At 42.9% G+C, this 69,249-nt stretch overlaps 12 protein-coding genes across 12 annotated transcripts; 10 read left to right on the plus strand and 2 right to left on the minus strand.

Annotated features, from left to right (window-relative positions):
- Positions 1-4,105: 4,105 nt before the first annotated feature.
- K441DRAFT_614088 (uncharacterized protein) lies at positions 4,106-5,082 on the plus strand. Its single transcript, XM_067645665.1, has 4 exons — positions 4,106-4,182; positions 4,260-4,289; positions 4,435-4,485; positions 4,607-5,082. The coding sequence occupies exons 1-4, from the start codon at positions 4,146-4,148 to the stop codon at positions 4,672-4,674; spliced, it is 186 nt and encodes a 61-aa protein (XP_067502408.1). The 5' UTR covers positions 4,106-4,145; the 3' UTR covers positions 4,675-5,082.
- A 2,153-nt stretch (positions 5,083-7,235) lies between these two features.
- On the plus strand, positions 7,236-8,870 carry K441DRAFT_173694 (kinase-like protein). Its single transcript, XM_067640332.1, has 5 exons — positions 7,236-7,278; positions 7,415-7,563; positions 7,624-7,696; positions 7,753-8,241; positions 8,295-8,870. The coding sequence occupies exons 2-5, from the start codon at positions 7,522-7,524 to the stop codon at positions 8,810-8,812; spliced, it is 1,122 nt and encodes a 373-aa protein (XP_067502409.1). The 5' UTR covers positions 7,236-7,278; positions 7,415-7,521; the 3' UTR covers positions 8,813-8,870.
- A 1,179-nt stretch (positions 8,871-10,049) lies between these two features.
- K441DRAFT_662588 (uncharacterized protein) lies at positions 10,050-12,709 on the plus strand. Its single transcript, XM_067649066.1, has one exon. It carries the CDS (start codon positions 10,115-10,117, stop codon positions 12,563-12,565), a length of 2,451 nt encoding a protein of 816 aa, XP_067502410.1. The 5' UTR covers positions 10,050-10,114; the 3' UTR covers positions 12,566-12,709.
- Positions 12,710-12,922: 213 nt separating this feature from the next.
- K441DRAFT_697616 (uncharacterized protein) lies at positions 12,923-15,243 on the plus strand (the record flags this gene model as incomplete). The annotated part of the gene is made up of 2 exons (XM_067652996.1): positions 12,923-13,341; positions 13,487-15,243. 2 exons carry the CDS (start codon positions 12,923-12,925, stop codon positions 15,012-15,014), a joined length of 1,947 nt encoding a protein of 648 aa, XP_067502411.1. The 3' UTR covers positions 15,015-15,243.
- A 649-nt stretch (positions 15,244-15,892) lies between these two features.
- On the minus strand, positions 15,893-20,663 carry K441DRAFT_568863 (uncharacterized protein; the record flags this gene model as incomplete). Its single annotated transcript, XM_067643843.1, has 4 exons — positions 15,893-19,508; positions 19,562-19,847; positions 19,899-20,280; positions 20,388-20,663. The coding sequence occupies 4 exons, from the start codon at positions 20,661-20,663 to the stop codon at positions 15,893-15,895; spliced, it is 4,560 nt and encodes a 1,519-aa protein (XP_067502412.1).
- A 1,439-nt stretch (positions 20,664-22,102) lies between these two features.
- K441DRAFT_662591 (uncharacterized protein) lies at positions 22,103-27,054 on the plus strand. The gene is made up of 6 exons (XM_067649067.1): positions 22,103-22,639; positions 22,703-23,733; positions 23,845-23,907; positions 24,103-25,975; positions 26,033-26,370; positions 26,426-27,054. The coding sequence occupies exons 1-6, from the start codon at positions 22,232-22,234 to the stop codon at positions 26,658-26,660; spliced, it is 3,948 nt and encodes a 1,315-aa protein (XP_067502413.1). The 5' UTR covers positions 22,103-22,231; the 3' UTR covers positions 26,661-27,054.
- K441DRAFT_662594 (uncharacterized protein) lies at positions 26,711-27,237 on the plus strand. Its single transcript, XM_067649068.1, has one exon. It carries the CDS (start codon positions 26,844-26,846, stop codon positions 27,081-27,083), a length of 240 nt encoding a protein of 79 aa, XP_067502414.1. The 5' UTR covers positions 26,711-26,843; the 3' UTR covers positions 27,084-27,237.
- A 443-nt stretch (positions 27,238-27,680) lies between these two features.
- Positions 27,681-29,478, plus strand: K441DRAFT_569154 (aspartyl-tRNA synthetase; the record flags this gene model as incomplete). Its single annotated transcript, XM_067643850.1, has 3 exons — positions 27,681-27,761; positions 27,824-28,977; positions 29,067-29,478. 3 exons carry the CDS (start codon positions 27,681-27,683, stop codon positions 29,476-29,478), a joined length of 1,647 nt encoding a protein of 548 aa, XP_067502415.1.
- A 487-nt stretch (positions 29,479-29,965) lies between these two features.
- On the minus strand, positions 29,966-32,081 carry K441DRAFT_614105 (chaperone protein dnaK; the record flags this gene model as incomplete). The annotated part of the gene is made up of 4 exons (XM_067645666.1): positions 31,882-32,081; positions 31,788-31,824; positions 31,495-31,621; positions 29,966-31,436 (listed from the first exon to the last, which is right to left on the minus strand). The coding sequence occupies exons 1-4, from the start codon at positions 31,966-31,968 to the stop codon at positions 29,966-29,968; spliced, it is 1,722 nt and encodes a 573-aa protein (XP_067502416.1). The 5' UTR covers positions 31,969-32,081.
- Positions 32,082-32,206: 125 nt separating this feature from the next.
- K441DRAFT_639434 (exosome complex exonuclease-like protein Rrp40) lies at positions 32,207-33,358 on the plus strand. The gene is made up of 2 exons (XM_067646579.1): positions 32,207-32,436; positions 32,543-33,358. Exons 1-2 carry the CDS (start codon positions 32,233-32,235, stop codon positions 33,080-33,082), a joined length of 744 nt encoding a protein of 247 aa, XP_067502417.1. The 5' UTR covers positions 32,207-32,232; the 3' UTR covers positions 33,083-33,358.
- A 241-nt stretch (positions 33,359-33,599) lies between these two features.
- On the plus strand, positions 33,600-35,072 carry K441DRAFT_662598 (uncharacterized protein). Its single transcript, XM_067649069.1, has 2 exons — positions 33,600-34,939; positions 35,000-35,072. The coding sequence occupies exons 1-2, from the start codon at positions 33,633-33,635 to the stop codon at positions 35,025-35,027; spliced, it is 1,335 nt and encodes a 444-aa protein (XP_067502418.1). The 5' UTR covers positions 33,600-33,632; the 3' UTR covers positions 35,028-35,072.
- Positions 35,073-37,512: 2,440 nt separating this feature from the next.
- K441DRAFT_614109 (HET-domain-containing protein) lies at positions 37,513-39,659 on the plus strand. Its single transcript, XM_067645667.1, has 2 exons — positions 37,513-37,830; positions 37,892-39,659. The coding sequence occupies exon 2, from the start codon at positions 37,978-37,980 to the stop codon at positions 39,556-39,558; it is 1,581 nt and encodes a 526-aa protein (XP_067502419.1). The 5' UTR covers positions 37,513-37,830; positions 37,892-37,977; the 3' UTR covers positions 39,559-39,659.
- Positions 39,660-69,249: the final 29,590 nt, after the last annotated feature.

Raw genomic sequence — 69,249 nt, forward strand, 5'->3', positions numbered from 1 at the left:
GTCGTCTCCCCCTTCGCTCCTCCGTCGTCGTCTCCCCCTTCGCTCCTCCGTCGTCGTCTCCCCCTTCGCTCCTCCGTCGTCGTCTCCCCCTTCGCTCCTCCGTCGTCGTCGCTATGGCGCCGCTGGCTATATAGCCCTAAGGACACGTCACCGGACGTCAAATACCAGACACATCACAACCTCCGCAACCTGTCTACAGCCATCACGCTGCAGGACGACCTCTGCCATCTGTCTACAGCCATCACGCTGCAGACGACCTCTGCCATCTGTCTACAGCCATCACGCTGCGGACGACCTCCACAACCTTTCTACAGCCATCACGCTGCGGAACACGACCTCCACACACCTGTCTACAGCCATTGCAGACTGCGGAACGACCTCCACAACCTGTCTACCAGCTATCAGCGCTGCGGACGACCTCCACAACACTGTCTATAGCACATCGCGCTGCGGACGACCTTCCATAAACCTGTCTACAGCCATCACGCTGCGGACGACCTCCACCATGCACCTGTCTACAGCCATGCCGCTGCAGACGACCTCCACTATCACCTGTCTACAGCCATCACGCTGCGGACGACCTCCACCATCACCTGTCTACAGCCATCACGCGCAGACGACCTCCCACATCACCTGTCTACAGCCATCACGCTGCGGATGGACCTCCAGTATACTAAACCATGTCTACTGCGCATCACCGCCTGCAGACGACGCTCGCACCCATCCACCTGTCTACAGCTATCGCACTGCAGAACGACCTCCACAACCTGTCTACAGCCACCGTGCTGCAGACGACCTCTACCACAACCGCCACCACTACCACCACTACTACCGCCACAACATACCACAACACACACCGCACTATAGGCGTACCGCAGATGCGCAGATAGGGTAGCTACAGTAGGGGGGGAGGGGGGCCGGCCCGTGTTTACTTTAGCACGTTAAAATATAAGGTGTATGGGCGAATTGGTATTTATACCCTATACAGACAACCTCGTGAAAATTTTCCTATAGGAGTGGGTTTATGTAACGAGGTTCGCCCTTATAAAATACCATTAGTAGGTTACTTTTGGGGAAAGTACCTACTAATTACTAATTCCCTACCCTTTTCTTAAGCAAGGAGAAGAAATAGGGTACAGAATTCCAAAAAAAGTCGTATAGGGGGTAATTGGCTGTAAGCCTGCTTCCAAGCTAGCAAGCTAATAGGTTTCTCTTATTCTTATATGCAAAACTATTTTATTAAAATTAAAATCTATCTTTTAGAGCGCTTTTCTACTCTAGGAACGGCAGAATACGGCAAGAAATATAATATAAGAAGCCCAGGATTCCCTTTTCTTGGTGTATACTGGACCATAGTAAGCAAATACCAGAACGAAAAAACACCAGTCGCTAGAGCTCCCCTAGCATTTTAAAACGGGCCAGAGTGTCCACTTTAGCTACTAGTATATGTTAAGCTGCCTAGGAAGGATTCATGTATATAGAACTATAGCGCCATAGCCTAGTGGCTGCATGCGCAGTATTGTACGTAGTATAATACAATCGGATAATAAAAAAAAAAAAAATAAAAATAATATTAATATCTTAAGCTTATATTGCACTCCTTTATAATTATTATAGGCTTATTCTTCTTGCCTATGCTTATGCTTTTACCCTATAAGCGCTAGAACTGATAGTAATAGAGGTTATCGCGTTATCCTTTATTAATCTTTTCTATCTTTATACGTAACCAAAAGTTATTTATATACGGCTAGAGAGTTTAGAAGCGGTCCCAATTAAACTCTATATCCTAGATAAGAAGGAAGAAGGCCGATTGCCATTATTCAATAAAGGGGGGGTTATTTAGGAGTAGGTAGGTGACGGTAGTAGTGTTGGTAGGAAGGTCGGCAGGAGGGTCAGTAGGAAGGCTTTGTTTGGGTAATAAGGACGACATAGTAGTAGAAGATAAACTATACTAAGATTTCGATTAATATAGACATTTGGGTGAGGACTTTGGCTTTAAAAATAACCGGCGACGATGGTGTATGGTGGTGGCAGAGGGTAATGTTTTGATAGACGCGTTCCCCGTTGTTGACTAACGTCTTAGCCACCCAGACGAGACAGCCACCCACCCGAGACAGTGCACGGGCCTCCTACGAAAATCAAAATCAAATTGACATCAAAATCAACCCCAAAATCAACCTATATCAACCCTATTATATAAATACACTATAATCCATTGGTAGTTCCTTCCAAACCTTCTTTGTAAAGGTAATAACCCCCCATAATGCAGCCTTTCTTTCCTTTACCCTCTTCTCTTCCTGCTCCTTTTAAAGCTTTTTATCGTTCTTCTTTTATGCCTCTACTACTAATAAAACTTATGCCTTTCTATAGGCGGCTTTTGTCTTACTATAACGCTCCTTCTTCTATCTTTTAAGAAGCTCCTAATTTATTCGCTTAAGGATTGTATTATTAGCTACCGTACTTAATATAAACTGCTGAATATTATATACAGCTTAAGAACGTAGGGGTGATGCACCTTATAAGAGCTGCCTAAATATCTTAGTAAGTCTTTCCTCTACGGAAGGAGACACGGGTATATTAAATTTGTGGCTATTCTTGTCTGTAAAACTTATATAGGAAGGAGTTGTTAGCCGAATCTTTTCTAAAACAATTGAAGGATTAAACGGTAGAAGGCTAGTTGCCCGCCATGCACTTGCTATATTAGTTGGTAATATAGCTTTGTCTTATATAGCTTGGTAATACTTAAGGAACTTAGGCTTAGTAATATTAATAGCTCTATAAAAGGTAAAGTTGTAGAGATGCTTTTAATAGGCTTTTAATAAGGGGCTAAATATACCAATATTAAGGGTTTAAAGTAGGTGTGTTAAATAAGGTAGTAGATAAAGAGGGATAATCTTATAAGCCTCGCAATATTTAATATACTGCATTAATACGTGGCTCTTGTGTCCATTAAGAATTAATAAGTAATAGATTCCTTAAAGGCGTGGCTCTGTATATTAGTTAAAGTGTTTTAACTAATTAACTATAATATCTGAATTTGTCCAGCCCAAATCGCTTACTTAAATTACTGTCTCGCGATCAAGTCTAGGTAATATCCAAGATCGTTACATTTGCTTCCCCTAAAAGATAAGATAGGGAGGTAATTGATATTAACCTTCTGGTTAACCTCCTAATTAACCTCCTAATTAACTTCTTAATATGCACTTAATAATAGATACCTAATTGCAATTGCCTGGCTCTATAATAAAGGCTTAAGCCTCTAATTAAGGAATAAGCACCTTAACCTTATTATCTAACCCTATTGCAATTCCTTTCTTATCTATATTATATTAATCGCCTAGGGGAATTATATACTTAGTAATAGTAGCTTTATAGAGATTAAACCACTCTTTAATAATCTCTAGATCCTTAGTATTTTTTCGCTTTTAATTAAGGCCTTAGGCAAATTAAGCTTTAAGCTCTAGGTGTTGGGTAAGGAAGTTTTTATACTAATATTGGCCAAGCTCTAGAGGACGCTTCTTTATAGTAAGGATACTTTTAGCCATAGATTTAAGGTATTAAATTTAAGGTGGCTAACCCTAGGCTCCCATTATATTAATTTATTTAACTAGGGAGTCCTCCTTAATAACTAAGAGCTTTTAAAGCTTTTGGTGATACTCCTTGCTTAACTGGCGGCCGTTATAATAATAGTAAACAGAAGAAGGCGACAGACCGTATATTTGGGCAAGCAAACGGCCAGATTGATTAGGATTGGCTTCTAATAATTGAAGAACAATTTACATTCGATCTTCTTGGTCAAGCGATAGCAATTAGGGGGTAGTAGAGGACATAGTGGTGGTGTAGTCAAGGAGTATTTTGATGTTTTGATTTTGATTTTCGTAGGAGGCCCGTGCACTGTCTCGGGTGGGTGGCTGTCTCGTCTGGGTGGCTAAGACGTTATAGCGCGCTCATAGTAAACATCGGGGAACGGTTTCTTGTGGGCACCGACGTTGGCCTGCGCGCGCATTAGCGTGGTCGTCAGTTTACAAACTCCCCTTTGCCCGAGCCTCAATCGCCGAAACCTTCACAAAGCTCGAAAGGAACCTTATCCAACGACTTCGCGGAACCAACCCAAACACCTCCACCTCCTCTCAATCGCTACCGAAATGTCTCTTCTTGGCAAAAAGTTCCCGGCGCCTATCGGTATGACGCTCTACATCCCCAATTGAGATTACGATGGGTGAAGAGATGTCAAAGTGCTGACGAATTTGTAACCGCAGCTAAGCCTATGGCTCCATTTTACGTTGCCGGTACGTTCCCTCGCTATTTACGGCGCCTTTAAGACTTCAAGAAGGCCAGAAGCTGGCTAGAAGCTGGTTTCGGGGATAAAAATTAGTCTATATAGAAAACACGTATCTGGATGATAATCGGACAATGCTGATAAAAGTGTCTTAGGCGTCGTGATCCTGTACGGCATCAACTCGTTCGCAAATGTGTTGGCAAGCTGTCAGTTCCCCCTCAGATACCACTCTTCCCTCGGTCCCGGTGCCCATGCCATACTGAGGAAGGGACAATAATTCCGGATACCCGGTTATCAGGTTCAAAAAGTTAATGCATGTAACTACAGCCGACGAATACAAGAATGACCCGCGAAACCCAAATGCAAAGTCGACTTCGTCAAGTGATAAGCACTAGATGTGGTAATGAAGTGGACGAGACGGGGTTGGGCCGGGATGGTGTACAATAGCCGTGCGCGTTTGAGCATAGTAGCCTGTCAGATTCATCATGAGCATGCTGTATAGAGTTATTACAATCGGATCATAACTGCTCTTTCGAGTAATTGCGACGGTTGCTACGTGTGAGTCTGTCCAGGCCTTAGGGAACTTTGGGTCATAGAGGAGCTTTTGGCCTACAGTCTATATGAATGACTGCAGTCGAATAATGTAGGTATCTATCAAGTGTTCTAAATACGGGTTGAAACATGGTTCATCTTGAGTAATTCTGGCTACTTTTGCTTCATGCTCTTCAAATATATTTCTATTCTAGTCCGCCGATGCGCATAGTTGATCTATTTTGCGACATTCACATGTCCATTGTCGAGCCCAGCGGCGTATTCTTAGTTACCAGTGAGGTGACTCATAGCTGGACTCTCCGTGGTTGGTTATCTGTGCTGGCCACGCCATATCTGCTTCTTAGGAAAGTTGGATAATTCGTCACGATAGACGATAACTTACCAAAGGCAAGAGCTTTGACTGGGCTGGATTGATTTATGCTGAAGCACGTCAATGCCAAGAAGCGGTGAAGGCCGCCGCCGGGTCGTGGATCTGTACGTGGATCTGCGTGGATCTGCATGGTGGTGTTGACTTTACCTTGTTTATGTTTCAACTAATTGGTACAATGTTTTGTGGGTTAGACGGGGAAGGCATATACGGGGTAAGGTGGCTGGAAAATTCTCTCACAAACCTTGCATGGGTTTTGGGCAGGAAGCACTCAGAATAACCAGCAAAGTTGAAATATCACGGACAAGCCGGCCAATGGCTGAGTCTTGCTCAAAAGGTGGTTTGATACCATAGGTCCCAGAACATTGGGCCACGTCACGGATGACGGTTCGGTCCGAAGTGTGAGCGGAAGGTCTGTAGGCGAATGCGGAAAGAGTTCCAGGTGGTGAAGTACTTTCGTACTTTTGGGATAGACGTGCGTGGTGCTCGTGGCTTTGAGTGAGTGGCTCACAACCTATCCTCCGACTGGGAATCCATTGTGGGGCCTAATTAATTGAGACGCCAAATATTGACAGCCGCGATATCGAATATTTAGCAGCAGGTAAGATAGCATCGCATGAACGTTTCTTGGCGTTGAGATGTTGATTAGATCGACACGTGTTGAGTCGTGTGTCGACCGGTATCCCTGGCAGAGGCACATCAAAATCTCGATTGTGAAGGCGCTTCGAAAATATATGGCTGCCTGGCTTTGAAAAAGGCAGATGAAAAAGAAGGCGGACAAAGCGGAGTAAACATGACAATATTTCACTATTCTGCTCCCAATTTCTTGTCTAGAGCTGTGGATGCGCAGCTTCAAGATCAGGGTTATGTGGTTGATAGGCCATCACTTTGCTGATTTCCTCGGACGGGTGATCAAAGAAAGCGGATATTCCTGTGTCAAGTGACTTCGAATGATAGTGGAGCGCGGACTATGGAGTAATTGGGCCGAAAAGGCGACAGGAGGCGTGCGGGGTATGGATAATTGACAACAAGAGTGCAAATGATAGGAGGCCTCCTAGAAGCTAGAAGCTCAATTCAGACCTTGCTGCAACTTTTGGTTTAAGTAGTGATCTCGAATTCTCTAGCAGCGTGATGAGCTTATCTCGACGTTCTGCCGGCCCTTCCGCTGTTTCGCCACAACAATTCAGTGGGTGACGGGCGTTGAACAAAGGGTGGCATCCATTACCAGATTTTGCAAAAACACGAATAGGGCGTGCCACCTGAGGCCTGCATGCTGGACTCTGCTGATATAGGTACGACAGTCGTTAGTCCTTGGGCAGATTCATGCCTGAGACCTAGGCCCCTTCTGCATGGGGCCTGTTGACGATCCCGGGCGAGTAGGAAACGTATTCCGTAGCTGCGACGAGGGCCTCCGGTGCTGGCAGGATTGGAAGTTCCCGAGTTATTAAATAGTCATGCTGGGGAGATTGATAAATAAAATGAGCGAAAGACGCGTCTATGTGTGCATAAAGGGGAAAGGCGTAGGGTGAGGGGCGTCAGCTGGACGAAGCGTGACCGTGTATTTGATTGAGCGTCTGAAACGCCTTGAGGCATTTTTGAGGATATTTGTAAATCCGAATGGCAATCCGACTGGGACTTGGGCGTGCCAACACGGCACTGGTCACCATTTGCGGTCGACAGAGAGAATTATTCAAAAGAAAAGGCGGCGATCTGCTTTTTGCGCACCTTTTTTTGGCATCCGGCCCCTCGTCGCTGCCAAGAACGCTAAGCGGTGTCGCGGCAAGTCCAAGGTTCTGAGGGCGGAGCCAGCAACTCACTCCAACTTCCTTTCACCTACCGACTCCATCCCAACTTCACCTTCACTCAGTACAGAGTGATTCTTGTTGAAGCAACGTGCTTATAAAAGGGCAGCTTCCATCTTCCTCTTCTTACGACCGCTGTCGTCCGCCTCCAGCCCGTGCACTGCCACAAGTGCAACCGTCCGTCGGGCCTCAATCTACTTCCACGCCCTGTACAGCGGACTGTCCGTGAAAGGTGTGTGATCACTGGCATTCACCCTCACGCCCTTCCTTTTTCACGAGTAGTTCCCAACCTCCCAACTTCGTCTTCCTGCACCTTCCGGGTGAACCATTCGATTTCAATCGTGTTGTTGTCACTTGCTCGCAGCTGACACACCGCCTTGTGGCAAAGCCTTACTGACCGGACACTCTAATCAGGCTGAACCTTTCTCACGACCCAAACCTTCCCCTTCCCACCCCTTGAACAAGAACTACAAATACCTCTACGCCACAAGGACAACCTTCAGGTTGACCTCCCTCTCAGCATGACGACAATGGTACGCCCTCGCCCCGCTACTGAACCCCAAGTACGAGGCATAGCCTTACAGTCCACATCCTATCATTACGTACACTAACGTGCACAAAAGGATCTCCGCGTCGGCAACAAGTACCGCATCGGCCGAAAGATTGGCAGTGGCAGCTTTGGTGACATCTATCTGGGTGCGTCTTTCAACCAACGTGTCTTGCCCCCAATCCCTTACTAATTGTCTACGTAGGCACCAACATCATCTCCGGTGAAGAAATTGCTATCAAGCTCGAGAGCGTCAAAGCTAAGCACCCCCAACTCGAATACGAAGCTAGAGTATACAAGTCCCTTGCTGGTGGAGTTGGCATCCCCTTTGTCCGTTGGTTCGGCACAGAATGTGACTATAATGCTATGGTTTTGGACCTTCTTGGACCCAGCTTGGAGGACTTGTTCAACTTCTGCAACCGGAAGTTCTCCCTAAAGACCGTCCTTTTGCTCGCCGACCAGCTCATTTCTCGCATTGAGTACATCCACGCTAAATCTTTCATTCATCGTGATATTAAGCCGGATAACTTCCTCATGGGCATTGGCAAACGTGGCAACCAGGTCAACGTGATCGATTTTGGTCTAGCCAAGAAGTACCGTGACCCGAAGACTCACTTCCACATCCCGTACCGTGAGAACAAGAACTTGACTGGCACTGCCCGTTATGCCAGCATCAACACTCATTTGGGAGTTGGTATGATATATTTTGCCCTGTTATTCTACTATTTTCACGCTGACGATCAATAGAACAATCTCGCCGTGATGACATGGAGTCTCTCGGATATGTGATGCTCTACTTCTGCCGCGGCTCCCTTCCCTGGCAAGGACTTAAGGCTGCTACCAAGAAGCAGAAGTACGATCGTATCATGGAGAAGAAGATGACCACCCCCACCGAAGTTCTGTGCCGTGGCTTCCCTAATGAGTTTGCCATTTACCTTAACTATACTCGCTCCCTTAGGTTCGACGACAAGCCCGACTATTCATACCTCCGCAAGATCTTCCGTGACCTCTTTGTTCGCGAGGGATTTCAGTACGACTATGTCTTCGACTGGACTGTCTACAAATACCAGAAGAATGCCCAAGCAATTGCCCAGGCTGCTGGCAACCAAGGCCAAGCCGACGAGGCTGAGGACAAGGCCGGTCGCGGTCGTCATGTCACCACAGCTACCAATGCTGCTACTGGTGGGCAGACTGCTGCGGCCGGCACTGTCAACGACAAGCGTCGAGGTCCCATCAATCCGCGTCAAGAGGGCACTGGAATGTGAGTTTCGATATATCTGATCCTTGTAAGGGACTCTTCTCCTCTGCGTTTAGTGTTCGATGATGACGCTTGGCGCGGGGGATATTATCGTCAGAGTTACTAATCCTTGTCCAACAACTTTAGGCAGCTTCGTTCTTCAAAGCGTGGCGGTGGGGATCAGTACCCATCCGGTGGCTACTGATTCTTGATGCAGCGTATGATCTGACATCTCTCAAACCTTTCTTAGTGGACTTTTGCTGTAGGGCTACAGTCCATCTCCTCATGTCAACCTGTGGGAAACGCGGCATTGCCGTCCTATGACCGCATCTGGATGGCAGTCCACTTTCCTCTCGATCAGCACACAGGTTTCTGTTCGTCGATTTGCTTTCATAGGACCAGGCTTACGACTTCTTATTCTCAACTCGCGCTGACCATGGTTACTGGATCTCTAGTAGCCTTGCAAACTCATTATTTTCTGCAATGAGCTACTCTAGGAATCATCCAACCTGGTATATGAACTCTGGACTGTTTGAATGGCCGTTTCAGAATCTTCATTCTGCTTTTAAGTGAGATAACATTCAATACGAAAACGGAAATAGGCGAACTTCACAATTCGAATATGGCAGGTTGTCTCCGACAGTTCAACTGGACAGAGTTATAAGAGGATCGACGGTCTTTGATTGTTTTGCGGCACTCCACTCATACACTTAATCCCCTAAACACTTGTTTTTGTTTGCTTTTGATTTCACATAGCATCCTTCTGCGTTCAATCACGGCATGGTCTGCCAGCGACTGGGGAGGTTTTCAGACTTTAAGGGGACGATAACACTAAATTGCAAATAGCGGAATCGAGAGTTGGTATCTGTTGCGGAAGTTCAGCCGGGGGTAAGGTAAGGTGGGAGATAGGGCTGGCGGCGGATCACAATGGCTGGAAATAATACGTTGTGGATATCTGGTACTGGAGGCTTGTGGAACGGCATGTTATGTTTAGGGTCGCTTCCGGGGAGGTTGACGAACTACGCTGCTGTTGTGGTCCGGTGGGACCGTTGCTTGAGTTAGAATAGTTGTTTGCTTTCAATTTACGACTTCTCTCCTTTCACTCGTGATATTTTCTATAATTTAACGGGATTTGTGACTAGAAACTGTCGATGGCCTTCCAAGGCTGAGATTGCTAACTGACATGTATGCCAAGCGTTATTGGTTCATAATTTACCAATCTAAAATGGCTTAGTGCGCCTTCTCTCTTTCAACATCGACAACTTTTCAAGTCCAACGCGTAGCGAAGTAATTTGCCTCAACACACCGGAGAGGGGTTATACTCACTGTCATGCTTGCAGCGCGGAGATTCCCCTTGGTTTGTTTGTCATGCAGACTGAAAATTCTTACTTCAACACGTCGCAGCGGCGGCAAATTCGCTGAAGAAGTGCTGCATGCTCAAAGAATTGGACAGTCCCAATACTTCCAATTATTCCCAGCTAGCCATAATAACCCTTCTCTGAGAAAATTCTCATCTATCACGATCGATTTCGTTGGAACCACCGAAAGCCAAATCAATGGCGCCGAAACATCTAGCGATGCAGATTCGTTTTCTTCACAACCACCGCCAACAGAGATTGAAGAATCAGTTCGGAGTGCGAGACGAATTTTTGGCGACACGCTTCCGAGAGGATACTTAAGTGAAGAGGAATATGCGGTTTACGAAAGATTGTATGGAACGCCACTCATGACCGCAAAAGTTGTTGGTGTAGAGGGAGAGGACAATGTTGAGGCAGGCCTGAGAGAAATAGAGGAAGTGGAAAAGAGTGGCATGCCTATCTTGCTTAGGCAGGTTGAGGATGGAGGATTGGAAGAAGTGCAGGTATTTGAGGGCCATAGTCACCAGATCGATAATGAGGGAGTGGAGGAGGTTTTGGGGAGCCAGCAAATACTATCAGAAGAAAGGACGGAGGGAGAGGCCGAATATCAGATACAAGATTATTACCAGGCTATCTACGAAAAATCACGGCCTTCAGAATACGAAGAAGTCGAAGATATTGAGGATTCTGAGGAAGCAGAAGATTTTATGCGCGCGCACTCTTTGACAGTTGCAGGTCGATTCCGACCTTCGCCATCCACCGTCTATCTTCCCAGAGAGGCCTTCGTTGATCCTATTTCGGCCCTCCTATCGCGTGCCTCTAACAAACATCTCTCTGAAACTGCGTTTCGTATCTTCGGTGGCCCTGGTCTACCTCATTCCGCTACTACTGCTCGCGCCAGTGAAGGCAAGGAGCAGAAGGCTATCCCTCTGGACCCTTCACAGAATGAGATGGGGAATATTGAAGGAGATGTTTATATGGCAGCTGTAATGCCAGGAACATATGCCACTGTTATGAGCACGATTGTGGAAGTGCGTCGAAGGCTTGGCGCTGCTTGGATTGAGGGCCTTATGCGCAAGGCAGGTGGTCCGCTCATCCTTGACGCTGGTGCAGGCGGTGCGGCTATCGTCGCATGGCGTGAAGTACTACAAGCGGAATGGCAGCGCATGCAAGAAGTGTCAGGCGGCGATATAACTGAACCTGTTCCGCTAGGCAAAGCTGCAGTATTGACAGGCTCTGATGCTTTACGGCATCGCGCGAGCAGGCTGCTGGAGAATACGTCATTCCTTCCGCGCCTCCCTGACACAATTCCTTCTGCTGAACAAACGAACGGGCAGCAACCTAGAAAATTCTATGATATTATCATTGCCCCCCATGCTTTATGGCCCTTGCGCCAGGAATACATGCGCAAAGAACATGTTGAAAAACTCTGGTCATTGCTCAACCCGTCTGGCGGTGTTCTCATTCTTCTAGAGAAAGGGCTACCGCGTGGTTTCGAGATCATAGCAGCGGCCCGATCTCATCTTCTGGAAAAGCATATATCCTCCCCAGGGTCTAGCGAATTCGAAACACCACTCGAATCCCAATCTCCTGACTCTGCTGAAGATACTAGATTTACCAGAAAGGAAACTGGAATGATTGTTGCACCATGCACCAACCATTCTGCCTGTCCTATGTACCAGACTCCCGGTGTAAGCAAGGGACGGAAGGATTTCTGCTACTTTAGTCAGAGGTACATACGTCCTCCATATCTGCAAAGGATCTTGCAGGCGAAAGATTGCAATCACGAGGATGTGCAGTTTAGCTACCTCGCCGTTCAACGTGGACGGGACCAGCGGAAACCGGAGCACGATATCCTTGGTAACGGTATTATACAAGGTGACGAAGCAACCGATGCAGCCTTCGAAGGGCATGAGTTCGTTGATGAAGCTGTCAGAACTGGAGGGGACAAAACGGAGGTCGAGACTGGCCAGGCCGAATCACCGCAGATAAAGACGGAAGTTAACACTCTGACACTGCCCCGAATCATTCTGCCGGCGCTCAAACGCCGTGGTCATATCATCTTGGATGTTTGTACGCCTGCGGGGAAACTCGAGCGTTGGACCGTTCCCCGCAGCTTTAGCAAGCAAGCATTCCGCGATGCACGCAAAGCGCGGTGGGGTGACCTTTGGGCGTTGGGCGCGAAGACACGTATCCCGCGGAGCGTAAGGCTGGGTAGGCCGCGGGACGAAGAGGGTAAAAAGGCAGACAAAGGGAAGAAGAAGCGGAAACAGTTGATAGAAATCGGCGTGGACTCTGAAGGCAATGCTATGGAAGATGATATGAGGATGAAAACAGGTGGTAGATATCAACAAGACCGGAAAGACAGGAAAACAGGAAGGAAGGGCAGGAGGCCGAAGGAGGCCAGTCTTTTTGACGAATGAATGAGGTCAAGTCAGTTTATGTAAATTGTGTATGCTATGTACAATATCTAGAGGTGGGAAGCACAGACAGGTTCTGGATTGGATTGCTGGGCGATGATCAGTATATGAACATGTAAGATATTGTGTATATGAGCAAGGAAAAATTATTTGAAAAAAAAGATTGAATATTCAGGCTTCGCTGCTTACAAGTTGCATGTTCCGCTTGGAACAATACTTTATATACCGTTTTGACTCGTGAAACTTTCGATGCCGGTCTTCGCTCGACATCAACCGAGAAAGGTCATGAACCTCAGAGATCGAGGCTTCATCCCATCTACTCCTCACCCCACCCATCCAATGAAGAAAATAAAAGGAAACATGGCCGTCACCCAAGGCGGTGCTGGTTACAATAAACTAGCCCGTCCCGACGAGCTCATCTCCACGCCGAATAGTCAGCACGAGACCTCCGCTATACCGCCGCTGCACTCTATCAAGCGCAAGCTCGACGATGTCGAACCTCCAACAGCATCCTCAGATGGCGAACCTTATATCAAACGAACACGGCCGGACAGCCTCCCACCCTCACGAGAGCTGGATAACGCGTCTACTCCCAGCTCCAAGAATTCTGGTGTTGAAGTTAAGAGTTTAGGCAACTGTTCTAAGCCGCAACACCAGCCGATCCGACCCCTTGATCCTGCATTTGGCCAACGAAGACAACTTCCAGGTTTAGATGATGAGGAAGGAGAATTTTCTGACAGCTCTACGAACGAGGCATTGACGTATCTCCGTAACGTGAGGTGAGCAAGCTCCATGTACTTTTTATCTAAAGTTCGACGCTCAAGACCACTTTATTATAGACACCCAAACATCCTATTCCACATCCCTAAGACACACAAGTGGTCTGAGAAACAAGCAAGGCTAATTTCGGTGTGGTTCTGCTAGATCCGAAGCTTACGGCATCCCCCATATCCTCGCCGCTCCCGCTCCCGCCGTCCCTGAAGGCACGCCCGACGACTCAATATACAATACCGGGAATGGCGACACGCGAGGGTTTTACTCAGACGGCGCATACGTCGCCGCACCAACCATCGGGCCAATCCTCCCCGCACCCCTATCAACCCGCGCGCAAGACGAGGGCAGCGACACCCAAACCGCCTCTCTCCACACCACAGACCCCCAGGACGCATATCGCACCCGCCTCCGGAGCCGCTACAGCCATCTCAGGACCTTCCTGACCACCGAGCCCCCTTCCTCAGCGCTGGGACGCCTGGCATCCTCGCCGAACACGCTCATCACCTTCCCTGCGCAGAACCACAGGGCCTTCGGCACCTGGGTCGCCACCGTGCGCCACGCCTTCCCGACGCCGGCGCAGCTCTCGCAGATGACGCATCCGACCGTCCTCCGCGTGCTGCGCGTCGTCATGGCGACGCTGAAGCGGCACCGGAATATCGGCCTGACGCAGAGTTGCTGGGCGTGGGGTCTGCTGGGGCGGCTGCAGGAGGTGGGCACGCTGGCGAATGAGGAGGTGGCGGTTGTGAGGGAGCTCGGGAAAAGGGCGGTTTGGGTTCGGTGCGGGTTTTTGGGCGGCGTGCTTGCGGAGGGCACGGCGGGGTTTGGGGAGAGTGATGGGCTGGAGCAGGATGGTTTTGGGGGGGCGGATGATGGATTGGGAGAGGAGGAAGGGAGACTCGGTGCTGAAGTGACTAACGACGAGGTCGAGGTCGAGGTCGAGGATGAGGCCGGGTTGGTAGAAGAGGATCTACCGACAGTGGGGGGTGTTGATGGCGCTGCAGACTCTGTGTGGGGTAATGATGCAGAAAGGGAAACCCTGACACAGTTGAGCGAAACGCCCGCTGGACCAGACGCTCCGCAAGATCACCATAGCGGGACAGATAGTCCCCACTCAGATGCCATGTCTATTTCCGCATCCGAAGACGGCGAGATATCGGATTCCCCGCCGATGGACTCGATAGCGTCAGCTAAGCAGCGTCTATTATCTAAACTAGCAGTTTCAGCGTCCTCACCTGAAGACGAAACTGAGTTCGATGGGGATGGCGGAATGGACACACAGACATATTTGAGAGGACGCCAGGCCAACATCTCCAGCGTTTCCAGGCGGCGAAACACATCTTCTCCGCTCTCGTCTCCAGACCGCAAAGCCGGAGCCAGTGAGGATAGTGGGGTGAGGAAGGGGAAAAGATGTCATGAACGACACCAGCAATACAACGGATATAGTGGAAGGAGAAGAGACACCCTACTCCCACCCTCGCAATACGAAGCCGAGGCACGACGTTTGCAGGAACTTAGTAAAGAAAGCAAGAATGAGAAAGTTGGTAAAGAAGCGGAAGAAATGCCAAACGCAAATACCATGGCGACTATAGATATGATCATTACAATTGCAGGCGAGTTCTACGGGCAAAGGGACTTGCTTGAGTTTCGGGAGGCTTGGGGAGATGAGAAGTCAGATTAAGGTGCAATTGAAGGCTTGAAGCATGTTGAAACTCGGTCTGTGTTCACGGTACGAACGCGCTTAGCCAGAGATGGAGTTTTGCCGTCACCACAGCCTTAGGGGCTTGTTGGATGTTTCATTTTGCTTGTAATGGTTACCTGTTAATTCGGCAGGCTCGTAGTCAAGTAGTATGATACCCATTCAGTGCTCCATAGGTAGTCAATGCAGAAGCGGAAAGGTAAAGCAACGGTATTTAGTGTTTGTTATTCTTGTGCCGGTGAAAAATTAACTCCCCTAGCAGCTGATTAACTAAGCTCCATCTTCCCAATCAAAACAACCAAACGCGCCAATAACACCAGCAGCTCAACACAGTTCCAACAGAAGTCCAAGTGAAAACCCATAATAGTAGGCCTGGCAGCTAGCAAAAGAAACTTTAGAAGAACAGGGGGATCACTACAGTGAGGGACTGACAGTGATAAAACAGCCGTAAGCCAAAAATGGTGGTATAACATGAATAGAAAATCGCGCTCAGATAATAGCGAGTAGTGTGATGTGTTCGTAAAATCAGAAGAAGCTCAAAACAGCCGGGTCAGTGGAGACCTAAACACTACATAGACTAGGGGTTTAAATGGGATGTTGGAAAGATGAAAGGAACGAAGGGAGCAAGCAGGCCAACCTGCGCCACCAGAGACGCCCGACATCGTGAGCCAGTCGAGCCAGCAGAGAAGAAGGGAAAAAGAAAGGAAGGTTAGCAATTCAATGTAGAATGTAGAGAAGAATCAAGCGACCAAAGCGCAAGCAACGCAGGAATGAAAAATACATGTAAAAACCCGAAACATCAATTCGCACAAGGACATCATCCCCATTTTCCGGCTCCTAAACAAACGCACATTTCTTCATCAGATCATTGCACTGCCGCCGGGACCCACCCCCGCGCTATTCGCATTCCTGATTCCATTTGCAGGCGCTCCGGAAGCCTGGCTATGGCTTCCTTTCCGTCCTTGCTGCCTGTCATGCTCGTCGTGTTCATCGTCCTCAAGGTCCATCCGCTTGCGCCATGCCGCAAGCGAGTCGCTCAATTCGCTCTTCTCACTTGTAGGGGTACGCTCGAAGTCGAAACGATCGCTGAGGCGGTAGGCCTTGTTTGTTGTTTCCCAATGCGAGCGTAGAGCGTCTAACTCGGTTGCTAGGTTGTCCAATGCGACAGAATTCCGGGTTGCAGCTGCGGCTGCGGCTGCTGCGGCGTCGGGAGTAACATCACCATCACCATCACCATCACCGTCGCCATCGGTGTAGATACTGTCGCCAGATATGCTGTCATGCGAGTTGTGGTAATGGCCATGGTTGCCGTTCAAACCTTCGTGGCCAGCTCCGACGGGGACTTGGGATTGGCGCCGGTAGCTGTCGACGGATGACTCAAACTGGTCGAGGAACATTTGTACGCGTTGTTCGGCGTCGCGCGCACGCTCTTCTAGCTGTTCGTTCTGAAGGCGCAGAGCATCCAGATCAGCGCGAGATTGCTGCATCGAGGCCTCTACTTGTTGCGCGTGCTGAGCTGCAGAATCGCGCTCCTGGTAGACAGAAGCGAGTTCAGATCGAAGAGCTGAGAGTTGAGATTCTAGGTGGGTAACGGAAGTTTTGAGGTTTGCTTGCATCGAGGAGATTTCGTTTTGCAGAGACTCGCGCTCAGATTCCCATCCAGAAGGAGGTTGCGGACTTCGTGCAGCCTGCCTTGCTTGCGCTAATTCCTCCTCCAGCTTTGTGTTTGCGCCCTTATATCGTTCGAGTTCTTGCTTCATCTTGGTGAGCATCTTTTCAGTGCCACGGAGGTATTTAACAGCGGCCTGGTGGTCATTGTGAAGTGCAGTAAGCTTCTCTTCCCACTCTTTGCTCACATCGTGCTCACGCTGCTCAAATGTCGACCGCATCTCATCGTGCGCCTTGATACTTGCGTCCAGCTGCTGCTCGAGTTCACGCACACGGTTGAGCTCGGGGGTTCCAAAGCGCGAGCTAGGGCTATCTAGAATCCGTGAACGACGAGCGTCGACGGCATTAACGCCCCGTTCTTCAAGGAGGTTCTTAAGAGTTTTGAGCTGCACCTCAAGAGCATTATTTTCAAGTTGGTGGCGCTCATATTGTAGACGTAGTTCGGCTTTCTCGGCCTGAGAGGATTGCACTTCACGGAGAGCTTGCTGGAGCTGTTTTCGTATTGATAAGCCTTCGCGACTCGCTTGTTCCTGGTACGCTTCTAGTCCTGCAATTCTTTCTTCGGCGCGACGGAGTTTCTCGGAGGCAAGGTCTGCAGCCTCTTGATTTTTACGGACCATGGCGTTGGCGGCTTCAACTTGCTGTTGGAGAATTGTGACACGTTCATCTGCCGCTTCGTGCCCGTCGTCGTCTATCTCTGTTGCTTGAGAGAGACCGGAGAGAACGGCTTGTCTGTGCATGCGTGCCTCTACGGCATGTTTTTCTGCTAGCTCTTCAGTGTCGCGGAGTCTTCTTGAGGTGGATTCTAGTTCGGTTGTGCGATCTTCATGCTCCGCTCTCAGCTGGAAGAGCTTTTGTTCAAGGCTATCACGTTGACTCCTTTCGTCCTCGAGCTTACGCTCAAGCAGTGAGGCTTTATCTGAAGATGCCGTGACAGCATCGCGAAGCGACTGTAGAACAGTAGCGTGATTCTTCGCATCCTCCAGAACTTTTGTAAGCCTAGAACTCAGCTCATTTTTATCAACGGCTAAAAGACGAGATGATGCGCGAGCCTCTGATGAGTTGGCAGACTCATCCCTAGCAATTCTTTGCGCCTCGTGCAATTCGGCTCGAAGGCTTTCCATCTCTGAAGCACTGCGCTGCCGGTAAGAATCGAGCTCACTAACCCGTTTCTGTGCGGCTTCGGCAGTCTCCTCGGCAAGCCGTCTTGCTTTTCTCTCTGCCTCAACTTCCAAGTTTAGCTTTTCGAGTTTGGAGGAGAGCTCAGTTTGAGCGGCTAGTGATGCAGCGAGCCGCCGATTGATTTCGTTCACGCGATCAAGTTCCGGAGTGCCAGTGCCACGACTTCCGTCAGGCTGAGGGGTTCCAGCTTGGCTACCGCCATGCGCAGCAAGCTTTGTCTTCGCATAGACCGCTTCATTGATGGCAGCGTCTCTTTGCTTCTCGACCTCGGCAATCTTGTTTGCAGCCGAGACTGTTTGAGAGTCGATAGAGCCCTGAACTTTTGCAAGCTCAGCTCTCATCTTTAGGAGGGCTTCAAGAAGTGGTCGGTCGTCATCTCCAAAAACGTCCGCAGCGCGCTCATCGAGAATCGGGCTACTAGACGCATTTGGATGGTATCCAGCCTTGCGGGCTAGCGCCAATTCTGAAGCATACCAAGCGTTCCGATTTTTCGCGGCCTCTAGTTCTCTTAGGAGCTCGTCATTTTGCTGACTAAGAGCGGGCGATGATCCGACACCACTATCAACGGGTCGGTGTTCGGCTTCTCGGCTCAAGGCTCGTTGTTGTGCTTCAAGTGAACGCCTTGGTGTGCTGTGATCAATACTCTCCAATGAATGCTGTTGCCTGTGAGACCTTGATGTATTACGTGACACCACGCTTCCAGACCGTGCGGTATCCATTGACTCCTTATGGTATGATTGCTGCTGGCTGACCGAAGACTGGTCTGAGCCTTTACGTGGGCCATTCATAGCTTTTTTATTCATGGACATTTCGCTTTCCTTGCCAAAGAAACCATCTTTCGTACCGGGAGAGACGTTCTCACGATCTAAGCTGGGAGTTCTGGTAGTGTCCACTGGAGGCCCGAACTCACGCTCAACTTTCGTTGGAGTTTTACTCCGCGCATTATTGTGTTGGCCTTGAGCTACTCCATTTGCTCGGGGTTGGGGAGCTTGCTGCATAGGTGGCGGCCCCGCGGGAGGTTGGCTACCAGCAGCTCGAGGTAACCTAGACCCCGGAGCTCCTGCGCCATTTACTGCTGCTGGTTCCGGTCCCCTCGGAGGTTGTTGTCCACCCATAACGCTTTCTCGCGTTACGGGTCCAGCGAGTTTGCTTTGCGGGATTCCACTTCTATCACTTCCACTCATCTTCCGAGGCGCAGGTAGTTGTTGTGACATTGGTGGCTGTGATTCATTTGCCGGATATCTGATTTTAGAGGTATCCAGTATGTATGCCAGACTCAACTCGCCGCGATCGCTCGGGGCAGAGCTTGGCTCACCTGCCAGCACCACGACGTGCTTTCCGAAAGCGGTCATGCTGTGTCCTGACCGAGCGGATGGTGAAAGGCCCATGTTTTGAAACATATACCATCGACGTGAGGAAATTCGAAATGCGGCAAGATCGCCAAGGTCAACGCCCTCCCGGGTTCGTCCGCCGAAAATATACATGGTATCATTAACTAATGCAGCTGCATGTCCTTCCCGAGCAACTGGAATATATCCGATGCAGTCAAGTTCCGTCCAGGAGTTTGTTCGGGGATCATAAGTCCAGACATCATTAAACCAATTGAGGCCGTCAGTCCCACCAAATCTAAAAGGACGTAAGTCAATAAATCAGGCGTTGTGACACCAGTGGATACATACAGATACAATTTGTCGTTCCATGTAACAATTGAGTGGTTGGTCCGGGCTGGTGGAGAGGGCCCTTGTGAACTTACCGTACCCTCTTTGGTGTTGGGTATTAAGACTTCCCATCCACTGGTCGCAGACTGAAGCGAGTTCAAATCAAATGCAACTAAATCGTTAAAGAAGAAACCTTCTACTTGACCGCCAAAAATGTAGATTTTAGATCCCAAGATGTTCAACGTATGACCGTAACGACCAGACGGTCTGGGTCCTGCCGGCATCGCCCGAGACCAGTGTTTCGTTGCTATAAATTGTCAGTCTTGTCGGCCTGTGGTGCATAAACGATACCACATACAGGTATTGAGAAGGTAAAGAGTGTCGTCTAGCATATCCCCGTCATCCATTTTTGTATCGCCGCCGAAAACAATGAATGCATTTCCGACCAGCAGACTTGAATGCCCGACTCTTGGTCCAGGTCCATCTCCAGTCGTTGAAATCGGATAACATGCCATCGTTCCACTGCCAACTTCTACCATCCACAGATCGCCTTTCACGGTCGACCCGTTTATCAGCCCTCCCATAATGTAGATGACGCCATCCTTGGAGGCAGTCGAATTGACTGCGGCGCCATATCGAGGGAATGGGTTGGCGGTAGTTGTGAAATTTAATCGGCGCTGTGACCAAGGATATGGAGAGTCCTGCGGGCCTCGTGGATTTGGGCCTGTTGCTCGAGGATTCTAGATCGGAGGATTAGTCTTGAAGGCTGCAGTGTGCCTCTGCAACCAGATTTGGACATGTAGGCCTCCATCTGACAGCAGGGGTCGCCCAATGGGAAGAGACTTACATGCAGCTCTGAATCTGACCTTTCGCGCAGCGTTTTTGGCTCCGGACTCGAGGTGTTAGTCGGAGCTTGGAGAGAATTCAAAGAATTGTTGACACTGCTCCCAGGCGTCGGCGTTTGCGTCGGAGGTCCACCACGAGCCTTCTCTGGGTCCCTTCCACCAAGTCCATTTGCGGTTGGAATTAAAGAGCCTTGTCCATGCGACGAAGATATATCTCTGGTGGCGGCTGGGAGCGCGGTGTTCTGATGCTTTTTCGACTTGCCGAACAAGAACGACATGGCGGACTCGCGCCTCTAAGAGGGTTAAGGTAGGGTAAACCAGCCAGCACTGCTCAAGGGCTCATTCGGTCGCGGTACGGCGAAGAAAGAACAGAGGTTCGTGTGGGAAATCGCGTGGGAGTCGAGTAAGGCCCGGGGGGGCTGAGGAATACCTGCGGCTGGGTAATGTTCCAGAAGGTGGTGCCGGACGGAATGATGATCATCGACGGGGTCTGTGCATGACTCGTGGGGCGTGAAACGATGTGATGAGGATGGAGAAAGGTATAGAGGAGCGGAGAGGTGCTTGCGGCGTCGAGCTGCTGCGGTGGTGATAAAGTAGTGCTGTGGGAAAGTTTGGTTTGAGGAGTGGCCCTGAGCGTCAGGATTGGTCTTGGCCCTGGACGCAAATTCCCAGATTAGACTTGCGACGCTCCAACACGCGAATAACAGCCTAATACAAAGGCAATATAGGCCGGGCTGTCAATTCCAATACGCTCTTGACAAATTCAACACGCATCAATTAATTTTCTATCGCAAAGCATCTGTGAACCGGCCCCTCGTGAAGACGCCCAAGAAAAGATTCCCCTGAGAGGATCTGCGCCTTCTCGTTCCAGTAGGGAAGCAGTGGCGTTAATTAGCTGTGCGCACAACTGACTCGTTCTGCGGCAGGCGGCTATCGGGGATATAAGAGCTCGGGAAGGGCGAGGTGGAGCACAATGAGGTGCACGGAGTGGAGAATTTAGGCATGCGCGCCGGATCTTGCTTTAATATCAGGCTTTTTGCGGTCTGCATCAAATCAATTGTCGTTCTGGCTCCATGGCCGCGATGCACCGCTGAGATGGCACGATGGCTCGGTAGCGGAGACCCACGGGATCGGCCTGCTAGCCACTGCGAGCCACTGCTAGCCCAGACTGAGCATCGAGCGAGAATCAGCTCAGGCGCGGCCCTGTGGACTTTGATGCTCTGTCACCGAACCGTCACACTCTCCCGGCGCTTTATTGCCGCCGCTCAAAACCAGTAATGCTGACAGCCCAGGCGAAGCTATGCCTGGTGTACCAAACCATACAAGCTGACTTTTCAACTTCTGGACCTCGAGAGTCTGCCTAAAATGCCTACGGCGTGGCAATGATTAAACCGGTCACGCTTCGGTCAGGTGCACCCATCCTCATTTAGCCGTTGCCCTACAAACATCGAAAATGGGGATATATGGGAACTTGATCAAGCCATCACCACACCTCCAATATGAATGGGAAATCCAGTCTCCATGGAAGAGACTAGAATAACGGCATTGGCATGTGTCAGGATATATTTGACCTCCATTTGCAGCGGCAGCGAGGCTTGCGCTCGCGTTGATGATATTTTTGCCCCGGCGTCGACTAAACTGCCCACCGCTACTGCGTCACCGCCCTTAGCTTTTCAACTTTCGTGCGGAAGCTCACTGCCAAACATCTGATGTCCTTCACTTATTGACTGTTCACTCGGGCGTGTTTCCTTTTCACTCTGCTACGTCACGGGGCGCGCGCCATGGGCCTTCCATTCAAGTTGCTTCCCCAGTCTTGCCGTGTCTCAATATGAGAGTGCTCTCAGAAATGCCTCTACTTGGAGCTCGATCACAGCACCCACAGCCTAGCTCTAACGCAGCTCCAGGCTACAACGTCGTCGAACGAGAAGAGCAGTCAACCGCACCACCTGATCCACCAGACTCGCAGGGTACAACATCGCGCCCCAGAGCCTCCTCAGCCGGCCAACCCTCTACCAATCGAAACGCGTCGCAGATGAATGGACACACACCAAGTATGGAACAAAATGTATCAAATGGCGCCTCTGCCGGCAGGCCGCTCATGCTTCGGGCAAAGAGTGATTTTGGGTCTCGCCGCGAAGACGCGGCAGACAGCGCCGACGAAGACATAGGAAGTAGTGCCGACGGCGACTTTAAGATCAGACACGGCTGGGAATCCCAACTGACTTCGGAAGAGTACAACAATCTACTGACTTCCGTAAGTTCATACGCACTCCGAGGCCTAACTGTAGCAATTATGGACATTGACTCGGCATCTTAGACTTTCTTCATGTACTATACCGATAAGAAGCACGAGACAGGAGGCAACCCGAAAGAGGAAGATGAAGCCTACGCGCTCCAAGAGTGGCGCATGCGCGACCGCCTCAAGACCGTCTCCGCCGTTCTTGCCCTTTGCTTGAATATTGGAGTGGACCCTCCGGATGTCATCAAGACGAATCCTTGCGCAAAAGAGGAGTGTTGGATTGACCCCAGTAACTCCGCCGGGGCGTCCGGCCATACACCTATGAACCAGATTGGCAAGGCATTGCAGACACAATATGAGCAGCTGAGCATGCGCACCCGCTACAAGCTCTGCTTAGACCCCACTGTTGATGAGACTCGGCGCTACTGCACCACACTGAGGAGGAATGCTAGGAATGAGAGGGTACTGTTTCACTATAATGGCCACGGAGTGCCAAAGCCGACTTCATCCGGCGAGATATGGGTATTCAACCGCAACTATACCCAGTATATCCCAATATCGCTGTATGATCTCCAAAGCTGGATCGGCGCACCAAGCCTTTTCGTCTACGACTGTTCAGATGCAGGTCTTATAATTTCCAACTTCAATAAGTTTGCTGAAAAGCATGAGAGTGAAAACATTGAAGCGCGCCGTAGAGACCCTCATGTAGAGGTTATGGATTTCAGCGACTGCATTCATCTCGCAGCTTGTCGGGAGAAAGAGACACTACCAACTAACCCCGAGCTACCTGCAGATGTCTTCACATCTTGTCTCACGGATCCTATCATCATGGCGGTGAGGTTCTTCATTCTTCAGAATCCGTTGCCGAGCACTATTAGTACTCACGATGCTTCAAACATCCCTGGTCGTGTATCAGAGCGACGAACACCTATTGGGGAATTGAACTGGATCTTCACTGCCATCACGGATACTATAGCGTGGAACTCCTTGTCTAAGCCTCTATTTAAGAGGCTATTTCGCCAAGATTTGATGGTTGCTGCACTGTTTCGGAATTTCCTTTTGGCACAGCGCAACATGACCATCCGCTCTGGCGCAGCTGGGATCTTGCTGTTGAGATGATACTTGCGCAGCTGCCTGACCTCTATGCGGCTGAGCGAGGCGAAAAACAATACGAGTACAAACACTCCGAATTCTTCTCAGAACAGCTAACAGCTTTTGAGGTCTATCTTGGACAGGGTGCCGTTGAACAAAGGATCCCGGAACAACTGCCCATTGTGCTCCAAGTCCTTCTAAGCCAGGTCCATCGATTACGAGCGCTCATTCTCCTTTCAAAGTTTCTAGATCTTGGCCCCTGGGCGGTAAATCTAGCTTTGAGCATTGGGATATTCCCTTATGTTCTCAAACTCCTCCAATCCCAAGCTATCGAGCTCAAACCTGTAATGGTTTTCATATGGGCCCGTATCTTGGCAGTCGACCAGTCATGCCAGGCTGACCTTCTCAAGGATAATGGATACCAATACTTCATTAGTATTCTTAACCCGAGCTCAGGTATTTATTTCGAAACAGTCTTATCTTTATCATGCTAATGACCTTTCGTCAGGTATTCCTATTCTGAATGCTAGTGAGCACCGAGCGATGTGCGCTTTCATTGTCGCAATGTTCTGCAAAGATTATCATCAGGGCCAGGTTGTCTCTCTAAGTCCTGAACTGATAGAGAGTTGCTTGGACCATTTGAGGGATTTGCAGAATCCTTTGCTTAGACAATGGTCATGCTTGTGCTTGAGCAAGCTCTGGGTGAACTTTCCTGATGCTAAATGGGTTGGCATCAGGTGCTTGGCTCATCAGCGCTTATGTGAGCTCGTGCTGGATCCTGTAGCAGAAGTCAGAGCAGCAATGCTCTACGCCCTCACGACGTTTTTGGGCATCCCTGATGTTACCGCTCAAGTTGCCCATATCGAGGAGTCAATTGCTTCTATGGTACTCATCATGACGACTGATGGAAATAGTATGGTACGAAAAGAACTTTTGGTCTTCTTCTCCACCTTTATCGTCAGATACAAGTCCAGATTTGTGGTAGCTGCATTTGAACAGTTCGCCGAAGAGAGCTCCTTAAGAGATGACCTATCCTCGAGAATCGCAGAGAAGAATGGAGACGGCTTCTACATGAAAATGCGGACAAGCAGTATTAACAATGGCGAGCCCTCGAGTTCCTGTTCGCAGAACACGGTCTTTTCAGCAATGTGGAAGGAAATGCTCATCATGTCGGTTGATCCACATCCCGAGATTGCTCGCGACGCAGGTATTGTGGTTGACTACGTCTTGATTGCTCTTCTGGACTCTCCGCTGGCCAAATTTGCTCAGCCGCAACTTGAAGAAATCTCGAAACATAGTCGCCGGCCACGACCCTCTCGTAGCGTACACGAACTTCCACTCGACTCTCAAGCTTCTCTTCCACCAACTCCTTCGAAGCCGGATGGCTATCTCTCTATGTTTGGGATTCGCCGAACAGCAAGTGTCGCAGCATCATTAAAAAGCCTCTCTCTTTTTGGTGGCCACGACTCCAGTCCCAATTTCAACAAGAGCCCAGCTCGTTCAAGAGTCCCAAGTGAGTTTCATCGACCACCAGATGAGAAGGACCAACCTCAGACACCACCAGCATCCTATAACCCCGCTGATGAGCCAAAACCACGAGGATTTTCACCTCGGGATCTAGGAGAGGAACCAAAGCTCCCTCTCAAAAGCAAGTTTTACGAATGGTCTGTAGAGTATTTCCGTGAACCACAGATGAAGCCCAGTGAAGCAGATGAGCCTGGCAGCACAGACTACAATGGGCGTTTGTGGCGCCGCAATCGCAATGACAAGATCATTGCGGAGACGCAACCGCAGAAGGATTTGGCAGGAAGCAACCGCTGGGACAAGCCCAAAGGCTCCTCTAACAATGGCAGCCAGCCAATGAAGATGTGCTTCCACCAATTTGAGGATCATCTGATCGTCACGGACAATCGCGATACAGTCTGCGTCTGGGACTGGGAGCGTCAAACCCGCCTAAATCGCTTCTCGAACGGCAACCCTCAAGACTCCAAAATCACCGAAGTACGACTCATCAACGAAGACGACCAAGCCCTTCTCATGACGGGATCCTCAGATGGAGTAGTTAAACTGTTCAGGAATTATGAGTCCAAAAAGAAAGTTGAGCTGGTTACGTCTTTCCGCGCTTTGACTGATCTAGTGCCGAGCAACAAGAATGCCGGACTCGTGTTTGACTGGCAACAAGGCAGGGGCTTGATACTCGTGGCTGGCGATGTGAAGGTAATTCGAGTTTGGAACGCTGGGACAGAAATTTGCACCAGCGTAAGTTGTCTAATTCATTTTCCGAAATCTTGTGCGGAACTAACCATATTCTCATAGGACATCCCTGCACGCTCTGGATCTTGCATTACGTCTTTAACCTCTGACCAGGTAGAAGGAGACGTGTTCATAGCAGGGTTTGGGGATGGTGCTGTTCGTGTTTATGATCAGAGAGAGAAACCAGCTACCGCCATGGTAAAAGTATGGAAAGAGCATAAACAATGGATCACCAACGTGCATCTACAGCGCGGCGGTCAGCGTGAGCTAGTTAGCGGATGTCGAAGTGGCGAAGTCAAGCTTTGGGACATCCGTTTGGACCGGAGCGTCAAGACTATTCGAGCCACGAAAGACACGCTGAGGAGCTTGAGTGTGCATGAACATGCTCCTGTTTTTGCGACGTAAGTTTCTTTTTGTTAAACTCAACCATACACATGGCAGCTGATCCATCTACAGCGGCTCCGAACGGCACACGGTCAAGATATTCAATCTTAATAATGGCGTGCACTTGTCTTCCTTCGAACCATACTCCAGCTTCTTACATCAAAGCCGATCCTCTCCAATCGCTACAACAGCTTTCCATCCGCATCGCATGATGATTGCTGGTGCTGCTCTTCACGACACGCATATAAACATCTTCACCTGCCAGGATGGACAGGTGGTTAAACAATGGGAGCCTTCAACTCAGTAAGCTATGAAATATCACGCTGCATGACTACAATCACAACTTTGGGATACTCACAGAGAGCGACCGTAAGGCAGAGACATCTTAGTGTTCTCACATATCTCAAGCGGGGTTACAGGAAATGGCATGTGAATCCCAGTTCTCGTCCAGCTTTTTTCCAGTTTATTTTTCTTTTTGGTGTCTAGCTTAATGGATAGGTCAGTAGGCCTTCGGCGCAACCCTAGAACGGTGGCAATGTGTGGATGTTCGATTTACTGGGTCCTTTTGTCATTCGACCTGTCTCAGGGCCTCGCGTCATGGTTATCGGCGTCTCCTGGGCTCAGGAATATGCATGGGATGGCATACCATAGCGAGGGCGTCTTTTTGAGGATTGTACTGCTTTCTTACATAGTTAACGACGAAGACATGATGAAAGTGCTTCTAGTGTAGATTTTATTTGGTCGATATCAGATGCTCAACTCCATTTTAACGTTTGCTTGACTGGAACAACTACCCTTTGTAGACCCAGTACATGTACGTTGAGGATGGTGAGGGCTGCGATATCCGGACAGTATCTGAACGTAAGACTGCGTACCTGAGTCACCGTACAGAAAATTCATATGGTATATGCAGCCTTTACTTAAGCCCGGATTGACCTGCATGGTTCTGAAGAGTTCCCTTGATCTAGATTTATTCATCCTTTTTAATTATTGATTTCGAGGCGCTACGTCTTTCAAGAAAAGGTTTAAAGTAACAAGGATAGCGTCAGCACTCACGAGACGGTGCGGTGATTGACAGCTCCATGCCGCAATTCTTGGTGGGATGATTCCTAGCGATTTTTGCCTGGCCTGCAACCCCACTATAAATTCATCCCACCTCTAGTTTCAATCCCGACTCATCGCTCATACGACACAGCAATTCCTTCGCAGCAGCTATTGTTGCGCAATATTCAAGCCTAACCAGCTTCTTTAGGCACACTAGATTTCTCCAGGCCAATCTGAGCATTGGACGCTTCCATTTGCTGCCACAAGTGGGGTTTCTTCTAACATGACGGAACCCTCAGCCTCTGGCGATCCACAAGGACCGTCCAAAAATGCCTTGAAGAAGGCCGCCAAGGAGAAAGAAAAGGTATGAATGACTTATTTCTCCCTACCAGATCTTACAACTGCTTCTCTGACACCGCACCGCAGGCTGAGAAAAAGGCCGCCGCGAAAGCCAGAGAGCTGGCCGAACGCCAAAAGAAAGAAGCCGACGACGCCAACGATGTGTCCGCCGACTCCTACGGCGAACTCCCCATGGTTGGGTCGCCCGAGTACAAGCCTTCGAACCTCCCGCGCGTCAGCCTAGCCGATGTCGCTGAGCTGGAAGACAAGGAGATTGTGTTCCGGTGCTGGGTCGAAAATGCGCGCGTGCAGTCCGCGAAGCTCGCGTTCTTGAACCTGCGCCAGGGGCTGAATACGATTCAGGCTGTTGTGGCTGCGAGCGAGAAGCTGAGCAAGCAGATGGTCAAATTCGCAGGGAACATCTCCACTGAGTCGACGTTGTTTGTTCATGGTTTGGTGAAGAAGACGCAAGAGGCAGTTAAGAGTGCCACGATCAAGGACTATGAAATTCATATCACGAAGCTCTTCGTTGAAGCCAAAGCAGAGGTCCCACTGCCTATGCAGATTGAAGATGCGGAACGTCCGCTTCCAAGCGAAGGGCTAGGAAATGAGGACGAGAAGGCCGCCGCAGACGAAGGTAGACCGGTCGTGGGACTGAATACGAGGTTGAACAACAGGACATTGGATCTGAGGGCGAAGATCAACCATTGTATCTTCATCATCAAGAGCGGCGTGTGCGAGCTCTTCCAAGAATTCCTCAGGGGAAAAGGCTTCGTCATGATTCAGACCCCAAAACTGCAAGGCGCTGCATCAGAAGGTGGCAGCAACGTCTTCGAGGTTAAGTATTTTGACCGGCCTGCCTTCCTTGCGCAAAGCCCTCAATGGTACAAGCAGATGCTTGTAGCATCCCGCTTCCCCCGCGTTATGGAAATTGGTCCAGTTTTCCGAGCTGAGAACAGCAACACCGCAAGGCATCTGACTGAGTTCACCGGATTGGATTTGGAGATGGAATTCCAAGAGAACTATCACGAGGTTATGAGCCTACTTGAGGATCTCATGCTGTTTATCTTCAAAGAGCTAAATGTTCGATACAAGAAAGAAACGGAGCTCGTCAGAAGCGCGTACCATGTGGAAGACTTCAAGCTACCAGAGTCGGGCAAGGTGCCTAGAATACCCTTTGTAGAGGGTATCAAGATGTTGCGAGAAGCTGGGGAAGAATTAGGAGACTACGACGACCTAACGTAAGTCATTCCTCTTACAATCCGCCAAGAACACCCCTTTTCTCCTAAAGTTCCTACTTTCTGAATGCTGTATTGACCGTCAAATATAGAACCCCACAAGAAAAACACCTCGGTAAGCTCGTCCTCGAAAGGTACGGCTCCGACTTCTACGTCCTCGACCAGTTCCCCCTTGCTATTCGCCCTTTCTATACCATGCCGTCCCCTGCAAACCCTCGCCTGTCCAACTCGTACGACATGTTCATGCGCGGGCAAGAGATTCTGTCCGGAGCCCAGCGTATCCACGATGCTGAGCTCCTTCGCAAGGCTATTAGGAATTACGACCCTCCATTAGACCCAGACAGCCCAGCCTTTAAGGACTATGTCGACGGCTTCAGGTTCGGATGCCCGCCGCACGGTGGAGGTGGGTTTGGGTTGGAGCGGATTGTCCAATTCTGGTTGGGACTGCCCAATATCAGGATGTGCAGCTTGTTCCCGAGAGACCCGCAGAGAATCATGCCGTAAGCGCTTGAAAGTTTTGAGGTAGTAGAAGAAGACTGGCGTATTAGTGAGTAGGTTGGATTTGAAAGATATCTTGATGTGAGGAACGAGGTTCATTCTCGATTCAAAAGAGGTAACCACGGAATGATGCAAAGCATGGGGACGAGTTTAGAAATTTGTGGATGCATGATTGTGCTCTAGACGGGCATCGGGCTGGATACTAGAAAAAGCTTCAAGTTCACAGTTACATAAAGATAAACAAACAATGGGGAAGAACAAGTCTTATCTCCCAATACAAGCTTAAAAGGTCGGATGTTTTTAAACGTACGCCCCCACGCCCCCATCCAAGTTCGCACGTGCTCTCCACAGTTCATAAAGGAAGCTGGCCTTTATCCAGGCATTCTAACGCACACAAACCAGCCCACCCGAAACCCCATCAACCAGAGCTCTATCATCATGCATCGTTTTTCATGATTACATCTGTCTAAAGTACGAGCCTGCTACGCCTCCCCTACGCACTCCCATTCTCCACCGGCTTCGGCGCGGCCCACCCGCCCCTGACTCCTCCCTTGCCACCAACCTCACGCACAAAACACTGCACGCTCAGATCCGCGGCGACATTCACCTGGACCTCGACCTTGGCGCCCTTCTTGAGCCCCCTGAGCGCCGCCTCCGCCAGCACGTTCTCGACCCGCCACGCCTTCTCCCTGATCTCCTCCTCCTCATCCTCGCTATCATCTTCGTCCTCGTCCTCCGAGTCCGCCTCGCCCTTCGCCGGCTTGGCCTTCGGCGCCGGCTTCGTGACCTTGATCTCGCGCGTGCCCTCGCAGATCTTGACCAGCACGTTGCCGCCCTCGCGCGGGGTGGCAATGACGGCGGAGCGGCGCACGGGGACCGGCGTCTCGGCCTCGACGAGCGGCCTGAAGACCCCGGAGCCCGCGTCGCTCGAGATGCACAGCACGCCGATGGCGCGCGCTAGGTGCGCCGTCACCGTCACCATCGGGTGCGTGCTCTGCTCGATGTCCTCGGCCTCAAACTCCTGGATCAGGCTCGCCTGGATCGCGGCGCCGCGCGCGGCGAGCTCGCTCGGGTTGATGGCTGTCGGCGACGTTGCGGGCGCGAGCACGGTGGTGGATTCGGGGAATGCGGATTGCAGCGAGGAGGCGATGCGCGGCGTGTGCGCGGTCCCGCCGGCGAGGATGATTTCGGAGACGTCGAGCGGGTCGAGCTGGGCCTTCTCGACGGCGTGCAGGACCAGCCGGGTGAAGGCGGCGAAGAGCTTAGACGCGAGGAGTTCGTAGCGGGTGCGGTTGATGGTGGAGGTGAAGTCGAGGCCGTTGGAGAGGCTCTCGACGGAGAAGTTGGCGGACGAGCCCAGCGAGAGCGCTTTCTTGACGGCTTCGGATTCGAGTTTTAGCTTGGCGAGCGAGCGGCTGTTTTCTCGTGGGTCGCCGCCGGACTTGTGCTTCTTGATGAACTCTTTCGCGAAGTGGTCCATCAGCACTTGGTCCAGCTGCGCACCGCCGACGTCGTAGTCGTGGGCCGTGGCTAGGATGCTGTACATGCCGCCGCGGGACGCAATGACCGCTACGTCCGAGCGGATGCCGCCTAGGTCTGCTACTACGACGATCTTATCAGCGACTTCAGCTTCCGCACGTGCGTCGTAGGCCAGGACTGCTGCTACAGGCTCGTGGATGAACTGTAATACCTCCACGCCAGCATCCTTGGCTGCCTTAGTGAGCGCATCTTTCTGAGCATCTGAGAAATTTGTAGGGACGGTTATGACGGCCGCGTTGACGGTCTTGCCGAGGAAGTCTGAGGCGGAGTTCTTCAGGCGGCGGATATGCCTTGTGGCGATTTCGGAGACGGTGACTGTGTTCTCTGCGTCTTCTGCCGTATCTTTTATCTTGAAGGCAACTGTAGAGTTGTTCTGGATTGGATGCGCAGATTGGTGGCAGGGTGTTGGGTCTATCGACTTGAAGCTATGGTGTTGGTTAACTAAAGACATTTTAAGAGCATGGAAGAGATATGGAAGCGCACTCTTGCCCTAGAAAATCCCGAAAGTATGCAACGGTGTTCTTGGAATTCCGTACGAGCTGAGCTTTCGCTTGTGTTCCTTGAAACTCTTCACCATCGACGTAAGATAATATTGATGGTATTTGTCGATCTGTGTTCATCATTAGTATTTATAAAACAGAGAAATTTCCCAAAACGTCATGAGATCTAATCCTGAATACATGAGAGAAAGGGTTTGTGCAGGTCAGCAAGTTTTAAAATAGCTCCTCCCGCCGGATTGCAGAAGAGTAAGAAACATGAATAAACTAAAGACTAACCTCCTTCTTCGTTCGCTATGACCTCCGCTTTGCCTTCCTAATCATGGGATTAGAATTATAATTTTTCACCTGTAAGGGAGAGAGGAATCCTTGCCCCTGAAGTATGAGCAATGGAGCTGTAAGAATTTCCAAAGGATATTCCAATGGCAACCCGCTGCGCGGGGCTTTCCTCTTCACTCATTCTGCCTACTGCTCGGTTCGCGCACTGTGCTAGACTGCAGAGTTTGTGGTCAGAATTTGGAGAAATTTGAGGGTATGGCTTTGTGGTTTGGTGGTTTTCGTCTCGACCGCGGTGGTGAATATGAAGGCTGAATATCTTCGAGGTACAAGAAATTTCGAGACCGCCGGCAAAACTCCGGACCAATGTTTCCTCGAAGCGAAACTCAACACCATTTGCTCTATCACAGCTTCTTTCGTCCCGACAGGCAATTGACAGCGCAGCACCATGGCTACTGCTCAACCAATAGCCCTCCCTGGGGACAAAATTCCTTCATCGGCGTTGCCTACATCTGCAAATCCAAACAAACCCCTCACCTTGGGCCCTGGCCTTCGACACATCCCACCAAACACCATCACAACCACAATCGCAGGTGCTCTGGCAACAGACACAAGGAAAAATGCCACATGGGTGGAATATAATAGCGGTCGTGTATGCCTTCCCAATATTTCTACCCGGCCTCTTCTTTTGTCTCGTTACATCCTGCCCGTTACATCCTGCCCGTCTCTTCCTTGGCTAGCCCCGCTAATAAATAAAGTATATACCCTCACCCTCCGACCTCGTAATCGCTACCGTGCATTCCTCTCTCACTGAAGCTTACAACTGCACACTCACGCCTCATACTCCCTACGCCAATCTCCCACAACTTGCCTTCGAATCCGCAACTCGGAAAACACGGCCGATTCTCGCACCAAATTCGCTCGTCTATGCACGGATCCTAAGCTGCACGCCTCACACCGCGCCAGAACTCACCTGTGTAGACCCTTCGACTGGAAAGGCAGAAGGACTAGGTCCCCTAAAAGGTGGCATGGTGTTTGAGATCAGTCTAGGGATGGCAAGGAGGTTGATGCTAGGAGGAGGGAAAGGCGGTGTGGTAGTGCTTGAGGCGCTGGCTGACAAAGTCGCGTTTGAAGTGGCAGTAGGTAGGAATGGCGTGTTGTGGGTACATGGTGGGGAAGGAGTACAGGGAATTAAGGTTACTTTAGCGGTGGGGAGGGCGGTGCAGGAGGTGGATGAGAAGTGTTTGGGAATTAAAGATCAGCGGAAGGTTGTTGAAAAGGGTTTGAAAGGGTTATAAGATCTTTCCGGCTAATCCTCCCAGGTCGTGGCTGGAAATTTTGGGTTTGGCGTAAAGGCTTTTGGTGTATCATGATCGCATTGCATGGAGTTAGGCATTTGATTTGATCCGCATTCCGAGGCGCTGGGACAAATCGTCAAGCTATTTTTCGGTGGGCTATACCTTGACGATATCATAGCATGCTCCAATATAAATTTATCTGGTAATAGTCAGAACTTGTCCTCGCTCTTCAGTTTAATGTTCGTACAAAGTTTAGATGTTCTAAAGTCCCAGCACTTCAAATTCTCAACGCTCCCAAATTTATTTCTCCCCTGTTACCTTTTGATACTATGATATGTTTATCCTTAAAACATGCCGGGAGCGTCGTCATGAAACATCTAAGTTGATACTTTGCAGCTCCTCGGTTTAAATTCGTATCAAGTTATGCCGAAAGCTCGGATAGATCCGTATGTAAGATAAGATGGGAATGACGACTTTCGCCATCCCGCATTCATTGTTGATCAAGTACACGCTGCAACTTTACCGCACCACCACCTTCCCATTCTGTTTTATGTCTCCGAATTATGAAGGATCCGATGGCGATGATATGTCCATGGACATGTCATACTCCTTAGTCGATGGGGACTCGAATAGAGAATCTGGATATCTCCCAGACGAGTTGCTCCTCGAAATATTGTCTTATTTTCCCCCGAGCCCCGCAAGCCAGTCCGATTTATACAGGTTCTGCCTCGTATCTCAGCAGTGGTATGATGTAGGCATATCACGTCTCTACGAACACCCTATTCTCGTTGGGTCCGCCTATCAACTCTTCGTTCGAACAGTATGTCCTTCAATCAACGCCCACATCCGTAAGAGCGAGTTGGCTAGCTTGGTACGAACGCTTGATCTTGGGAATATAGTGCATCAAGGAAGCAAATCAGTAACAGCTAGGTTACTAGGCCGCACAAAGGCAAGCCTGGGGCACTTCGTTGCACCACAAGCTTCTTTTGCCATCAACTGCTGGGCCGCGCTCTCGAAGTGCTCCCGCCTCAAATATCTCGATTTATCCCTAGTATCAGAGTCCATATCGTACCAATCCCTAGCCCAAACCCTCCGCTCTCTATCTAACCTCACGGACCTGTTCCTTCCCCGCTGCTCTTCCGCTCATGNCAGCGACAGCGACGCGCTAAATATCCGGTGGCCGCCCAAACTACAACGCCTCCATCTCTCTGGAAGTGTGCACGGTAAATTTGTCCTTGATCTGGGCCAGCATCCAGAGAACTTCCCGCCCACTCTCACACACCTATCCATCTCCCACGCGCCCAAAATAATCGCCGAAGAGCTCCTCTACCTCCTCCAAAGCTTGGGCGGCCAACTACTAAGTCTCGAGATAACGCACCTGCCGCGACTGAGCGAAGGCTCTCTGGACAGTGTGCTCACCGTTTGTTCGCATCTCACCCATCTCATAATCGCCATCGACTACATCAGCTTCGAACTAGGCGAACAGCAGCCCCTCTGGGGAGCGCATATGTGGGAGCAATCACTTCCACTCGACTCTCTCACGATCCTGACTTCTGGGCATCACCATCCTGAATCAGTGTCTTACTTCGCCCCCGCAGACCTGTGGGAGATGGTTGATAAGCGCTATTTCGGTCGACTACGGCACATTCGTGTTGCTGAAAGTACCGGCTGGCGTAATGGTGAATTTGCAGATGAGTGGGAGATGTTGTTTGACGTGCTGGTGGAGTTGGATCAGGAGAATTTTGTGATGAAGCGTTGGCATTATGCGGGAGACATAGGTAAAGGGATGACCTACGAAGAATGGAGAAAGACGAAACAGGGCCAGGACATGGCGCCTGATATGGGTTTGCTAGCTGGGTAAGTTAAATTCGATCGGGTACTAGAGAGGTTGATGAACACCCAAATAACTTTAGAAAGCCCTCAGGAGAGCATGTTGTTGACCTAGATCGGATTTTCTTATCACCGTCTTACCACTGTCTTTGATACCTACCCGTTTATTTCTTACCACCTGTTTCTGTTGCCTATTATCTTTCTTTGCTGCCTACATCTACCTTATGTATATAGAGAGCCTCTAGAGCCAGCTTCAATCAACAGAGTTCTTATTCTTGATCGTCCTGTCCGACATATGTCAATATCGGAAATGTATAGAACCCCCTCTAAACTTTAGCAGCATTGTATTATTGGCTTTAGCCTTGGAATATTCTAGTTCAGTATTGAGAACCTTTACTTTGAGACACTAACTTGGAGAAAATGGCGTTAACCGCCTGCTCGCAAGGCTGGTGCATAAGCCAACAATTATGATCTAACACCTTTTCCATCCTGGATATATTTTAGAGAAAATAGGGTATGTTGCGCGGGAATGCCCCTCTTCAAAAATAATATATCTGGTCTTTAAAACTGTGATAAATGGTGAAGGCTTTAATATCCTTGTTTCATAAGCGCTGATTTATAGTCTATGAATAAAATATTTTGAAAGATATACTGCCTACATGTATGCATATCAAAAAGATAACGTAGCAACTAGGGTCCTCAAGCGTACCAAAATCTCTATATTAAGGACGAAACCCTATATACGGTCATGCTATTATGGCTAATAGGATCGACTTCTACAAAAAAATTCGAGAGTACGAAGGAGCGGATCGTTGAGCTGGAGACTAATATGCCGAATCTATCTGCTAGTGTTTCCGAGCAAAAGTTCAATGAACTCGCGAAGATGGTTCACGCAATAGAGCCTCAAGAGTCGGAACCAGAAGATTCTATAAAGATCAAGATTAAGAATGAGAACTCTGTCCTATTGAGAGCGACTCTTGAGCCTTCATATATACGGTCACGATCAGCTGCCAAGACACCCCTGATCTATACTCAATATAGGAAAGATAAACGGACATGGGTAGTTACGATTATCTGACAGATTCCATGGCGCTTCCTGAACGTGGCAAGTCTCCGGACAGGGGCAAAGACAGAGGCTTATAAGAATGACAATGAAGAGCTTTTAGGGCACTAATGTCAACCTACTAGAAATGGCCGGAAATGAAGGCAAGCTGGATAGACTATGTTCAAGGGTTTATTAAGCGCCGGCCTTCCTTATTTTCCTTTCTATTGTCTGGAAATCGTACATCTCTGCTCAACAATTTATTAAGCTTGCCTGTCACAGCTTGAGGAAGCAATCCCCCTCATACCGATCGAGCTGATAGATGGGTTTCGGAAAGTTTTCCATTTATGCTCTTCTTAACTACTCCCAGTCCTGATTAAGTACAACTTCGCGGGCCTTAAACACACTAAACAATCCCACTTAGTAATCTCGACGGTGAAACACTGCGACATAGATTGCTAATATCCTACGGCTTTGCCCGGAACGCCGTGCCAGGCCTAGCAGCCCACCTAATGTTGACTTTCTCGGCAATTCTGGCAAAATCTCACTCACCTATCCAATAATTTGAGGTGCTTGGAAAGCAATGCGAAGACTGCCATTCTTTGCCTCCATGCGTTGATTTGAGTTCTTGCTATCTGTTTTTAGATGTGCGCTAATAATTTATTAGTCAAAAAGAAACGGCGGAAGGATGGGGGAACGAAGTAACACTCTTACCCTCCCTTGACGGCCCACGGCCCATAGCTAACACTAAGACTTGAGTTGGTAGAGAGGGCAGACATCATCTGTTCTGCCTTCGAATCTGAACTATGGACCTGCGCTCAAATGAGTGACCTTTGCCGACCTGGTGTCAATCACTACTATATCAAGACTACTATATCAAGCCTAGATCAGGGGTGCCTATGACTCACCTACCTCATGTATATATAGTCTCTTTTCCTCCTTCATATATCAATCTACACATGAGTCCGTTCGACAATTTTACTGTGCCATTGTGCGGTGGTCATACCTCAAGAACTTTGTCCGCAGCTACAATAAAAGCCGTTGGATAGGTAGGAAACGTGATAGCGCCTACAAGCGTTGCTTGTTCTCGTCATTCAAATCGGTAATGCAGCCTTTTACTACTCGTGCGATAGGGCTCAAACTGTGGGCTTGATTAAGACATTTTCTCTGAAGAAACGCAGCTTAAAGCCTACTCTCTCGAGGTACCAACGTCGTAGTCTGAAAATAGTTCTGCATGTAGCCTAGTGTAATTAGAATAAGGTAATTAATTTGGAGTTTAACTAATCATGGCCGCTGAATTTGAACTCGCATTGCCTCACTGAATCACACAGCGTTAGCTCCAGGCGCTTTGGCCTCCATTTTAGAGGTTTCTGCCATTGTTTTTAGGGGTTGCATCCATAGAATAATACGCTAAGAGCGATACTAATGTGTAACCTCTACCTACCACCTAACCTGATAGGGTTCCCGCACTGCCGATGCCCCGCTTTGCCGATGCCCCCGTTTCGCCGCTCCTAAGGTAACTTCTTTGTATCGCAGTTTAATCACATGTCTCTATCTACACGAGAGCTTTATTTTCGTAGAACAACATGTCCTGCTTGCACTCGCCTACCTTTAGATGAACTTAATGCGCATAGCACCATTAACGCTATCTGCAAAGTTTCGGTGTCTCTTACAAACATCGATCTCGAAAGTATAGCTCAGTTCGCACCAAAATGTGATCTCTGTCGACTTATCACCGATCTAAGTCATCTTCTCCCTGAAGATTTCGCCAAGCATATAAAGCACGATGGCATAACATACAGGTATTTGTGTGGCAGAAGCGAAGGGAGGATACGCCGTACGGATCAAAGCCATCTCTACATCTGCGTAGATTTTGGTGAGTAGGCAAGCGCTCCGTACATTCGATAGGAAATTTCTAAGCTGATTTGGTAATTCAGATAGCATTCTTTGCAAACGTATTAATGATAGATTCATTCATCCGGACCCTTTTTCTCCACGCGCCATCCAACTAATTAAGCACTGGATGCAAAAATGCGAAAGAAAACATTCAAGATGTTCTATTTCCAATGAATATCTCCCGACCCGTGTCATAGATGTGACATCTCTAACCCTCAGACTCGTCGAAAGCAAGCCTACGTCGACCGGGACGTACGCAGCGCTCAGTCATTGCTGGGGCATGTGCCGGTCCTTCCTCACCACACGTTCCAACCTTGCAGACCGCAAAAGCGGTTTCAGTATTGACGATTTGCCAGCAACGTTCCGCAATGCTGTTTCGGTCACAAAGAGTCTCGGAATCCCATATCTCTGGATCGATAGCATCTGTATTCTTCAAGGTGACAAGGAGGATTGGGAGATCGAAGGGAGTAAAATGGCTGATGTTTACTCAAATGCTTATTTGACAATTGCAGCTGCGAATGCTGCCGGTGATGCGGAGGGGTTTCTTAAAGCACGGAAGCCTGAGAAGATTCTACCCGTCGATATCCGCTTCGCTTCCAGTGAGAAGAATATTGATGAGAGGGAGATTGGAATATACATCCAGCCGAGGTGTCAGCCAACAACAGTATATGAACCCCTTGATGGCCGCGCCTGGTGTCTCCAAGAGCGGTGCCTCAGCCCTCGAATACTCTTCTTCGACACCAATACATTGCGCTGGGAATGCATAGAAAAGGGGTGGTTCGAGGCCGGACGAGGGTTCAAGAGGCAGCGACTCATAGTCCAAGAGGTTATTCCCCGACTCTTATATAATGGCACCATTTCGTACGTAGGTTGGTATAACATGGTCGAGAACTACACCACCCGAGCTATTTCCTACCCTAGTGATAAACTACCCGCACTCTCCGCTTTGGCTGCGTATGCGGCAAGGGAGTCGAATGATAAATACTTTGCCGGTCTGTGGAAAGGAGATCTCAGGAGAGGACTTCTGTGGTGCAGACAGGTGCGTCGCAATTTTCGAGCACATGAACCGTCGAAGCCGTTCGAGGATGTGACAAAGTCACTAGATACTGCAATCGCGCCAAGTTGGTCCTGGGCTTCCTTCCAATCAGCAATTCACTTCACAGTTATGGATCCTTCTTCCACCGACCTTGAGGTGCTTTCTTGCACCAACGTGATCGATGTGTCCATCATAGTCCCCGGGAAGAACCCTTATGGCGAAGTAGCGTCAGGCTATCTCATTATCTCCGCACCGCTCATATCTTTCGCAACTGATATTGGATGGGACACAACAGACGTTAGCGAGATTGCAGTTAACAGAGCCTGGGAACATAACGTACTACTTTGCCCAGAACAGGAAGAAATCGATATCAGCGTCGAGTCCTCTTTCGATCATCCGGCGGACATCCGATGTGAAATTTTTGGATTACCGTTGACATTTTCCATTGACACTGCGGGGAATTTCTACGAAGAGGGGGATCATATCGGTAGAATTAAAGGTGACGGAGAGGAATGGAAGATAGTTCACGGGATCATTCTTTGTAGGAAAGATGATGGCGGTGATGGAGATTGTTATGTGCGAGTTGGCTGTTTCAGGATCCATCCGATCCGATTGTCCGATTTTATGGTCAGAGTAACTGAAATGCCTCGTCGAATGGTAAAAATTGTTTGACACATACCAAGACTATTAGAGATCAGGTAGTTAGAAATAAGTAGATCGTACGTGATGTATCCAGTAAGTTTTCCATTTGTCAAACACGCTTGCGAGCCAGTTCTGTTTCTCATTGTCGATTAAGATTTTGTCCTGGGATTTAACGAAAACTTGGGTTTTGATCTTCTCTTCGAGACGGCCTTGAGGTCGAAATTCCATCACAAGCAGGAAAGCAACCCCCAAATCAGGGTTTAGTGAACAGTCAAGCAATGTCGAGGACATTGAGATGGTAATGGTTCATAAGTGACCTAGTGGTGACATAAAAAATTCGCGAAGGAAGTCTTCCTTTTCTACGATATTGCGTGTAACTGTAAAACCGGCCCATTTTCTTTCGGTCTTGATGCAAACCTTTTCCCACTGCAATAGCATACCAACCTACACCACAATACTTCAATAGAAGATTCTGGAAGAAGTCCGCACAGGGCAAAGCGAGAAGAGCCGTGTTACTGGAATCATTCAAGGGGAACGGAAGCGGATACCACCGAGCTGAATCCACCGGTTGAACGGCGCTTCATCGGGGTCGTTCAGGTCATTGATGAAGCCCGCTTAGTGACCAAAACTAGCAACAGAGAGGCGGATTGAATGCACTTGCAGCTGGAAGGGTGGGGGACTCCCCTGTAGAACCCTTGAACTAGGCCCTATTTGGCTTACCTCAGCGAGCTCAGACCAAGAAATCGATTGTGCGGATATAGGAATATCCGCACCGTCCGCTAAGCTGATTTAGGACGGCAATCGTTTTCGTGGTCTGAGAGACTTTGGCGAGATTTGTAGGAAAACCTAAACACGGTTTATATGAGAAGACCTTATTAACTTTAACGAAATTGATCTACCCTCCCACAACACCTATTAACATAAAAATTACACTAAATTATAGAGAAAAGCCTACTCTATAAGTTATGAGATCTTTAGCTCCTTATATACGCGCGATATTAAGAGGAGTTCGTTACCGCAGAGGCTCCAATTCCACTGCCCTACTAAGGCGCGTAGTAAACACGCTTACGCCTACGCCACCAGCCCTCTTCGCAACCAGTGGGTATTCCATCTGCTATATACCTATTTAATTTATTTACTTTACAGCCCTTTACAGGTTATGGTGTAGGCCCTAATAGAGTTATAAGCTCCGCGTCTGTGTAGAGCTGTAGAGCTTTGCGAGAGCTCTGCAGAACGAAGCTTATGGGGAGACCTGCACGGAGCTCTGCACGGAGCTCTACTAAGGCTCTGCGGAGGCTCTGCTCGAGGCTCTGCGGAGGCTCTGCTCGAGGCTCTGCTCGAAGCTCTACTCGAAGCTCTACTCGAGGCTCTGCTCGAAGCCCTATATAGAGCTCCAAAGCTCTACTAACACGCAGCACTAATATACTAGGAAGGTTCTACAAACGCCCGTACAAACGCCCGTACGAACGCCTATACAATCGTCTCTGCAAACGTCTCTGCAATTGATCGCCCGTACGACCGTCTGCACATCTGCACATCTACACGTCTGCACGCCTGCACGAAGGTCTGCACGAAGGTCTGCACGAAGGTCTGCACGAAGGTCTACTAAGGCTCTGCACGAGGCTCTGCGCGAGGCTCTGCGCGAGGCTCTACCCAAATCTTACCCCCTAGTAGTAGCAGAGGCTCTATCACGGTGCTGCAATGAAGTAGACCAAATAACTACGTTGTGGTATAAAGAGGAGAAGAAGGTGAAAGGGGGTATCGTATACAAATAGTAGGGCCAGCCGCCAAGGCGCTACCTATTTAGGAGAGGATGCCTATATTAATATAGTCTAAGGAGTTAGTTTTAAGGTAAAGTTGTTGTCCTAGTATAAAGTAAACTAGGATAGGTGCTTTAGTAAAAGCGTTTTTAAGGTCTTAGAACGCCTTCTTATATTTAGGCGTCTAGGTAAAACGTAGGTATATTTTTCTTCCTTTTATAAAAAGGCCCTTTGTTTATATTATTACTATAAGTAGTGCTACTACGCCTAAGAAGTTGTATATAAATTTCTAATAGAAGTTAACAAAACCAAGGAAGGCTTATACGTCCTTAATATAGTTAGGGGCTTACTATTTAGTAATTATATATACTTTCTTAGGGTCTATACGGACACCCTTAGTAGTAATAATTAGTTTAAGGTATTTTACTTCTATAACTGAGAATTTATACTTCTTTAAATTAATATAAAGTCCTACGTCCCTAAGACGCTCTAGGACTTTTTAAACATGCTTAGTATACTTAGAAGGGTTATTACTATAGATAAGTATATTATCTAGGTACGCAGAGTAAAAGTTATTAAGGTAGTCCTATAAGGCGTTATTAATATTGCTTTAGAAGGTGCCTAGGCCGTTATATACGCTAAAGGGCATAATAGTATATTTAAATTGGCCGAAGCGTAATATAAATGCGGTTTTCTATTTATTACCTTCCCGTATTTAAAGATAGTTAAAGGCGGTAATAATATTAAGCTTAGTATAGATTTTAGCTTANCTAAGCNNCTTNANNGTCTNNNATATAAGTNGTACNNGGTATTAGTTNTTAATTATAATAGCNTTAAGTCCTNTATAGTTAACGTAGAATTAAATACCTCCTTTTAGCTTCTTAGTAAGAAGGATAGGGACGGCTACTAGGGATATACTAGGGCGGATAAATCCTTTATTAAGGTGTTCGTTAATATACTTTTTTATAACTAAAAGTTCGTCATTAGATATTAGGTAGGGTCTCTTATAAAGTAGTATTTTTCCTTATTTAATATTAATGGTATAGTTATTAGGTTAATATAGGGGGAGTATATCTACGCTCTTTTATAAGTATATATTAATAAAGTTATAGTACTTTTTAGGGAAGAGCTTGTGGAGTTCCTTATTAGTAAGTCCTTTTTTAAGCTTTATAAACTTCTTAAAGTCTAAAGGTAAAAGTCCGTAGAGTTCTATAGGGGCGTTATCTTCTAAAAGGTTAACTATGTCTATTCTATTACTATAGAGGATATAGTCTTATTCTTTATTAAGCTTATATAGTTATAATTAGGAGGCTATAGTAACGGTTTAGCCTTTTTTATATACTATATGGTAGAAGGCCGCGGCACTTATATAGTGGTAGTTAGTTATAGGTAGGGTAATAAGGGGTCTCTTAGGTTAATATCCTAGTAAGTAAATAGAGGCGGCTAGGCTATATCCTAGGCAAATCTCTCTATAGTATTTAGAGTTAAAGGTTACTTCTCTCTTTTCCTAGTTAATAGTAGGGTTATATTATTTAAGCTAGCTTATTCTAAGGATAATAGGGTAGTTGGTAAGTAGTATAATATAGGCCTAAAGCTCTTTCTGGTGCCCATTTATATCTAAGTAAAGTTATACTATATAGGTAATCTTTTATATAGTAAAACTACTGTTAGCGAGTTATAGGGCGCGGACTTTAGTAAGGGGTAAGGTAGGTAGGCTATAAGTATACATAAATTGGGTATCTATAAATTTATTAGTAGCTCCGCAGTTAATTATAGAACGGCTTTTATATTATTCTTTAGTAGTAGTTCCTATTATAGGTAAAACTATCTATTTCTATCTATTTATCTTTATTAAGTTATTTATTAAGTAGGCCAATATATAGATCCCTTTATTATTAGGGCGTCCTAACCTATAACTTAGGGTAGAAACTTAGCGTTTTCCGCTTTTATATCTAATTTTACTACTATTACTACATCTTTATCTTATATAATAGTGGTGCGTAGTAACGTATTTAGTATTTAGGGCATTAGGTTAGGTATTAGGTGGTAGGTACTAAACCTAGCTATTAGGTAGTTTAGGTTATTATAATAATAGCCTTCTTAATAGTATCTATAGTAGCGTCCTAGTTTCTAAAGTAGCTCGCGCTCTCTATCTAGGAGTTTTTGCGGAAAGGTTAGTATAAAGAGGTTAATATTGGCTCTAGTAGTACTTAAGGTAGTAGGCGTCAGTGGCTTAGTATATATAGGTTTAGTAGGCCTAGAGGGCTTCTATAAAGAGGTCTTTAGATAAGGGTTAATAGTAATAATCTAATTTAGTTATCGTTTAATCTTTTATAGGGCTGCTACTATCTTATAAATATTGTTATAGTTATAGCTAGCAGCTGCGTAACTAAGGCAATAAGTAACTTTTTTTAAGGAAATCCTTTTAGTCTTTAGTATTATCTTAGGCGAGAGCTCCGGTATATTCCTAGAATTTAATATAAAACTTATTAAATAATTTAGTAGGGCTTATCTTTAGGGTATATAGTTTAGCTTAGTTAGTGGCTAGTAGGTTATAGTTGCGGTATATTAGGTTAAGATTATTAAGGACTTTTTAATAAGACTACTACTTTTAGGGGCTACTAGTTTCCTATTAGGCAAAAAGTCTATTAAATAGTATACTATTTATTCGCCCGATAATATAGCTAATCTTAGTATCTTCTATAGGAAAAAGGTAGGCGCTCTAAGTTAGTTTCTTATAGATTTGTATCTTTTAGTAGCTATATTCCTTACGGTCTCCCTAAAAAACTAGGGGATTAAGGTAGCGTATATTAGACCCTATAGTGGCAGTTTAGGTCTAATTATTATAGCTTTTATTATCGCTACTTTAGTAGGGGTTCTTATTAGGTAAAGCTGCTTAGCGCTAACCATCTATTAAGTATTAAGTAGGTAAAGTTACCAGGGGCGTAAAGACTTAGGTGGCGTTTTATATAGTAGAGAAGTATTTAGCGTTATTATAAATATACTTATTAAGCTAAGATTATAGGTATTTAATTATGCCTTCTTTTTTAATAACTGTAGCAATTAGTATAATCTTATTCTTCTTTAACTATTAGATATCGCATTTAGATATATAGAGGTTATCTTTAGTTCCTTAACGTATATTATCGGCGAGCGCCTTATAAGCTTATAGGTCTTAGATAATATCGTAATTTTAGGTAGTATATATCTTAGCTTATATAAGCTTTAGGTAGTAGTTCTGTAAAAGGCGGTAGTATTTATTAGGGTTTTATGCTACTATTTTTACAAATATCTTAGCGTCTCGTATTTTAATTTTAGTAGGTAGTAGCCCTTTTATTTACTTATCTGTAGTTATATAGTTAATAAAAAATAAGATATTATTAGTGTTTATCTCCTTAGGGGTTAAGGCTAGGGCTAATAAATTAAATTCTTCTGGGATTAATTAGCGTTGTAAATTAAGTATAAGTATTAGATTATTCTTTAGGTTTAATATAGTAGCTAATAAGGAATATTATCTTACTATTATAGGTTCCTTAGAAGTATAAAGTAAGGTAATTTATAAATACGCTGCTTTTAGCAGCGCCTATAGTATTATAAAGATATAGAATTAGTTATAGGCTAAACATTAGTAGTAAAAAGGCGCAATATAATATTATAAAACAAGGGCAGTGGCTACAGAGCGTATATATTTAAGGAGTCTATAAGACGTTGCGCGATCGATCGTAAGGGTCAAGGGCGTAAGGAGGTGATATACCTACGCGTAGCTGACATAAGCTGTACGCGAGGTGTACGCAAGAGTACGGGGCTCTCCTATAGAGGCCCCTGCGGTGGGGTTCCGTAACAATCTTATAATACTTAATAGTTCTTAACTTAATATTAGTGTTAAACTTTTTCTTAAGTATATTTATCTCTTCTCTAGTCCATTCCGTTTAGTCCTCTTTTTATACTATATTATATAAAGACTAAGGGAGTAATTTACCTCGTTTATGGTTAGTGTTAACCTGTACTCCTCTAATATTTAGATAATTATATAGTTGCTAAAGCTAGTATAAGGGGGTTTTCATAAAGATATTAACCGTAAAGTCCTTAAAATCTCCTTAAAACGATTCTTAGAGTATTAAGTCTAGCTAGTTATATATCTCCGTATATATATATATATATCTTACATTATATATAGTCGGTCAGCTTATCCTTAGTAACTTCTATTAGGTTAATTCTATCTTCCTATTTAGCTACTTCTTCCTTTTAGTCCTTCTCTATTCCTAATATCTTGTATTTTATATATTATTTAGGCAAGTAGGGGTAAGAGTAAAGGTGCTTATAGGGCAAAGGTAGGGGAACGGTTAAGGAGGTGGTTAAGGAGGCGGTTTAATTAAGTAGGGTAAGGTATTCTACGCAGTAATTCTCTAAAATAGATAGAATAAGATATCTAGTAGTCGTCGTAAATACTAAATAAGTACTCCTAGGTGGGTTCTCTTCTTCTCTTTAACTAAAATAGGCTAATATAAAAGGTAGATGAGTATAACTATCTTTTAATCTGCTATAAGGTAGACAGTATAACTGTCTTCTAAGCTATCTGCGTGTTTCCTAATCTATACGCGCTTACTAATTAGTATTAGGATACTTTAATATAGTATAATAAATATAATATACATGCAGTGTGGTATATAGTTAGATTCTTAAGGTTCTATTTTATAAAAAAGGGAGTATATATAGAGCCAGCCACTAAGGCGCTAGCAGCAGGCAAGCCAATCATAGGTCGGCAGAATCCTATACCGCCACCCTTATCGCATTTTGCTATATTCTGCTATATTCTGCCTACCCGTCTTCCTATAATAATACTCTTTAGGTATAAGAGGTTAAGGGTTAATATATTATTTTAGTTCTAGCGCCTTCTTAATATCTTCTATTATTACGGCGAAAATTTTATAAATTTGACTTCTTGCTAATAAAATTAAGGGTGCGGCTTATATTATATAAAATTTAAGGGGCTTTAATATAACATCTTCGCATTCTTTACCGCGATTAGCAGTTATAGCTTTATTATATTAGTTTAAGATTTATAGTAAGAGCAATTTATATTATATTAAATTTAAATAGTTATATATATATTTATAGAGTAAGTAGTATTTTAAGTAATAACTTTAGTAGTAGGTTATATGGAACTTTAGCGTTTCTTTAACCCAGCTAATTAAAGGGTTATGTCGTTTTAGCTATCTATATTTAAATATTACCTTATAATACTTTAAGGGTATTATAAATAGGGAAATGCATTTAAGGTATTTGCTTATCCGTATCTTTATAAGAGTGTAGTGCGTTAGTTTACTATATATTAAAGGTTTGCTATTAAAGCCTTATAGGCCTTATAGGCCTTAAAGCTTATTAAGTTTCTTTAAATTTAAGCATTAAGTTTTTATATAGTTTGTATTAATAAAGCCTATACTAGTAGCTCCGCTATCTATAAGGATTTATACTTCCTTCTATTTTCTAAGTTAACTAAAGATAAAATGCTTTATAGCAACTAAGTATAATTTATAGAATGAGTATAATTTAAGGACTAAGAGGAACTATAGCGGACCTTTTTAAAAGGGTAAGTTTGGCAATTCCTCTAAATATATCCCTTTTTACTATATCTAAAGTATTCTCTATTTACGGCTTATTGTAACGAAGCCTTATAGTAGGAACTATAGTAAACTTATTAATAGGCTAGGTATATAGGTAAATAAGAAGTTAACAATGCAATAATAACTAGTGGAGTGGTTGCCTAATAAATTAACTCTAATTATATTCTAAGATTTACTATAAAGAAGAGAAACTATTTATAGAGACTATATGTCCTTAAATATATAAATCCTCCCTATAGTAAAGGGTTTAGTATATTAGTATATTAGTACGTTAGTATACTACGTTCCCACATTTCTACGTTCCTATATTCCGAACTTATAACGTAACTAACTATATAACTTAGCTACCCCTTATCCTATAGCTTAATCGGTTTTAGTGCCTCCTATATTATCTTAACTAACCTATTTATATCTTTCCTTAGTAGTTATACTACTGCTAACATAAGGTCCATAATACTATCCCCCTCCTCTTTATCTTTATCCTTAAAGATATTTCCTATTTCTAAGTCGTCTATTAAAGGTATAGCATTCCCGTTTTTAATTTAATATCCTTTATTATTTTTAATACCTTTTATTAGATCCTTTACGTCTAATTATTATAATTAACTAGTGACGTTTATTCTTTCTCTTAGTAAAGTTATACTGTCCTATTCTTGTTATATAGAGAAAAAGTTAGTATATATTACGATTGCAGCTCCATCTAGTTATTAACTTTCTTCCTATACTAAGTATACGTAAGCGAATATATAATTATTCTATAATATTTAATCCGTTTCTAACGCTAAGTATATATATCTTATTATTCCTTATAACCGTCTAGTTCCTTATCTAATCTATTTTAGGGTTATATATATTAGTAGCGGCTAAAAAACTAGAGAGTAAGCTAGCTAAGGCCCTTGCTAAGGTTTAGCGTTATTCTAATAAAGCGTTTTAGGCTCTAAAAGCTTAACTAAATACTTATACTCGCCTAAACCGTCTAATAAAGGGTTATAAAAAGGTACGCTTAAAGGAGTTATATTTAGTAGAGTAAGGTCTATCTAAGCTTAAGGCTAAAGAGGCTAAAAAGGGTTCTATTTAAAAAGAGGCGGAAATAGCTAATATACTAGTAGTGGGTCCCTTAAATAATCCGGCTTGTCTATTACCTTTAACTAATCCTTTTATCTTAGGCTCCTTCTTAATGTTACCTAACCTATTCTCCTTTAATACTCCTATACCTTTCCTATAGCGTTCTTTAAATTCTATAGTAGTTCCTAGGTAGTCTTATTATAGCCTATCCACTTAACCTTATACTATATTTTGTTATTAATATCCTTATAACTTATAATTCTTAAAACTTACTATTTATCTTCTTTTTACCCTCTATACATGTCTGCTTCGTAAATTAGTAGCTTAATATTCCTATATACTAGCTCTAGTATTATAATATACTATATAGGGTAGATCTTTATTTTAGCTAGTAGGTTTAACTTAAATATAACTAGTAAAATCCTTTATATAATTTTAAAAAGTCCTAGTCTAACATAGTTTAACTTCTTACTTAGTCGTCAACTCTTAAAATTTTTNTATAGTAGCTATACTTTATCTCCCTCCTTAAGATCTAGTCCCTTAGATCTCTTAGTATTATAGTACCTTTTTATTTTCTCTTATACCTTTTTTACTAATTCTATAAGGTCTATATAAAGATTTATTAATATCTTTATTCTTAGCTTATATCTATAATTTGCCTTAAATAGTAATATGCCTATTTCTTCTTATAGTGTTATATTGTATATAAACTATATAATTAGTAATAGCAATACCTAATTATTTTATATATAATTAATATAATACCTTAGATACTATTCTAGCATCTAATTTAATCTTTTTATTTAACTATCTATCTGCGGATAATATATAATAGAAGTTACTACTCTAACTTCTTATTCCGCTAAGAATACCTCCTAAAATACTATTATAAATCTTAAATCTCTATCTAATATAATTTTGCTTAATGCTCTATATCTTATAAATACTTCTTTAATATAGATTCTAGCGACATCTTCTACTAAGATTTCTTCTATATATACTATAAAGTAGCCCTATTTAGTTAACTTGCCCACTATTACTAAGATTATATTATACTCTTATCTAGTAATAGGATCTCTTAACTTTAGTAACTTTATAATAAAGTCCTATAATATAACCTCTTATAGTCTCTTTAGTATTTTAATAGGTTATAGCTCTCTATATAGCTTATACCTTATTAGTTTATTCCTTTAGTAATCTAAATACTCTTTTATTACTTTTCTAGCTATACCCTAGATTTTATTAATAATGTATTCTTTTTAAAGTCTTAATACTAAGCCTATTGCTCCGTTATGTCCCTAAGTTATTTCCTTATAAAAGTCTTCTATAAAATACTCTACTATGCTCTTTAGGATATACTTTACTTCTTAATTTTCATATATATCTATCTATAGATCTTTTAGTTATATTTTTAAAATTATTTATACCTAAAAGCTTTTTAGTATCTTATAGACTCTTTTTAGTTCTCTATCTTTTTAAGTTACTACTAGCTTAGGGTAATTATATCTAATTAACCTATTACTATCTTTACGTAGTATTACTCCTAATAGTTTCTTATTATTCTGTAATTTAGCCTTTCTACTTAGCGTATCTACTCTTGCGTTTTTAGTTCTGTTAGTTATATAGGGTGACTTACCAATAACGACTACTCGAGTAGGTTATAGTGATGTTGGTTAATAAAGCTTATTAATTAGAATAAGGAAGGGCGAGGAGCTTAAGACTTCTCGCCACGCTAGTGCCGCGGCGTCACGTAACGACCGCTTACCTTATTCCCAACACTAGCAACTCTTCTTTTATAGTTACCATCTATATACAAATACTGCTTAACTAGCGTAACAAATATAAATCCTCCTTACTTACTATTACTATTATAATATAAGTCTCGCTGCCCTAAAATTTGCCTCTTAGCACGTGGTGCTCTCTTGCTAAGGGGTTATAGGTAAACGTTACGTTAGGGCCGCTAAGGCGCTAGTTATAAGCAAGCCAATAGCGATTTTCCATCCTAGGGATGGAAAATCCTAATTGGCTAGTTAGAGTTAGGGTTTGCAGAATGTTATACTCCCCCCTTTAAAAAAGTCTTGGTAAGAGAATCTAACTAATTAAATAACTTTAACTGCCGGTTAAAGTTCCTGGATATCTTAAGACCTTATATAATTAAGAAATTTCTAGGGACTCCCTTTTAACCTAACCTTTAACTTGTATACGTAGAGTATTTATATTAATAAACGTCTCTAGTGCCTTATTTAGGTTCGCCTTCGTTATTACATCTACTAGGTTATCTTAGCTATTAATCTATTAAATCTTAAAGAGTTCTTAACGCTTATAGGATTGCTAAAGTGCTATAATATTAATTATAAGGCGCTTTTCCTTTGTAGTACTAAGCTTAACTAAATACTCGTAGAGGGAATATAAGTCGGTATATATAATTATAGGGATAACGGGAAGTTTAAGTCGATCTATAATTATCTTTAGGGTAGTTCCAATTGTAATTACTATATTAACTCCGCTAACTATTCTATATATCTCTAATACCAAAACGCTTTAAGTAATATGCTTACTCTTAGTTAGGCTTTAATAGATAAGGTTACTATAGATTATAAAGTTATTCTCTTTAGTAAATTCGTTCGCGATAATAATCTTATATCCTAACTAGGAGCTAAAATCTTTATTATTTACGAATAATCTATTAATAAATATAAAGAGCTTAGCGGTAGGAAGATTAATAGGCACATAAAGTAATCCCCAATTAAGATAGTTTATTTACTAAAAAAGACGTTTATTTAGGGCAAGAATGTTATCCTTAGTTAGTTCCTAGTGTTAGGCGGTAACAGAGAGATTAAATAAAGCCTTAGGTTAACAGATAGAAGTAATATAAGCTCTATAAGCGCGTTACTTTATATATCCTTACTTTAGGGAATTAATGTTAATAACGTTAATCTTCTTACCTTAACCCTTCTGGCGTAAAGCAATAAAATCCTTATTTAGGGAGAGGATGCATCTATTAAAAAGTAATAGTGTTATTAAATTAAGCTTTTCCTTTAGCTTTGCTATAAGATTTACCTTTACTAGCTTATCCTCTTTAAGAGCTGAGAATTAGTCGTCTCCTAAGATAATTATATTATTAGTTTATATACCGACAATTCTAAATAGGGTTCCCGTGGTTATAATAAGGAAGTAGGGATTAAATATAAAAGTAGTTATTAAAAGCTTCTCTTTATAGTGCTTGCTATAGGTAGCCTACTAGTAAGTTCCTACCTCTGTAATTCCATATAATGGCTTAAGCACAACTATAATCGTATCTTTAGGATACTAGTAGCGAATTTGCTCTAAAAGGTATACTAATATTAAGCGCTAAAGGTGCGTTTTTAATTAGTTATAGGCCTAAGTAATATTATAAGGGATATTATTGCGGACACCTCGGGTTGCCCTTAGGACAACCCCTAAACGCCCCTCGGATAGTCGCCGGTTACATACTAAAGGCACGTGCCTGTAGTATATAGTCTCCACGATCCTAAAGGCCTTACCTCCTTAAGGATTTGTCTCTCTTACCAATCTATCCTATTCCACAATTGTGTCCTTATAGCCCCCTATCTATAAGATCCCCTTACATTTAAATTCTTCCTACTTTTTTTTAGAAGGGTAGTTGGCTTTAAGGACTAGATTATTTATTTACATCTTTTGTTTATAATTACTATTCTCCCTTAAAATCTTGCGATAACCTAAATGGAAACTCTACGGATACCTTATAGAATGCCGTCGCGCAAAGGTAGGAAGGTCCCTCTAATAGCGAAAGATTGCGATAATATAACCCTCTAAGTAAGATGGCTAAACGAGCCCTAATACCTAGATGCTCTAGGAGCTCGAAGACTCTTATATACCTATGGTTACCGCTAAGGAAAACGCAGATACTCTTTATAACGGTTATAACGCTGCCAGAAAGTAACTAGAACCCCTCCGGCCCTACCTAGGCTAATTAAAAGATTAAGCGCTAGAGGCGACCCTAAGATCTTCCCCTAAGCTAGAAATGCTAGAGGAATATACTAATATGTCTAACTAGGGACCCAACTAGAACCCTCCCAGAAGACTACCGGCCTATAATTAGTATAGTAGCGGTACACAGACTGCTTACGAGCTAAGCGGGCCTACCCCTTTAGGAAACTAAACTTAAACACTAACTTAAGACCTGAGGCTTATTAGGAAACCCGTACTAGCCACTAGTGCTAATACTACCTTTATAGTAGGAGCTTCTTTAGGCCCAAGTTTAGAAGGTTAAGAGCCCTATACTAATCTTCTTTAAGACGGATATTAGGAAGCTATCGCAAGGCTCTCGGAAGCTATATAGGAGAAAGCCACTAATAAATATATTAGAACCCTCTAAGGGCAAATCTATATCTAGTAGGGTTTAATCTAAGCTAGGCAAATTCTTTTATAACCTGGTTAAGGCTAAGGGCTTTTTAGGGGCTACTTAATACCTACCTAAGGAGGTATAGAAGACTTAAAGAGGCACCTATATAATAAATGGAAAAAGGATATAGACCGACTGGCTAAGGCCTCCAGTAGTTTAGAACTTCGTTATAGACCTAACGCCTAATAGTTGGACAATTAGGTTCGCGAGGTAGATAACTTCTTTAAGATGCTAATAATATAAGATAATACCAAAGAGCGTATACGCTAGATTATTAGTAAGATTAAAAACCGATTACTAAACTAGATCGCGCTTAATTAACTTAATAAAGAGCAAATTATAATATGGCCATAGCTATAGACCTTCCTAAAGGGTTAGACCTAAGATCTATATATTATACAATATAACAATGCAGAATAATTCTAGAATAGTACGCAGCTGGACCGTTAAGACTTCCGCCAGTTTATAAACTTTGTGGAAACTTATACTTAATAGATAGATCTAAAGCCCTTTAAAAATAAGGACGGCAGCGTCTATAAGAAGGAGAAGATTGGATTTATCTAGGCTAGAATTAAGCTAGCAATTTGTGACAAAATAAAGCGCGTAGGAGCTCTACCGTGGATTACCGCATATGCGGATTTCGAACGAGCGGTTCTAAACACTAAGGATGTGGTAAGGAACCAGACCTCTTCCGGTAGGAAACTAGGGGATTACTAAAAGCGTGGGCACTTTAGTAGTAATATAGGGCAGACCTAACCTTTAAAGAAGCCGTTCTTAAAGAGAACTTTAAAAGGGTTAAAGTTAGGAACCTTAAATAATGGGAAAGACTCCTAGGGCTAACCCGATACCTATTTAGCACCTTTATAGGAACACTCTAAGAAGTTAAGAGAAAACTCCGGAGGCAGATTCTATTAGAAAAATAAGTAGGGCAATAACCGCACTAATAATCTAAAAAAAGAAAAGCCCTAGTTATAGACCTCTTCCGGCTGCAACTAGGGCAAGATATAAAAGGAGAGACTCTTTATATTACTGTTAAGCTAAAAATAATACTCTCTATAGGTGAGGTATAATAGTTCCAAGCACTATATAATAGCGGCGCCGAAATTAATCTTATACAATATAATTTGGTAAAAGAGCATAAACTCATCCTATTGTAAAGGTGGCGGAAACCTATTATAGGCTTCCTAGATAAGCATTGGATTAAGATACATAGTGCCTATAAGCTTATAGTGTTAGTGGCCGATATATATAACCGCACTATGGTAGTTAGCCCGCAACCCTTCTAGGCAGCTAATTTCGTAGGTTATAACCTTATCCTTGGATACCCTTAGCTAGTAGAAGCAGATCCTAAGATACGCTTTAAGACTGGAGCCTTTAAATAATGGAATAATAAAGATTTAGAAGGGCGCATATCACTAATAAGCCTAAAGGACATCCTAGAGAATATAGCCCTAGGCGAAATAGTATACGCTTTATACCCAAAGGAGTATTAAATCTAACCCCTGTTTAATAGTAAGATAGGTATCCCTTAACCCGTCAAAATTGGTCCTTACGATATCGATAAGAGCCCACCAATCAAACCGGTCGAATCAAGCCGCCGTTCTCAGAAATACAAAGCCTTTGACTTCATTGAGAACAATGTTCCGCACAGACCACTTACGCTAAGGACCTTGACGGGTTAAGGGATAGAGCCTAATATAGGTAATAACCCCTCTATAATGGAGACCCTACGGGGAACTGCCGGATAGGTCGCGGAGATATTATAGGGAGGCGGCGATCTTAAGGATCTTACGAGATAATTTAACCGTTATAGGTTACTCTAGCTTAAGCAATATACGGAGAGTATACTACGGCATCTTAAGTGCTGCGTTAAGGATTTCCCTACCCTTTACTAGCTACTGCATAAAATGGTATAACGTACAGTGGCAACCATGTATGAGCAACTACTATAGCGTATAACGCTGCCTGCGAGCATCCTAATGGAGCTCTAGGACCTACCCGACGATAATATAAAAGATAAACGCAACCCCAATTTATTAAATATTGTCACACGGGAATGCAGGTGTATGGTGGTGTGAGGACTCCATAAGGTGGAGCAGTCACGAAGGATGAGAATATATACAACAGGCGAAAGCAATCACGTGATCTCAGGAAGCTCCTGTGGATGTCCACGTCCCCCCCCCCTACCAACAAATATTCTAGCAGGCCTAAGGGATTTACTAAGGGTATTTTTGGGTAGGAGAGTAAAAGTCCTACTACAGAACTTGGAGTATGATTATGTAATTAATCTAAAAGAAGGCAAATAACCACTAAACCTTCCTATCTACAACCTCTCGCGTAAAGAGCTTAAGATCCTATAGAATTACCTTAATAGGTTACTAGAAAAGGGGTAAATCCGGCCTAATAAGTCGCCGTTAGGCGCACTAATTCTCTTTGTCCTAAAACTAGATAGAACTATAAGGCTATACGTAGACTATTACGGTCTTAACAAGATTATAATTAAAAACCGTTACCCACTACTACTGGTTAGTAAAATGCTAGATTAACTATCTAGGGCGAAGATCTTTATAAAGCTAGATCTATAAGACGCCTACTATAGGCTCTATATTAAAGAAGGAGATAAGTAAAAGACCGCTTTTAAGACCTAATACGGCCACTTTAAGTATCTGGTAATACCTTTCGGGCTAGCCAATACGCCTATAATATTCTAATTGTATATTTACAGAGCCTTAGGGGGACTAGTTAACCGCATATACGTTATCTATTTAGATAATATCTTAATCTACTTAGAAGATAAGGATTAATATAAGTAACACGTCCGCGAAGTACTAGAACGTTTAGATAATTAGGGCCTCTACGCTAAGGTATTAAAGTATATCTTTAACACTAAGCAGGTTAAGTTCCTGGGTTATATTATAACGCCTATAAGTGTAGTTATAGACCTAGTACGGGTGTAGATAATCTAGAAGTAGTCAGAGCTAGAGAGCTACTGAGATGTTTAAGTGTTCCTAGGCTTTGCTAATTTCTATAGGCGCTTTATCTATAACTACTTAGATATCGCCCAACACCTATTTAACTATATTGCGGAAGCTTCCTAAGACCCAACCTAAGGAGTAAAAAGCTTAAAGGCGGTAAGGAAGAAAACTAAAAAGGGACTAACTAAATAGTATAAGCTATAGTTATAGCCTAGAAAGGTTTAGAAGGCCTTTTAGGAACTTTATATAAAGTTTACGGAAGCTTTATTACTGCGACATTTTAACCTAGATTAGCCATTAATAATAATTACTAATGTATTAAATTTTGCCCTTATTGGTATCCTACTATAACCTAATAGGCATTTAGACGCTACCCAGCTCTATTAGAGACCAGTAGAATTTTATAATAAAAAATTCTAGGGACCTAAAGTTAGGTATTATACCCACGATAAAGAACTGCTGGCTATAGTCGACTGCTTTAAATAGTGGTAATACTACCTTAAGCACGCGAGCCATACCACTCGTATACTCTTAAATTACTATAATCTACGCTACTTTATAACTACAAAGGAGCTTATACTTTAATAAGCTAGATAAGTAGAGAAGCTTATACAATTTAATTTTAAGATTAAATATAAGCTAGGGGAAAACAACCCTACTAATAAACCGTCACGACAGCCAGTCTATACTAAAGGCTTTAAAATAGGAGAAGGAAAATAGATAATAGATATCTTACTCCCTACATTATAGAATAAGCTCTAGGTGTGGGATGTTTAAGCACCTATAGCTCTATACACTAAGTCTTAGGCGGTATAAGCCCTATCGGTTTCCACTAATATTCCGGCTAGTACCCGGTCTATTGCCGATAAGGGTCCGAATATACCTAGATAGGACGTCCCCGATATATTCTTAGAACCTAGTAATACACTATCTCTAATTGCTAAGCTATCCCCTTAAACAAATAGTAAAGCTATAGAGTAATTGGAACTCGGAGCCCTATAATAACTAAAGGACTTTAACCTTATAGCGGCCTTCTTAATATACGCGTATTAAAGAGTTATAAAATCTATAGTACTATCTAGTCTTGTACTTGGAGTAGTATAGGACAAAACAGCTTTTACCTAGGAACTATCTAAAGGGTTAACGGATCTCATCCGTGAGGTATAACGGAGGGACGCTTCCTATACCATTTTTAATGCAGAAGTAGACCGGAAACGTAACGGAAAGGAAGCTGCTAGGCGCTACTATTAGGAACTAGACCTAATAGGCCTACTACATAGAGGTGGTAAGGTTTAGGTACTATAAGAAGTAAATCTATAACAGAAGATTCTTATAAAGAATTACAATAATCCTCTAGGCGGCTACTATGGTTAAATAAAAACAGTGGAATTACTTTAGCGTAAATACTATTGGCTAAGGCTTAATTAGGAAGTAAAGGAGTATATTAGCCATTATAAGAAGTATTAAGTATATAAGATCCGCAGGTATAAGCCATAGGGTTTACTTAAATTAGTTCCCCTCGCTAGTAAGCTATAGTAATATTACGCTATAGACTTTATCACAGATCTCCCGCTATTTAAAGATGGCTAAGGATGAATATATAATTCGGTCCTTGTACTTATTAATAGGTTTTTAAAGTACATCCAATACCTTCCCGTTAATAAGATAATTAATATATAAGAGCTTACTAACCTAATTAAGGAGAAATGCTTTCTTAAAGTAGATTAGCTATACTCTATTATTACTAATAGGGGTAGCGTCTTTATAAGCTAGTACTAGTCGGATCTATACTTCCATTTAAAGATAGACTACTATTATAGTACTGCTTTCTACTTATAGACGGATAGGTAAACGGAACGCCAGAACTAGGAACTAGAGTCTTACCTATAGATATATTTAAACTACTAGCAAGATAACTAGTGCGAGCTACTTCTGTATATAGAGTACGCTTACAATTTAAAGTAATACGCATTATATAAGTATGCACCAATCTAGATTGCCTATGGCGTCTAACTATTTAGGTTTAATAGTATACCCGACGATTACTAGCTAAGGCCGCATAATTAGTTATAGGATCCTACTGGGAAGTCTAAGGACATCCACTGGAGAGTATAAGGATACCTCTAGAAATAGGAGGAGTAATAGAAGTATACGAAGCAGAGCCTATAAGATGCCCAAGAGCAGTAGAGACTTTAGTATAACTGTAAGCACTAGGACAAGCATTTTAGAGTAGGCGATAAGGTTTTATTACGTTTAACGAATATTAAAACCCGTCGACTATTAAAGAAGCTTAATATAAGATACCTAGGTCCCTTTTAAGTTAAGGAACAAATTAGTAAGCTAGCCTATTATCTCTAGCTACCCCTATCTATGGCTTGTGTGTATCTAGTGTTTTATATAAACCTACTAGAGCTATAGCATAGACCACCACCGGAAAAGAACTTCCGTCTAGGTCTAATTAAACACCCTAAAGTAGTAGGCGAGTGGTATAAGGTTAAAGCTATACTATATTATAAGTCTATTAAGAACAAGCTTTAATTTAAAGTTAAATAGCTAGGCTAGCCCGCTAAGGACTCTATATAGGAACTAGAGGATTACCTTAATTATTGCGAAGATATTCTAAAAGAATATTAGGACTAAGGTCTATAATCTACAAGTCGTAAAAAGCGCTCTAATACTATAGTGTCATCGCGACCTATAAAGAAAGCTTGTAAAAAGAGTAAATAGGTTAAATCGGATATAAAACGGACAGGCTCTAAAAACTATAGGGATAGGGCTACGGCCTAAGGCAGGATAGGTCCTTAGCCTTTTCACATATATAGCATAGAGTTAATAGGGCATTTTGCTAGAATTGCATTCCTATTTATTAATCTATACTAGGAATATTATTCCTAGGGCTTCTAAGCCCTTTCTAAAAGCCTTATAAGGCCTTCCCGAGCACCTAATTAAGGTCCTTAATTGCTACTATATATAAGAACAAATTCTAAAAGTCTAAACCATAAATGCCTAATCTAAAAAGCCACTACGCCTTATTATTATTAGAAGTAGGATTAGTATTTATCGGGCCACTAAGTAATAGCTAATAAGAATGGGATCTAGATGCCTTAGTAGGTATATAAGTAGGTATAAAAATAGGGGTAGGACAATAAGGTGTAGCTAGAGCAGAGACTCTTAAACGCTTAATACTAATATTAGGTCTAAACCAATACTAACGAAGCTCTTAGGGAGTAAGCTTATAGTTAATAAAGATACGCTTAAGCCTAGAATAAATAGAGACGTTAGCTAGTTAGCACAGTCTAGAACCACTAAGACCTTATTACGGCAACTGTTAGTTACTTATCCGCTAGGTACCCAAAGGGTAACCTACTTAATACCGCATTATATTATACTCTTTTAAAACTTAACGCGCATACGCAAACTCCTTCCTATAGTAGACGGCAACCTTCTTTTTATTACCCCCATCTTTTACCCTATTCTTAGTATACTAACCTTACTCTCGCATTAGGCGTTACTAGCTAGCTTGCTAGGAATTATAGGCAATATAGATAGCCGTAGTATAGTCTTAAATTCGGCCAAGTTGTTTAGCATTTACGCTAGAATAAGAGAGAGCCTAGGCGATATAGTAGTTAAGGATATTAAAGGAACGTCGCCACTTAGGCCCAGGCTATTAAAGCTTAAAGTTAGTAATGGAAATCTATTAAGAATAGAAAAGCTTACCTTAACGTAACTGCCGCTCTTAGTACGCATGCATTAATTATAAGGACTAAAGGTATTGGATTTAACGTAGTATGTGTTATTATAAGCCTCTAAAATCCTATTATTAGATTTCTAGTCTTTTAAAGACGTGTAGGCAAAATTATTTAGGTAGGACCAGCACCAGTTACGAGTTAGTGGAGGTTAGGGTTCTATATATAAAGGTAGGGCTAGGATATACTATAGAATCTGCTTAGAAGAGTAGTTAGTAGAAAAATGAAGAGGTATATTAAATTATTAATAAAAAAGAAGAAAATCTTAATAATATATAATAATAATAATAATAATAATTCATTGCTTAACGTCCGATTTAGATCCCTATTAGGCCCACGCGGACTACTCCTTATTTACATATAGGGAGAAAACTCAACTTAAGAAAGACTTAACTTGAGAAAACCCCATAATCCATCTCCTTGCCTCTTAGGACTTGCCTATAAGGCGCCTATAAGGCGCTTATAAGTCACCTATAGTGCTCTTACTACCTTACTTTTTAACCTCCTTAGGAACTACTGCTGCCGTAACTAGCCTACGGACGCGCTAGTATTGTATACTTTACTCTACTACTATAGAGTTATTAGGGGGCGCCCGTTGCTCGCCCCCCCGCCCTCTATTATTATTTCCTTTATAACCCAGAACTGGCTTAGTATATTTTAGCTAATAAGCTGCTAGGTAACCGCCTTAAGGCCTTTTTATATTAAAAGCAGTGTCTTATAATTCTCTATGCTAGCTACTAAGAGCATTACTTTTTAGTTAGTGCGTAAGGGGTATAACAGTATTATATGTTTTGGTATCTGTCTTAGCCAGCTATATTCGCATCTTAGGCTACCTACTAAGATACCCACCTAGTAGAGCCAGTCTTTTAGTCCTATTATTCCTATTCTTAAGAGCGTTACTATTATATTTTCTGCCTTTATTAGGCCTTCTTAGAGCCCTAAGGTGTTTACCCCCTATAGCGTTAACTATGCTACAGCTTAGGTTCCTCTTGCCTTAGTTAGCCTCTATACCTTTAACTTTTATATACCTCTCTAGCGTTAGTCTAGCCAGTATTATATTACAGTAGATAGTTTCCCGGCGTTCTTTTATACTCTACTTTAGCTCCTTTCTCTCTCTTACTATTATCCTTACTGGCCTCTTACGCGTCTCCCTTTCTCCTTTATATAGGCCTAGGCCCTAAAGCAGTACTATTTTTCTTCTATTTTTTTTACCTATTTCTCTAATATATCCTCCCTACTTTAGGGTTATTAGTTTATTCTCCTACAAGGCGCCCTAGGGTCCCTTTATAGTTTATTTAGACGTGTCTTAATATACTTTATAATATTAGAGTTGCGTTTTTTTTACGCCCTTTATATTACAGCGGCTTTAATATATAGTTATAGGGGGGGAATATTAGCTTCCTTCTTAAGTAGAGCTGTAGCCGTTCGCTTATATCCGCCTATTATACTCTAAAGGTAGGCTGTTTAGCAGGTAGTTATATATTAACTAGTAATATAGTAGAGTTTAATATACCTACTTATCTAAGCCTCTACCCTAGTTTTCTAGTGCTTTAGTCCTAGTCTGTAAGCAGTTAGCTGCCACTACTACTTATATAGGGAATTTCACCATTCTTTTAGATATTTTATAACGGGTTATTAGCCTAAGTACTAGTTTACCCCCTAGTAGTCTATATAAGAGTCTCCTTCTAGAGTTAGTACGCTTTTGTATAGCTTAGGAGCCTTCTATAGCCTCTAGTTTTACGCCTTTTTTATTATTTCCGCTGGTATAGGCATAAGCTGCCATTTCCAGGGGTCGCAACTCCCGTCTTACGCGCCTACTAGCGTAGTTCTATAAAGGCGTTATAGCTACATCCTATAATACAAACTTAGGCATACTTTCTATAGTTAGGCCTAGCTAAAACCTTCCTACCTAAGTAACTTCTGTTTACTCCTTAAGTATATCTTGCTAGCGTACCGCCCTAGAGACGAACAGCCCCGTCTATTAATATACCAATACGCGTATCCGTTCTCTTAAGCCATGTAGTAATCTCTTTAGCTAGGACGTAATCCTACCTACCTACTAGGTGTACTAAGGGTTAGAGCCTAGCTAAGGGGTAAAGTCCTTAGAGCTAGCAGTAGCTACTATATACTATACCCCGTAGGAGATTCCCGTTTCGCATTACCTATAAGAGTCTCCTTATAATAGGCCGACTATGTTTTATAGAAGAGGGGCTATAGAGACACTAAGTCCCATACCGGATAACCTACTCCCCCCTCTCCTACTAACTAAGCTTATATCCCCTACTTTTATAAGCTAGCCTATATCTCTAACTATTAAGACCTTATCTAACTAGCCTATATTTCCCCTATAGCCTCCCCTATATATATATATTAGGTTATATACACCACGCCTATTAAGACCCTCCTATAAGTCGCCTTATATATATACGCATTAAGTTATATACACCACGCCTATTAAAACCCTCCTGTAAGTCACCTATAAGTCAACTATAGGTTAACTGTAAGTCGACTAAGTTATACGCTATAGGGCCGTCGAAGCTGGCCTATGTTTCCGCTACCTAGAGCTTTGCCCGTGTTTCCATAAGCCGTCTAGTCGCCGTCGCGTCGCCGTCGCGTTACTGTCGCGTCGCTGTCGTCTAGGTCGCGCGTACTACGCCTATTAAGACCCTCTTCTAAGTCACCTAGGTATACTAGATACTAAATAGGCCCTTATAGAGGGGCCTTAATAAGTTCTCTAGGCAGGGCCTTAATAAGTTTTATATAAAGTATCTACGACGCGTTAACCTTAACAAGTTCTTATAAAAAGAGGTTCCCTATGCCCTCGCTATATCCTCTCGGTCTTAGAGCTAGTGTAAGCCTAAGGGTGTTCTGTTGTACGCCTAGGGCGCGTCCACGTTAACTAGCTGAGTAAGGCCAGTTTTAGGCCTAGCTGCGAGCTAGGTAGTTGTACATCGGGCGGTTTTTATATCCTAGTTTCCCTTAATAGCCCCCCTAGATGGTATAGCAGGAGCCCTAAGTAGGGGCAGTAGGACTCCTAGTATTGTTGAGGGCGATATACGCGTCGCGGGCTTAACACTACAGAGTCGCAACACCAGCGCGCTGCGCGCGCTGCGACGGCTCTCCTCCATCGCCTCTGCACTTAGCCATCATAAGGAATGATTTCCCGATGATATTTCTACCCGCGGCGACGTGGACGCGTATAGTAGGGCTTCGCGGGCCTTAATAATATATTAAAGATACGTCCAAAATTGGACGAAGGTTAATAATAGGAAAGTAAAGTATTAAGGAAAAGAAGCAGCTTAATAAGCAAAGGTGTCCTTATACTTCACCGTCTAATACCCTTTTAGTAAATAGCCGCAACCTTACTGATATAACTCCGTTACAATAGCGCTATTTAAAAGGAAGGAAACACGCGTATAAGTTATTTAACTATTACTTCCTTATAAAAACTAACTACGCGGCCGGGGGAAGGTAATTAAAACGTTAAATTAAAGACGTATATAGGTTAAATTAGACCTAAAATAATACTATAGTATTAAAGAATAACGTCATAGACGTTCTTAACAATCGTATAATAGCTACAATTACTATTGCGAAATGTCCCTATTTGCTAGGCAGTAGAGCTACGCCAAATATATAGTATAGGACCACCAGATTTAAAACCATATACACCAAATCTTAAGAGATAAGTCTCTTTAACTAACTAATTAATACCTTAACCGCATTTAATAGCCTAAGGGCAAATGCAAGAGTAATGCGTTAGTGACATAAAGGATTATAAGAAAAGGATTATAAGAAAAAATTATAGACTATATCTTAGCAGTTAAAGATAACGGCAAGCTAAGGCTTTATCCGTTAAATCCTATACCAAAAGGTTCTATAGAACTATACTAGAATACTAAATTGCCTATAACACTCGTGATTAATTACAGACTAGCATAAAGGCTTAGAAGCAGAGTTGTATAAAAATCCCTATATTAGCCTAGGTAGTCACCGGCATGCTTCCGGTAGGCTTCTAATAGGTCTTCTAGCAATCCTCATATCTTTTCTCCAGTTACGTTTTTCCCTTATTAAGGTTTTTCAGGAGTTTAAAGTAGGGGTTAGATAGATAGATAATATATAGCGGCATACCAATACCTCTCTAATATCTCTCTAAACCTCTTCTAGAATAAGCCCTTATAATCTCCCTACCGCAAGGTAATAGCGATCGGGGGCTGACTATAAGAAGGGGGGGGGGCAATATAAGGGATATTATTGCGGACACCTTAGGTTGCCCTTAGGACAACCCCCAGATACCTCTTAGATGGTCGCCGGTTACGTATTAAAGGCACATACCCGTAGTATATAGTCTCTACAATCCCAGAGGCCTTACCTCCTTAAGGATTCGTCTCTCTTACCAATCTATCCTATTCCACAATCGTGTCCTTACAGCCCCCTATCTACAAGATCCCCTTACAGATATCTTATAAATAGACCGCTATTCTATTCTTTATTAGGGAGGGAGCTAGTGCAATAATAACTCGCTAACTAGCTTATTAAATTATAGAAGATTGCGTAAGAATTACCTTCTTACCATTATTATTATAACCTTAGATAATAAGCCTTAATTTCTTAAATAGGGCGTTAATAGCTTTGCCCTTAATCTTATGAACCATTCTTAACTTAAAGATGCGAACTCCATTAAACTTAGTAGGGTTATACTTCTTAAATTTAAAGACTCCTCTTATAATAAGACTATCAATCTCCTATTTATTAGATGCTTAGAAAGGAGCTCTTAAAGTTATAATACAACCTTCCTTTTAGAGCTATTTTACGAGTTCGAAGTTAGCCTTCTCCTTAGCTGTTATAAAGGCTATTAATAGCTTAACTTTATTCTTAATAGCGGCAACAAATTACTCTTTAAAATTAATAAAATATTAGCAATTTTATAATCCCTTTAGGCGACCTCTACCGCGTTATAGTTGCGGCGTATCTACTATAATTATATTAAAATTGTGGTCGCCTTCTAGAGCACGTTAATTGTAGTTCTCCTTTAAGGCATTTTCTATAGCATCCTATAAAGGCTTAGAACTATTATCTTTATAGTAAAGCTTAATAACAGTTAAATAGAATTAAGTAAGTCTATAAGGCATCTAAATAGTATAAGTTTAACTATTAATTATAATAAGTTAATATGGGCCTAACTATTCTCCCTTTTTACGCTATATGTATACCTTAGACTAGAGTAGTAGATTAAGCATAGTTAAGGTATTTAGGCCATTTCTTATTCCTAGTGCGTCGTTAACCTAGCATATAGCGTAGAGACATTATACCTCCTTTATTGCCTTGCGAATAGCCTTAACTTATTATATAATAGAGGAAGATAGTAGAGAATTGTTAGTTATTTAAGGGTAGGCGCTAAAGACGAGTAATATAGGTATAAGTCTATCCGGGCTAGCGGAATTATTAACGGCTTTAATAGTTATTTATAAGGTAAGTTTTTTGCTAGCATCCTCTAGTTCTAAAGAGATAATTTTATATACGCGGCATAATAGCGTATAATATTATTCTACTTTTTTAATACTATTATATGCCTTAATAGGGACTTCCTTAACCTTAATTACCATTGCCTTTATCTATTATTAAAACTCTATAGATAAGAAGTTCTTTTCTATATTATAGATAATTTAATTAGGGGGTCCTAGGTAGATATTAATCTAGTATAATTATAGGGTATTCTATGCGTTTCTAGCTAATATATTCTTTAAGAAACGTACGGCTTAGAAGGAGGTTAAGAAGTTAATAACTTAGAGTACTAGCTTACCGCTAAGGTATATAACATCAATAATAATATAGAAGTTAAAGTTGTAGTTATTTTTAAGGCTAAACTTAAATCGACTAGGGGACTTCTAGTTTATTTAGTAATAATAGTAGTACTTTATAAGATACTTAATCGCCTTAACCTTAACTTTATAGCCTACTCGCTAAAGGACCCTAAGTAGTTAGTAAATAGATAGGTGGCTAAAGCGACGGTGTAGTTAACGTAACTCTAACTTAGTTAAGTGGCTTTAAGTAATACTCTTTTCTAGTTAATAAAGGAGCAACTAGGGGTAACCCTATTTGCGTATAACGGGCACCCGATTATCTCCCTAAATAAGTATATTTTTAAGGTTATTAAGCTTAACGCCTAATTAATTTATATCTCTAATGCAAAATAAAAATAGGGTATTTATAGGAATAATATAGAAAGTAATGCACCCTAAGGGGGTTTAGACCCTAATTGTGCTAAGAGAGATTATAGTACCCTTGCTAAAACAAATTATATATTAGCCTGCCGTTAAATAGTTAATCTAAATAGAGCTATTAAGCTGCTAAAGGGCTTAAACTTGGGGTTCTCCTACTATAGATACTCCTGCGGCTCTAGTGTCTAGTATAATACTATAAAAGACATTTACCGAGTATCTATTATTAAAGGAGAACGTAGAACTCTTCTATAGCTTATTAAAGATATCTAACTTCGTAATAGAGTGGAGCGTAGATTAGTTATTAAAAATAGTAACGGTTTATATACCATCTACCTTACCATACTTAGTAAAGTATTAGTTGGGTAAGTAGTCCTTAATTTCTATATCTATAAGGAGCTATTTGGCCTTATTAACCTTACCCTTAAGATCTTCTACGCCTTTATATTAAACTAGAAAGCTTTAAAAGTAGGCCGTAGTAACCTTATAATTTCTAATATTTCTTATACTTTGGCAAAACTTATTATATGCCTCCTTTCGCTTATTAAGAGAATGCCTAGTTAACTAGCAATTTGGTTTCTTATAAACGTAGTACTTCTTTTAGTAATTACTTTAAAATAAACCTCTATAAGGGCCTCTACCTTTACCTTACAGTTATTAATTATACCCTTTACCATATTATCTACCCCGGCCACTATATATTCGATTAGTTTAGTTCTAATTATATTAGTTAGGCGGGTTGATTAAAGTAGGTTAGAGTTAGGTATTAAATTGCTATACTTCTTAAAAGCGTAGAGCGGTGCTAATAGAAGATCTTAATTAAGCATATACTCCTTTATAAGTATTTACAGGATTAAAAAGTATAAGGTTGTATTCTTTAACACCTTAGTATACGCTAATAACTTAATTATATAGGCTAAAATCCTCTTAATATAATTTAGATAAACCACGTTAAATTATTTAAAGTTAATTAAAGAGCTTTTAAAGATAATTAAGCTGAGGGATACCTAGGTTTATAGCAATAATCCTTAAAAAGGTAGTCTCTTTCTATTCTAATATATACTGCTACTTATTCTCTTCTATTTTAAAGTAGTATCTTAACTTATATATTATATGGTTAAAATTATATCCTTTTCCTACTAAATGGTTATAATAAAAGGTACTAGCTTGGCCCTTAAGTATAACAAAATAGGCGTTATGGTATTAATTAGACTCTATTCCTACTTTCTAGTAATAGTTATAGAAGATACGTAGTTTTAAATTAAGGATATTATATAGTTCCCCGCTAAACTTCTTTTCCTAATCTAAATAGAGCTTCGTAAGCTCTATAAGCAATTTTAAACCGCCTCCAATTTAAGATTAAAATAGAGGAGGTAGGAGTTGCATTATAGGCTATAGTGGGGATATAGGTCTAATCGGTAGAGTCTAAAGGTTATTAAATCGCAAAGCAATAGGATCCTATACCTACTTTCGTTAGGGTATAGTATCCGACATTAAAGCTATAGGTTAAATTAGATATAAAGGAGTTAAGGGTAGAGGTAGATTTGTCTCTAAAGGTGTATTATTTAGATTTTATCGTGAGTTAAGCTTCCTTATAGTGCGTAGTTGGTGCTTAATCTCTTATAGAGTCTATTTATGCTCTTCTTTTATATTAATAACCTGCTTTTAAATATTATCTCTAATAATACCCCCGTCTATAGGTATAAATACTCTATACTTCTATAAGAAGTTACGGAAGTCTTATATAATATCCTTCTTTATAGGAGTTTATGTTTCCTTTATTTATCTAATAAAGTCCTCCCTTATACAGTACTATAGTATAGTGTTGTTATATTTGCTGTCTTTATAGTATGCTATATAGTATAATAAGAATCCATTTAGGTCCTGTTGCTTAGCGTTTATAAAGTCGATTATATTGGTATTTTATATTTCCAGGTTAATGTCCTTCTTATACTTCTTTAGATAGGTTAACGCTATAGTAGGTGCAGAATCGACGGGGTGTTGTACGTCGAAGGTAGGTAGGATTTTCGGTTTTGTAGGATCTCGTAGGTTTACTATTAAGAGGTAGGTAATTTGAGATGTTATTTAACGCGTTTTGGACGTCATTTAACGCGTTTTAGACGTTAACTTGGGACTATAGGTTTAGTAACACTTTTAACCTAAAGTACTTAACCAAATCTTTATAAACGTAGTTGTTCTATATAATAGATATAACTTAGTATCTCCTAGTACTTAGTGACACTTCTATTACTAGTTTTCCGTAAGTTTAAGGTAGTATAATATCGCTGGAATCTATTCTATATAAGCGCATATAGCACCCCTATACGAGACTATCTCTTCTATTTAAAAACCTAGCTGCTCTATAGTTAACTATATATTTAACCACTAATTAGTATTAGTTATATAGGGTGACTTAATAATAACGACTACTTAAGTAGGTTATAGTGATGTTGGTTAATAAAGCTTATTAATTAGAATAAGGAAGGGCGAGGAGCTTAAGACTTCTCGCCACGCTAGTGCTGTGGTGTCACGTGACGACCGCTTGCCTTATTCCCGACAAGTTCCTTTAATATATTAAATCTTAAAATAATATTCTATAAGCATCTCTACCTATCTAACTTATCTATAATTAAGTTCTTTTATTATTAGGAACCCTATTAGGTTCTTATAATCTATTTTAACTATAAATAGTTTCTCTACACCTTATAAGAATACTCTTTATTCTTTAAGTACTATAACTATACCTAATAACTCCTTATTATAGATATTATAGTTTAACTCTAGTAGTATTATCTTCTAACTATAGTATGCTATTAAATACTATATAGTAAATATACTTCTATAGTAAATATACTTCTAGTATAAAGTCTAATATATTTATTTCTATAACTATATCTAGTCCTAGTTAATAGATTTTAAGAATTAGCTCCTAAGTAAATAGTTCCTTAAGTTCCTTAAATAGCCTTTTTTATTCTTCTCCCTATGCCTATAGTTCCTCTTTCTTTATAAGCTTAGTAAATAGTTTAATATTCTTTAACTACTATATTATAAACTTTTTATAGTAGTTGCAAAACCCTAAGAATAACCTTAACTATATTATATTCTCTAGTTCTTACTAACTTACTATAGCTTTAATCTTCTTTACGTCTATACTAATAAAACCTAGTTTAATAATAAATTTAATAAAATTGGTCTTTCTTATAAAGAACTTATATTTCTTAATTACTACTAGTATTTTTTTATAGTCTCTTTAAGACCTATTTAACGTATTCTCTATATTCTTCCTCTATTATTAAGTAGATAATAATGTTATTAAGGTGTTCTTCTAATATACTATTAATTTATTTCTAAAATATTGCTAGTATATTTATTAACCTAAATTGCATAACTAATGGTTTATATAGTCCTTCCTTTAACCTAAAGGCTGCCTTTTATTTATCGCCTTCCTTAATTCTAATCTAATAGTACGCCTATCTTAAATCTATCTTTATAAAGATTTGCGCATTACCTATCTGATCCTAGATTTTGCTAATTAAGGGTAAAAGATACCTATCCTTCTAAGTAATGCTATTTAACTATTTATAGTTAATACATAGCCTAAGTTTTCTGTTCTTCTTTAGTATAAACAATACTAGATAACTTGCTAATAACTATAATAGTCTAATATATCCCTTTTATAAGTTCTCTTAGATAAACTCCTTAAGTGCTCTTAACTCCTCTTAGGTAAGCTTATAGGTTAAAAAGAACCTTAGACTTATTTCTAGTTCTAACTCTATTTTATAGTCCTATACCGCGTAATTTACTAACTTCTTACTTTCTAGGCTCTATAGTTTCTTACTATATTTATAATATCTCTTTAGTATATAACTTAAGCCTTACTTAGTCTCTTTATATATCGCTCTAACTTAGTACTATACTAACTTAG

The sequence above is a fragment of the Cenococcum geophilum genome (assembly GCF_001692895.1).
Source record: "Cenococcum geophilum 1.58 unplaced genomic scaffold K441scaffold_30, whole genome shotgun sequence".
NCBI lineage: Eukaryota > Fungi > Ascomycota > Dothideomycetes > Gloniales > Gloniaceae > Cenococcum > Cenococcum geophilum.

Coding starts and splice junctions, on each gene's coding strand:
- K441DRAFT_614088 (XM_067645665.1), top strand. CDS start 4,146: ATGTCTCTTCTTGGCAAAAAGTTCCCGGCGCCTATCG. Junction 4,290..4,434: donor GGCTCCATTTTACGTTGCCG/GTACGTTCCCTC, acceptor AAAGTGTCTTAG/GCGTCGTGATCCTGTACGGC. Junction 4,486..4,606: donor CGCAAATGTGTTGGCAAGCT/GTCAGTTCCCCC, acceptor ATGTAACTACAG/CCGACGAATACAAGAATGAC.
- K441DRAFT_173694 (XM_067640332.1), top strand. CDS start 7,522: ATGACGACAATGGTACGCCCTCGCCCCGCTACTGAACCCCAA. Junction 7,564..7,623: donor GCCCCGCTACTGAACCCCAA/GTACGAGGCATA, acceptor CGTGCACAAAAG/GATCTCCGCGTCGGCAACAA. Junction 7,697..7,752: donor CTTTGGTGACATCTATCTGG/GTGCGTCTTTCA, acceptor TTGTCTACGTAG/GCACCAACATCATCTCCGGT.
- K441DRAFT_662588 (XM_067649066.1), top strand. CDS start 10,115: ATGCTTGCAGCGCGGAGATTCCCCTTGGTTTGTTTGTCATGCAGACTG.
- K441DRAFT_662591 (XM_067649067.1), top strand. CDS start 22,232: ATGCCTCTACTTGGAGCTCGATCACAGCACCCACAGCCTAGCTCTAAC. Junction 22,640..22,702: donor ACAACAATCTACTGACTTCC/GTAAGTTCATAC, acceptor TCGGCATCTTAG/ACTTTCTTCATGTACTATAC. Junction 26,371..26,425: donor CATGCTCCTGTTTTTGCGAC/GTAAGTTTCTTT, acceptor ATCCATCTACAG/CGGCTCCGAACGGCACACGG.
- K441DRAFT_662594 (XM_067649068.1), top strand. CDS start 26,844: ATGGATAGGTCAGTAGGCCTTCGGCGCAACCCTAGAACGGTGGCAATG.
- K441DRAFT_639434 (XM_067646579.1), top strand. CDS start 32,233: ATGGCTACTGCTCAACCAATAGCCCTCCCTGGGGACAAAATTCCTTCA. Junction 32,437..32,542: donor TGGAATATAATAGCGGTCGT/GTATGCCTTCCC, acceptor TAATAAATAAAG/TATATACCCTCACCCTCCGA.
- K441DRAFT_614109 (XM_067645667.1), top strand. CDS start 37,978: ATGCAAAAATGCGAAAGAAAACATTCAAGATGTTCTATTTCCAATGAA.